The following is a 63,829-nucleotide window of genomic DNA, read 5'->3' on the forward strand; positions in this document are numbered from 1 at the left end:
GGGAGGTTTTCAGACTTCCTCAGTTCAGTGGTGAAGTTTGGAAACTAGATTGACCCTCGCCAAAGTGATAGAATATTCCAGATCCTGGGCTCCGGAGACAATGTTGAAATGTTCCATTTTGACATTTACAAAGGGAAATGTTTCGATTTTTTAGTTTTTCAATGACTTTCTTGTTTTGAAATTCAAAACTTTTTGCACTCTGTATTATGATATAAAATTAAAATGCGGAAACCTTTTGATCGATCCAGGGTGGTTTTTTTCACAATTTTGCTTTAGCGGTACATTTAGAAATGTTCGGGTTTCATTCCTAACTGGATCAAAGACAGATTTTGAAATCTCAAAATTCTCCCTGAAATGGAATTTCCATCCTCTGTTCAGCTCTAATTATTTTCAGATCAGTCCATGTAGGACATAGGAACAAGAGGTCAGGCGTCTTTTGTCTCACGTATACAGTGTTTAAAATGGGTCCCCAATCTTTTCAGGCCCCCCCCCTTTTCCATAGTCAGGGGCTGTGGGGAGGGGGGGGCTGTGGGTTCTGCATCTGTTTCCGGGTGCCAATTTCTCTCACTTCATCCCTATTTCTTTCTTATTTGTCATTTCCCACCATTGCTCCTGCTTTCTTCAATTTTTCTCGTGTGCTCTCATTTCCTCTCTTTCACAAATGAGTGAACCTAAACAGGGACCATCTACACAGACATTTATATCAAGGCAGGGATCGTGTTGTCACACCATAGTCCCCAGACCGCATTGTGACCTCATTTGACTTTGCTCTGTGTGTTAACCACACAACCCATGTTTGGCATTTGTGTACAAGTAGCGAGTTCTGCTACTGAACTCGCTAAGGCCTGATCTACACTGGGGGGGGGGAGAGGATCGATCTAAGATACGCAACTTCTGCTACGAGAATAGCGTAGTTGAAGTCGACGTATCTTAGATGGACTTAGATTGACTTACTTCACGTCCTCGTGGCGCGGGATCAACGGCTGCCGCTCCCCCGTCGACTCCGCTTCCGCTTCTCGCCCTGGTGGAGTTCCGGAGTCGACGGGGAGCGCGTTTGGGGATCGATGTATCACGTCTAGATGAGACGCGATACATCGATCCCCGATAGCTCGATCACTACCCGCCGATCCGGCGGGTAGTGTAGACATACCCTTACACTAATGTCAATCAGGAGTAACTCCAGTGAAGTCATAGCCCATTTACACGTATGTAAACCAAGAGTGACTCCATGAAAATCAATGGAGTGACACGGCTATTTGACACCAGTTTCACTCAGGAATAACTTTATTGAAGTCAGTGGCGTCAGACTGATGTGAGATCAGAATCAGGTCCTCCATCTTTGCAGCTGGGATTTTAGGGACTCCTGCAGGGCCCCTCGCTCTTCTGCTAGAAGGCAATCTTTTGAAGGGTAATTAACTCTTATGCAGATCAGAACATTCGTGAAGCTGAACACAGCCAGGGAGTGAACAGGAGCATCACTAAAAGCGATTTACGTGAATTTAATGGCCCAGTTAAAAAAAAATCTAAAAGAAAAAAAGCAAACAGCTGCAATGGCCTTGAATTGAGACGTAGAAAAGGCAGGATAGGCCGAGAGGGAAAATTCCCACCAAATATTTAAATGTTACCTTAGGCTTAACTCTGTCTTTCAGACTGTGATAGCTAGGAGGAAAATATAGGAAGTAATGAATAATTCCATCTGTGCGGGGGGCCAGTCTTATAAAACTTGTTATAAAGTTAGGCTTTTGAGTAAATTGCATAATAGAGCATAAAGCCACATTGCAGAGAGATAGATTGATTGCAGTTTATTGAAGAAGTTTCATGAAATCAGGATACTTCACAACAAGCATAAAGTAATAGGAACGGTGGTAATGGGGATCATGGTACATAAAAGCTCGGAACCTTCCTCCCCCTTGCGCCCCCCCGTAAAAACACAGGTGGAGAACACAGGCAATGAAATACAGACATTGTTTACATATGATACAGCTCGTAACGGTCACCAAAGCATAATGTTCACCCTTTAGTTTTCTGCGTATTTGTTACTGTGCACATATAAACCATAGATCTTGTGTCATCTCTACTTCATGTTCAAGCTCTCCTGGCTGACAGAGAGGAGCTTGATTCAATTGTGAGGTTTCCACAGGATCTAGAAAACCGTGGCTGGGTTGGTGCTAATGCCCCATTGAATATAGGCGTGAGTTACGAGGACTGAGTAGCGAATCCACTGACTATTAAGCAAGCGGTTGTCTAGTATAGAAGACGAACCAGTGGAAACGAAGACTCTATTATATGATGAAGGGAGTGTGAGAGAAATACCCCAGAGAGAAAGGGGATATGGAGGAGCAAGATGAACTCAGAAATATTAAGACTGCCTCTGACTAGACGTAACACACCTGTTCGCCAATCCCACTGGTGAGAGATATTGCACCTCCCAAGCACTAGGGGGAGAGAGAGGTCTCTGTTGGTTGACTAATATGGAGCACAAAGATGGACACATGACTCACTAGGCAAGCCTGATGTTTATTTAGAGAAAAAACGTTTACATGTAGCCAGTTACACTGGTGTAAATCTGGATTTGGCGTTAGTCCGGATTTACACTGATCCAAGCAAGAACAGGAATAGGATCAAAATCTGTTAATTTCGATGAGCCAAGTTCTGCCGCCCTGGAACTCGTTAACCAGCAGGGCCGATTATTCATTCAGAATTTGCATGAAGCCGTTAAGGCTGGGGTTTGATGCGCTACACCTGTGAGTTAAGCGGTGTGGAGAAAGGGCTCGTCCTCCTAAAGCCAATAATGCCTCACCTACGGGGAATGTGACTCATGCAGCTTTTAAATGGTATTTCACGGGATCTTTTCCTCCCCTGCAAGCCTGTGCCTTGAGATGGTTTGGGCTGTGCTGCCATGAGGAGGCAGTGTCATATTTCTTCAGGCTGGGGTGAATTGGGGGCTTGGTCGGCACTTTAGCTGCGGATGCTCTTTTTGGTGGAGGTGGTTTTTGAGACGATCTTCATGCTGGAGCTGCTTCCCCCTCCGGCGCTGAATCCTCCCACCAGACCCCTCCCGCTGCTGGCGCTGAAGCTGCTTCCTCCAATGCCGTAGCCGAGTCCGGATGCATTTCCCAGCCCGACCCCCAGGCCCATCCCACCCCCAGTGCCGTAGCTACTTCCACCGGCGGAGGTGACCACAGCTGTGAAGCAGAAGAAAGCGGAGGTTTAGATGGCACGGAGCAGCAGCCTGCCAGTCACAGAAGAAAAGGCAAACCTTTTGTTTCAAACGGCTGAAGCTGGGGGGTTTCCACCGGTTCCCTTGGAGATCCTCCCGCTGTCTAGTATATTTCACTACTATGCAGTTGCCTAATACTCACGCAGAGTCTCTGTTCTCCCCCTGCAGGGGGCAGGTTACTAAATCCCGTTGAAATCAGGCCTTCTAATTTTGCCTTCCCTTAGTTTCCCCTTTGCTCATTTAATTTAACCCTTCTCCTTTCCTGGTCTACAAGTACCTGTCTCTCTGAGATGGACCCATATGCTTCTCCTGCTTTTTCACCTTACCAGTTGTTGGGCCAAATGATGTAGTACGGCCCCAATTCTTCCCATTTATACTGATTTTACGACTTTGCTAACCTCAATGGCTCACTGAAGCAGAATAGGACCCATTTAGGTCTTTCAATCTTTACCCTCCAGACCTTGGGTCTAATTCTAGATTCTTGTTGGTTTGTTGATGTCTTTCTGGTCACAAAAGGTGCTCTCGGGGCAAGACCCTTGCATTCCATTCCACTGATAGTAGCCCTTTCTCACACGAGTATTCTCACTGCCTTCTGTAGGCCCAAGGGTGGAAATCACTATTGTTCACGCTCTGACACAGAGGGACTCCGCATCACTTTTGTGGGATTTAGGAGGTTCACGTGCCTTGTGCTTGCCCCTTTGCACAAGAGTGATTTGCACCCCAAATACATGATGAGACGTTCTCAGGTACAAGACCTGACCTAAGAGAAATATTCGGGGTGCTGCTGTCTCAACAGTGCCATACAGAGCTGCAAAACCCTGAATTCATTACATATCTGCTATCTTGGATGGTACCAAGTATCAGAGGGGTAGCCGTGTTAGTCTGTATCCACAAAAACAATGAATTCACAAAAACAATTCGTTGTTTTTGTGGATACAGACTAACACGGTTACCGCTCTGATATCTGCTACCATTGCAGCCTCATATAGAATCATAAAAATGTAGGGTGAGAAGGGACCTTGAGAGGTCATCAAGTCCAGCCCCCTGTGCTGAGGTAGGACCAAAGAATATAAAGGTTAGAAGGAACCTCGGGAGGTCATCTAGTCCAACCTGCTGCTCAAAGCAGAACCAACCCCAGACAGATTTTTGCTGTAGATCCCTAAATAATTCCCTCAAGGATCAAACTCACAACCCTGGGTTTAAGCAGGTCAATACTCAAACCACTGAGCTATCCCTCCCCCTGGGGGCTGAAACCCTAGACCATCCCTGATGCGGTTTGTCCATCTTGTTCTTCAAAACTTCCAATGACTGGGATTCCACATCCTCCCTTGGAAACCTATTCCAGAGTTTAACTACCCTTATAATTAGAAAGTTTTTCCTAATGTCTAACCTCAATCTCTCTTGCTGCAAATTAAGCCCGTTACATCTTGTCCTACTTTCAGTGGACATGGAGAACAATTGATGGCCATCCCTTTGTGCTCTGCACTATCAGCAAACCCTAGCTCTCCCTAGGAATAACGACTCTCTTTGAGTTGTCATCTCATTGAGCGTCTAGCATTGGGGAGCCAGAATACTTACAGATGTTCACTGCACCAACACCTTCTCCAGCTAGCCTGTTGGGGGGCGGGAAGAAGAAAGGTGTTATTATGATTGTTATAAGCAATTTGCCCCCCAGGATTGTGGTACTGAGTCATTTAGAAGGCTAAGACATTTAGCACTACAGTAAGACCTGTCTTCCTTGGTAAGTTCAGACACAAACGATACCCATTAACTTGTAGGAAGATCAATACATTCTATGTTTGAAATTTGAAATACAGTTTTAGGACCAGAACCTCAGCTGATGAACCCTAATGTTTCCATCAGTGGAAGATCTGTCCCTAAGTAGTGAAATTCACCACTGGGCAGAGGGCCAGTGCCAAAGACCTATGTAACACCTAAGGATATGTTTACACAGCAAAGAAAAACTTGTGGTCAGCCCATGCCAGCTGACTTGGGGTCACGGGGCTCGGGCGCAGGGCTATTTCATTGCCTCCTAATCCTAGAGCCCGGGCTCCAGCCCGAACCCAGACGTCTACACATCAACAAAACAGCCCCACAGCCCAAGCCCCATGAACCTGAGTCAACTGGCCAGCCACGGGTGTCTAGTTGCTGTGTAGACATACCCTGAGTGGCTTAAGTGGTGCACATGCAATATTTTTGGCCATCTGATCTGGATTCAATTTCATCCTCTGAGCATCGAATTGTGTCCCACATTCACAGGCCATAATTAACTCCTCTTCCTGTGGCAGACTGGAGGGCTGGCTGCCTTTTAGAGCTGGCTGTTGAGAAATGATGTCTTTTTTCCCCAAAAAAATTCAACAAAAACGACCCCTTTCCCCATTTTATCAAAAAATATCTCTGAGACTCTTCAGGGTTTTGCTTACTTCATCCCCAGACCAATCTTCCTCCCCTCGACCCCCCGCCCCACTGAATTTTTTTGGCGCTTTCAGTGGGAATGTGAAAATATTTCCTTTTCGGCAATTGAAATTTTTGGACTTTGGGGTTTTTTTTTGACAAAAACTGATTTTTTTTTTGCAAAAATTTAAACCGAGAAGCCATTTTCTGTCCAAAAATGTTTTAAGGCATTTTTTTCAGCCAGCTGTAATGTATATACCACCCACCTGCTCTCCTCTCCTTCCAGCAGTTTCCTGTAGGTGGCGATCTCGATATCCAGCGCTAGCTTGACGTTCATCAGCTCCTGGTACTCCCGCAGCTGACGGGCCATGTCTGCCTTGGCCTTCTGCAGGGCTTCCTCCAGCTCGGCCAGTTTTGCCTGGGCATCTTTAAGGGCTAGTTCGCCGCGCTGCTCGGCATCGGCAATGGCTGTCTGCAGACTGGCGCACTGTGAAGGTAGGAAATGCGTATAGTGAATGAATCCCATTGGGAGCACGTGTGAATTTGCATTCTACCAGCCTGATCACTTCAGTGGGACCAATCAGGGATGGCAAGAATGCTTGCAAGCTTGTGGCCTGTATCGTTGAACTGTGTGTATGTATCTCTCGACTCAGTATGAAACTCAAGGTTAAAGAGATTGGCCCAGATCTCCATTTGGTGCCTTTAAGCCACCGCTGCACTCCCTAGATCTCTAGGCTTGACACCCCCTCCAGTGCCTGCCCCCTAGAACAATCTCAGGACTGTGTAACTTATTTTGTTTTGTAACACCCCTCGGGACCATCATCATAATAATCCTTACCTCTTATATTGTGCTTTTTCCTCAGTAGTTCTCAAAGCCCTTTACACAGGAGGTGAGTGTTGTTATCCCCATTTTACACAAGGGGAAACTGAAGCAGAAAGGTGATACGACTTGCCCAAGGTCACCTGCAGGCCAGTGGCAGAGTCAGGATTTGAACCCATCTCTCCTGAGTCCCAGGCCAGAAACCCACAGTGCCCGTTATTGCTGGAGGACAGCATGCTCCAGCCATCGCCTCTCACACCCCTGGTCGCATGGAGCTGCTGCTAAGGCAGTCCTGGATTCCTAGGAGGGATTCCAGTCCTGAAATTCTGAGATCCCTCCTTCCCCTCCGCCCACGTCCCAGAATGTAACCATCACACAGACGTGCCTGCTTCTTCACATTGTCAATTTCAGAGCGAAGCCTCTGAATCATGCGGTTCATCTCAGAGATCTCGATCTTGGTGTTCCGCAGGTCGTCCCCATGTCTGCCAGCGCTCAGCTGCAGCTCCTCATACTGTGATAGACAGGGGGGATAGAGGTGGCAGAGTCAGACATGGAGAGAAGGGTGAAATCGGCATCATAGGGGATCACAGTGAGCCACTGGAAACTATTGAAGGGAACCGATTTCTTCCACCTCATCCTTTGTGTGTAGCTACACTGACGCTCGGAGCTAGGGGTGTGATTCCCAGCTTGCATAGACATACTTGTGCTAGCTTGCATTGAGCTGGTGTGCTAAAAATAGGAATGTTGTTGGGGTCACAAGGGCAGTGACAATGGTGGCCCGGGCTAGCTGCCCCAAGTATATACCCACAGGTTCCAGGTGGGTTAGTATGTCTACATGAGCTGGGAATCACAGCCCAGGCCCAAATGTAGATATATCCTAAAATTCAGTTCTTGCTTAGAAACTGTAACGCATTTCACCATTCCCCTGTCCCAGTAAGAAATTCAAGGTCCATATGGCAAGGAGGTGAAATGGGTTTCTAAGGGTGTATCTACACTGCGGGTGTAGTTTCCAGCTCAGGTAGACATACCCGCTCTAGCTCTGATCAAGTTAGCATACTAAAAATATCAGTATAAGGGTGACGGTGTGAAAGGCAGGATGTGATAGCCTCCATGTGTGCATTGCCATGTGAAACCCTAGGTCTGTTCTTGGGGCGTCCTTTTCCATCCTGCAAAAACTTTTGAGCTTAAAAACAACCATTACAGAATTGTCCTGAATTGGGGCAAAAAGTCAAAATTTCAAAATCTTTCACCCCCAAATGCCCCCCTCCCCCCGTTGTGTTTTGGGTCAGCTTCGATGAATTCAATGTTACGTTTCCATTTTGACCCCCTTTTAAATTATTTTTAAGCAATAAAATAACATACATTTGAAACAAGAAGTCATTTCAAAATCAAAATGTGTTCTGAAAATGTTGAAACTTTCCCCTCCGATTCTTTTTTTAAAAATGTCTGGATCGATAACAATTCTGCGGAAATTTTCGCTTTGGTTGAAACTACACTTTTCCACAGAAAACTGGTTTGACGAACACCAAACCCTAGTGATGAATATCATAGTCCAAACTCTCAGAACTCCAGTGCCACTCACCTTGGTTTGGTACCAAGACTCTGCCTCAGCTCGGCTCCTATTAGCAATATCCTCGTACTGAGCTTTGACCTCTGCGATGATGCCGTCCAGGTCCAGATTTCGGCTGTTGTCCATTGAAAGGACGACAGAAGTGTCAGAGATTTGCGACTGCAAATGAGCTAATTCCTGGAAATCAAAGAAAAATGACACTGGGGGTCTGGATCTCGCCTCCTCTCCTGTTTTGAGTCTTCTTCACAGAAACGTTGCATGGTAAAACACCAACATAAAGGGAACCACGGCCCTATAAACACCACGCATGGCTATGAGCATGTATTTCTGAGTGGTTTGATTCTCTCTGATGTGAAGTTGGCTTGTGTGTGTGTGTGTGTGTGTGTGTGTGTGTGTGTGTGTGTGTGTGTGTGTGTGTGTGTGTGTGAAAAATGGCATTATGTTTGCCCCAGGAGACTTGGGAAAATTAGAACAGTCCTTACTGCTTCATAGAGAGCTCTCAGGAAGTTGACCTCGTCAGTCAGGGCGTCCACTTTAGCCTCCAGCTCCACCTTGTTCATGTAGGCAATGTCCACATCCTGAAAACATAGGAACAGAGATGGTCTAGCCAAACACCGCACAGCTGTTTTCCCTAATGAGGGCCAGCAGGGCTTTAACACAAGCTGCCGGAGAACAACCCAGATGTATGGGCGTTCTGATCTCTGTGGGTTTTGGATGAAAAAGCTTTCGGTGGACAAAATGTTGAGCGGCTCTAAACAGTCTCTTTCCCCACAGCCCGAGGCCCCATAAAAGAGCTTCCCTGTAGCTATTGAATGGAATTTCCAAAGCAATCCGAGGGAGTTAGACACCCAAATCCCATTGGCGCTGGGCACTGAATTCCCTTACGCACCTTTGGCTATTGCCCCCTGAATTGTTCAGGACCTAAGGGACTTACATGGCTGCCGTTACCAAGGCTACGGAGCACCTCACAGTCTTTTAATGTAGTTAGCCTCACAGGGTCCCTATGAGATGGGGAAGCGCTATCCCCATTTCACAGCTGGAAAAGTGAGGCACAGAGACACTAAGGCCTGAAGGCACAAAAGGAGTTAGCCATCGTGATGCGCAGATGACTCTGACTCTTTGAAGGTGCGTCTACACTGCATCCTGCTTTTGGTGGCACTTAGAGGACGTACACTCCACATCCCATCTCCCCCTGCACAGGTATAAATTGCAGGGTAGATGGTGAGGTCCTGCTTAGGTGCGTAAAGACACGCCTGAGCCCTGTAGGTATGTGCACAGGTATGTCCCCTACAGGTTCTCTGCCTGCCCAAGCAGTGCCTCCCCCGTCTACATGGCTGTTTTTAGCAGTGTAGCAGCCTGCAGCTGCCGACCCACTGCCAGAGCCTTTCCCCACCGCAGGGAAAGACTCTGGCAGCTCCCTGGTGCTGAGTCTTTCCCTGCGGCTTCCCCCCGCCAGAGCCTTTCACTGACACACCCGGCTTTACGCCCCGGTGTGGATGCAGCCTGCTCTTCACTGCGGCGTGTAGCTACAGGTCCCCTATACACTGCCGCAAGTGGTGTTCAGTGTAGATGTCAACGTAGCCTAAGAAGGCGTGAGAGAGAGAGAAAGAGCGAACGAGTTCACGCACAAGCAGGAGGTTGACTTTAGCCTGGTGGGTAGAGGACTCACCTGGGAGGTGGGTGCCCCAGGAGCCAGTTCCCCGCTCCCAGGAGAGAGTAAGGGAGCCCTAGGTCAGAATATCCTGTAACTCAGTGGTAGGGCACTCACCTGAGAGGCAGCAATTCCCTCTTCAAATCACTTCTCCCCCTCAAATGAGGGAGGACCTGAATTGGGGATCGCCCACATCCCTTAACCAGTGGGCTAAAAGCTAGGAGGGAGGTCTCCCTCCCAGCTGTTTTGTGTGAACTAGAGGAGGCCTATCGTATCGGGCCCTGTACGTGACTTAGGGCGGCCGAATACCTGTCGTCCCCTGGTCTGTGAATCGCTCTAGGTCTTAGGTGGGAGATAGGCTCCAGGGCGGCCAGCGGGAGTGAGCCGTGCACTCACTCAACAGCAGAAACATCAGTTCGGTTTCACCGCAAACGTTTCGGCGCCGAGTGAGTTTCGGCGCCTACGGGGCTCGGCGGGAGTCGTCCCCAAACTGGTCCTTAGGCACCTAACTCCTTTTGCGCATTTGGGCCTAGGTGACTTCCCCAAGAAACAGAGCAGGGAATTGAAGCTGGGTCTCCCAGCTCCTAGGCTAACTTCTAGCCATTGCTGGACAGGGGCTGTGTGTGATGGGGAGCGCATGGCTGGCTGGATGGGAGGGGGTAAATGCTCTAAATATGCATGGAGAGATCGGGGTACTGTCAATCTGAGAAGTGGCAGAACAGCCAGGGTAGGGTTAATAGCTGGGGCTGATTCAGTGTCCCTTGGCAGCTGGTCCCCTGGGCTTTGGGTCAGGCCCTAGGAGAGGAAGTTCTGGTGCTGTTGGCTGATCCAGAGGCACATCATTATCCTGGCTGGATGGCAGAAGGAGAGGCAGACCGCTCCGCCAGCTTTGCCTAAAAGAAGGGTTCCAGCGAGGAAGGCGGGGGAGCACCGCACCTTTTGATCTCTCAGGGTTGAAAGGGTAAAACAAATATAAATGATTTATAGAATATCAGGGTTGGAAGAGACCTCAGGTCATCTAGTCCAACCCCCTGCTCAAAGCAGGACCAACCCCAACTAAATCATCCCAGCCAGGGCTTTGTCAAGCTGGGCCTTCAAAACCTCTAAGGATGGAGATTCCACCAACTCCCTAGGGAACCCATTCCAGTGCTTCACCATCCTCCTTGGGAAATAGTGTTTCCTGATATCCAGCCTAGACCTCCCGCACCGCAACTTGAGACCATTGCTCCTTGTTCTGTCATCTGCTACCACTGAGAACAGCCGAGCTCCATCCTCTTTGGAACCCCCGTTTCAGGTAATTGAAGGCGGCTATCAAAGATTCCTTTTTAAAAATTAGACCCCTGTTCCTTTTTCATCAAGATCTCTTACCTTCTTGAGCACCACAAACTCATTCTCTGCAGCCGTGCGCTTGTTGATCTCATCTTCGTACCTGGGCGGGAAGAAGGGGAGACAGGAGCCTTGTTACTGTTGGTGTAAGTATAACCATTTAGTATCCACCGCCCGTCCTCTGCGAGCCCTTGCCACATGTTTTTCCTTGCATATCCTGGGCTGTTGTTACTAATGGCCAAGATATTTACAGTGGCTATCCATGAAATTGACAGAGCCGGTTCTGAGAGACCATTTATTTACCAGCTGGGAACAGGCCTCCTGGGAGATCAGAAGGAGTAGCAGGATGATGTTGTGTATCTTCTGCCTGTATTGTGGCAGGCGTATAGGACCAGCCTAGTTGCAAATACGGTACCCTGGGGCCAGACAATGGAAGGATGTCATCAGAGAACCTGCAAGCCCTTCATTAAAGGCATGTTTTATCCTCCTCTAATTTTCCATCCTGCATGAAAGAAGTCTTGTAATCCCTGTAACTTTTCTCAGGCTGGAAGGGGTGGGAGGAGCCCTGGTTGAGCTCATCTGTGCCACACCTGCGTTAGTCAGCACGGGCCGGATTCTGCACTGATGCCTGTCGTCCTGTTGACTTCAGTGGAGCCGCAAATGCAGGGGGTCTGAGGGCAGACTCTGGCCCAATGCATGACTCTGGTACATGAAGAATCCAGAGTCTGAGTCCAGGATTTGGTAGGACATAGCGGTACCACTGAGCACTTGCAGGAGTATAAAGGCTAACAGTAAACACGGACGGCTGCCCAGCCCGCCATAAGTTAATTCACTGGGGGGAGATTAAGAGCTACAATTTAAAGAGAAATTTTGTGCAGCTAATAAAACAAGTCAGGCAAGCCTGACTCTTCATGGATTTCAGACGCCCCCGCCTCAGGAATACAACACCCATTAGATGGCGTTATGACTGAACAAAGTTGCAGCCTGCATAGGTTTCTATGTATCGCAGGGTACGGCCACACTACCCGCCGGATCGGCGGGTAGCGATCGATCTATCGGGGATCGATTTATCGCGTCTCATCTAGACGTGATAAATTGATCCCCGAACGCGCTCCTCGTCGACTCCGGAACTCCACCAGGGCAAGAGGCGGAAGCGGAGTCGACGGGAGAGCCGTGGCCGTCGATCCCGCACCGTGAGGATGGGAGATAAGTCGATCTAAGATACGTCGACTTCAGCTACGCTATTCTCGTAGCTGAAGTTGCGTATCTTAGATCGATCCCCCCTCCCCAGTGTAGACCAGGCCTTAGCTGCTACACAAGGAAAATTCATTCAGCATGTGCCTATTTTTTGTAAAAGCCAAACTGAGTATGTATTTCTTGTTGTGGGACAAATTTGTTAAAAAAAGTCAACTGAACAACGCCCCCCAAAACCCACTAAAATAAAAATCGACAAGGAGAGCAATCATCTCCCATGCTCCTTTCAACTCCCCACCTCCACGTACACCCATGACACAAGCCACAGCCTTTTCTTGTTAGCCAGAGATTCTGGGGGATAATTTCAGGATAGGGGCTCCAAAGTCAGCCCTATTCAGCAGAGCACTTATGCACATGCTTTCCTCAGAGACGACCCGTGCCTGCTGAGAGTGGGGGAGTGAGGGCAGCTGGCTTCAGCTGTGTTACTGAGCATGCTCAGTATTCCTAAATGGGGGCCAGAGTGAACCCTTGGGACTGTGCAGTCCATCCCTGGAAACGGATCTCGAGATTCATAGATTTCAAGGCCTGAAGGGATCATTGTGATGGTTAAGTTCAACTTTCTGAGTCACACAGACCATAGAATTTCACACAGTAATTCCTACATTGACCCCAGCAGACTTCATAATGAACGCAAGAACCCTCCTTAAATGAACTAACGTCCATCACTTCTGCTCTGTTGCAGACAGTGTCTACTCTAGACCAGTGGTTCTCAAACTTATTTGATTGCTCTCCCCTTCTTTATGTCTGTAGTATTTTATGTCCCCTCCACCCTTGAGAGCAGAGAGTGCCTGGTGCCCAGCTCTGAAGGCAGCGCTGCTGTCAGCAGCAGCACAGAAGTAAGGGTGGCATGGAACATACAACTGTATGAACACATCCGCTCTTTATGCCCTGACCAACCCACAAAAAAATGTGTGATTTTTCCACAATATAAAAAGAAGAACAGGAGTACTTGTGGCACCTTAGAGACTAACAAATTTATTAGAGCATAAGCTTTCGTGGACTACAGCCCACTTATTATGTATCCGAAGAACTGGGCTGTAGTCCACGAAAGCTTATGCTCTAATAAATTTGTTAGTCTCTAAGGTGCCACAAGTACTCCTGTTCTTCTTTTTGCGGATACAGACTAACACGGCTGCTACTCTGAAACCTGCCACAATATAAGTAGACCCCTATTCATTGCTATGGGTAAATGTCAAGTATCAGGGGGTAGTTGTGTTAATCTGTATCTACAAAAACAACAAGGAGTCTGGTGGCACCTTAAAGACTAACAGATTTATTTGGGCATAAGCTTTCGTGGGTAAAAACCTCACTTCTTCGGATGCATGGGTAAAATGTGTGCAGTAAGTTCCACCACCACCCCGAATACTTTCAGCACACACACCCCCCAAAGGGGCCCACCCCTCAGTTTGAGAACCTCTGCTCTAGACATCACTTCCTACAATTTCCTGCTACCATTGCACCTTTACTGGTGATAACTGGTGACAGCTCTAATACAGACCAGCCACCTGCTTTTTAACCATCGTGCCATCTAATCCTAGTGGCATGACATGGTGAGTTGAAACACTAGTGCTCTGTCTGAACTAGCGCTCCTCCCATCGCTACCTCCAGGCATGCTGCACTAGAGGTGGGAAATTGACTAGCATAGGCTAGAGGGACTAGATTGCAGAAAGTGCATCTTATTATTACGAACAACAGTCCATTCCAAGTTCCAGCCCCTAGTTCTTCTGGGTTTAGATCCACAATTTTTAGCTCTATGTTCACTGATTCCCATTACAAAAGATGCCTGAGAGCTGCATGTCCAAGGTACGACTGGAACACAATAAAGAAGGGATCCGATGGATACCCCCTACTAACCACTGAAATACTAATGGCGAAATCCTGGCTCTGCTGAAATCAATAGCAAAACTCACATTGACTAAGGGCCAGATTTTCAAAAGAACTTAGCTCCCAGATAGTCACTGAGTGACGTAATGATGCCAGGATAAGTTTGTAGCGCAGACCTGGCCTTTGTTTTTTGGTACGACACCAATGGGTGTGGCATAAGAATTTGAGTACAATAGCATAGCATTGCGTAGCAGAATATAATTCCTTCCAGTTTTGCTTACCTGATCCTGAAATCTTCAACGGTGTCCTGCATGTTCTTCAGCTCTCCATCCAGCCGAAGTCTTTCACCTCCAAGAGCTTCTAGCTGCCTCCTCAAATTATTGATGTAAGCCTCAAACATGGGTTCAATATTGCTTTTCGCGGTTTTTTGCTCCTGCAACAGGCACCATTTGGTCTCCAGCACCTTATTCTGCTGCTCCAGGAACCGGACCTGAATCCCATCAGACAAAACACCGAAGCATTTGAAGTAGCCTCATCAACTTACCAAAAAAAAGAGACAAAACTTCAGCCACGCTTCTTATGAACTAGACTTGAAGGTCTTCTGCTCCGGGACTTTGTCTTACGTGCATTATGGCTTTAAATGGGCATGTACATCTAATACACAATCACACAAGTCAGAAAAACGGGGGCTGATAGTCAATTGTTTCTATCTGTCTAGATAAATGTGTGTATATTGTCGTGCCAGTAGAGACACGAGGTGGGTGAGATAATATCTTTTATTGGACCAACTTATGTCGGTGACAAAGACAATCTACACCGAGCTCTATTGCCACCTGAAGAAGAGCTCTGCATAAGCTCAAAAGCTTGTCTCTCTCATCAACAGAAGTTGGGCCAATAAAAGATATTGCCTCACCTATCTTGTCTCTCTAATATCCTGGGACTGACACAGCTACAACAACACTGTAGCATCAGGAAACATTTTACATTTTAAGCTCTTGGGACTGCGTCCTTATCTTCCTTTACATCTCATTCACATTTTTGGGTGCTTAATAAATAATAAATATGCTATTTTAGGTGGGACTTAAAAGCGAGGCACTACAATTTATTTTAAACTTCATGTTCAATCAATAGTCTTATGCAAATTGTTAGACAATGTATTTTTTTTGCAAGAAAACTGGCTCAGAGAGATGCACAGCCGTGCAAATGTATAATGGAAATGGACCAGCCCTGGCACAAAATCTACTTGCCTGCTTTCTCCAAGATGGTAATGCTATTTTAACTTGTTTGTTTTAAAGAACAAAATTATTTTCCCCAGCTAAGTGTGTGAGTAGAAAATTTCAAGAATCTAGCACTTCCTATGCAAATGCTACAGAACTCTGAGAGATGGGACGATGAAGGATCGAAATCCATATTTCATGGCTGGCCGGAACCTTGTAGCAGGTGGAACTAATGCCCTGGACCTGACCAGGATGCAGAGTGAAAACCCAGATATGAACTGACTGAAGATTTTGTCACTCCTAACGGAGAACAATATGAATCATAGAACATTTAACATATCTTGACTAGCCAATGGCGTGCATGCCAGGAGAGGCTTCACGGATGAAGCTGATCATGCCTTACCTTGTCGATGAAGGAAGCAAATTTATTGTTGAGGGTCTTGATCTGCTCCTTCTCCTCCTTCCGCACCTTCTGGATGGTGTGGTCGATCTCCAGGTTGAGGGGCGCCAGGAGGTTCTGGTTGACAGTGACTTCATGGATGCCACCAGCGCCGGGTGCGAATCCACCACCAAACCCATATCCAGCTCCGCCAATCCTATACCCAGCCCCACCGTAACCTAACCCATAACCATATCCAGATCTAACAGCGCGATAGCCTCCGCTAACGGAAATTCTTTTGCTTCCACCTAGACCATGGAAGCTCCTGCTGCCAAAACCACCGCCACAGACCCTTCCCAGGCCTCCGCCACCTCCCCGGGAAACAGAGATGGAGCTGAAGCTGGTTCGGCTACCTGGGATAACGGCGGAGGAGGCACTAAAATTCCTAGTGGCTCCACCTGACCTAATGCTGACGGTTTTCTGAGCCATGGCTTCCGATCGTAAGGTGTGAGGAGCGGTTGAGATGAGATGCAAAGGAGGAGAGAGTTTCTTCTGTGCTCGGGTCTGGAGTGTTCCCCCTTTTTATCTGTTTGAAGAGCTGGGCTTGGTCACAGAAGGTCTCAGATCATTTGGCTGAATTAATCTGTTTGGTATGCCTGGCAGTGGCCCATCTTTCCCAACCCGCTAATCACTGGGCTGACCTGGAACATAATATCCTGGCAACCTATAAACTCATAAAGCTGACCAAAATTTTCCAACCTGTACTTTTCAGAGCAGAGATTATTTAAAAAAAAAAATTCCAAGGGCTCCCTCGGGGTTTGCTTTTAACTCTGCACAAACAGCCTTTCATTTTCCAAGCTGAGGGGAATTAAGTAGGAAAGTTATAGCTGCTGAGACAGCACCATTGGTATCTTTTGCTTCGGAACAGACCTGCTTGGCCACCCTTCTGCTTCCAGGGATGACTGTCTTTGTCCAGTCCTTAGGCACAACTACCACCATGATCAAAGTGTGTCGTGCCTGAGTAGGGTCAGATGAATGGTGTTCTTAAGTTTTGAAAGAAGAGTTGTTAATAATGCTCAGATTCTGATCCCGTTTATGCCTGGGAGTAAATCTGAAACAACTCCAATGAATTCAAGAGCTCGTAGCTTTGGAGATTTTTAAGGGCCAACGGAACAACTGCGATAGTGGATCACAAGCTAAACATGAGTCAACAGTGTAACACTGTTGCAAAAAAAGAAAACCTCATTCTGGGATGTATTAGCAGGAGTGTTGTAAGCAAGACACGAAAAGTAATTCTCCTGCTCTACTCCGTGCTGATTAGGCCTCAACTGGAATATTGTGTCCAGTTCTGGGTGCCACATTTCAGGAAAGATGTGGACAAATTGGTGAAAGTCCAGAGAAGAGCAACAAAAATGATTAAAGGTCTAAAAAACATGACCTCTGAGGGAAGACTGAAAGAATTGGGTTTGTTTAGTCTGGAGAAGAGAAGACTGAGAGGGGACATGATAGCAGTTTTCAAGTACATAAAATGTTGTTACAAAGAGGAGGGAGAAAAATTGTTCTTCTTAACCTCTGAGGATAGAATAAGAAACAATGGGCTTAAATTGCAGCAAGAGTGGTTTAAGTTGGACAATAGGAAAAACTTCCTAACTGTCAGGGTAGTTAAGCACTGGAATAAATTGCCTAGGGAGGTTGTGGAATCTCCATCATTGGGGATTTTTAAGAGCAGGTTGGACAAACGCTTGTCAGGGATGGTCTAGATAATACTTAGTCCTGTTTTGAGTGTAGGAGACTGGACTAGATGACCTCTTGAGGTCCCTTCCAGTTCTTCGATTCTATAATAATCTAAGCTGACATCCTGCATAACTCAGGCCGTAGAACTTCACTCAACAATTTTGTTCATAAGATCTCTTGGTATGGTATTGCACAACCGTTCCCCAACTACTATCAGAGCACAGATATCACAGCCTTGTCCAATAAAGACAAATATGCCAGCAAATATCCAAGTGCATTGAGGTGAAAAGGCATCTTAAGCCTTTAAAGAAGCAAGGACCCTGGCTTCCCACACACACTTCAATTCTCCTTAGTAGGAACTTCTACTCCTCTTAATTACGGTGCACTTAATTGGAATGTCTATATTTCAGGGAAATCTCTCAAGGAACCAATTTAGCTTGTTTAGGTCTCCATAAAGCTTCATAATCCTAAATAATAATGACCGTGGACAGGAGCGGCGCCAGGGTTTTTGGCGCCCTAGGTGGGGGTCCTTCTGCGCTCCCGGTCGTTGTCGGCAATTCTGCAGCGGGGGGGTCCTTCCGCGCTCTGGGTCTTCGGCGGTAATTCTGCAGCGGGTCCCGGAGCGAGTGAAGGACCCGCCGCAGAATTGCCGCCGAAGACCCGGAGCGTGGAAGGACCCCCCCGCCGCCGAATTGCCGCCAAGGGCGGCAAAATGCCGCCTCCCCAAATCCTGGTGCCCTAGGCGACCACCTAGGTTGCCTGAATGGAAGCGCTGGCCCTGACCGTGGATATGCCAGGAGGGAATTGTCATACATTCTGCTTAATGGCTTTCTCCAGTTCGGCTAGTTTTGCCCAGGCATCTTTAAAAGATAGTTTGCATTTTGCATCAATTATATTTAAAAGGGGGATGATAAGAGGCACTGATATTATGCTTATTTTTCAGAGGAGCCAGATGAAGGACAGAGAGTTTGCAACTTGTTCAAGATCTCGCAGCCAGAGCTGGGGAACAAACCCTAGATCACCTGACTCCAAGCCGCATGTGTAATTCACTGAGTCCTGCTGCCAGCCAATAACTGGTATTTAACTAGGTTTTAAATAAGTGGGAAATTCTGAGTTCCTGGGTTTTCGTTAAGGGCCGAATCTTGGAGTTTGGGCCGTGATTTTAAGTCGCAACAGAATTTGGCCCTCCATTGCCAAACAAAGAAGAAATACGACTGAGAAACAGGGAGTATTATTTCAGTTCTTGCCCTTTAATTCAGGCCAGCATGTTATTTCCTTTTAATTTGGGGGATTAAATATACCTCTTTAAATGGTGTCTTCTCTTAGGCCTGGTCTACACTAGCTGAAGTCGATGTACTTAGATCTACCCACTGCGGTGTCTTCACTGTGGTGAGTCGATGCTGCCGCTCCCCCGTCTCTCACCGGTGGAGAACAGGAGTCAACGGGAGAGCGCTCGGGGGTCGATTTATCGCGTCTAGACTAGATGCGATAAATCAACTCCTGCTGGATTGATCGCTGCCCGCCGATCCGGCGGGTAGTATAAACATACCCTTAGGCCCTGATTCTGCAAAACACTTAAAAACATGCTTAGCTTTAAGCATATGCTTAAGCCCTATTGAGGGACTTAAGTGTATATTTAAGTGTTTGAATGAATCAGGGCCTTAACCAGGACAGTCCCCATAACCCGCATAATCTGCTAGGATGTCCCTGATGTAAAATCATTTTTTAATAGGGGCTTGATGCGCGAATTTCTGGGTGAAATTCTTTGGCCTGCATTACGCCTAGGTGACCAGAATGCTCCCTTTGAGTTTTAAAATCTTGGATTCTATGAACATCTCACAGAGTCTCCATCAGGGGACTCTCTTCTTCCTTTGCAAGAGGCTGAACTTGGTGTTTTAATAGGTCTTTTCCATTTCTAATTACTATGAAGTTAGTGAATTACATTTTTACTAACCCCTCCAGCTACTGTAGCTACACGATAGGGTGAACCATAAAATCTGTTTGCACGAGGCAACTAGATTTATATCCCTGTGTTTCTCATTGCATAAAATCTGTAAAGATGATACTATTTTGAAAACTGAAGCAATGAAGCTGAGATGTTGACAGACTCTGCAAAGCCACAGTGTAAAACTCTAGACAGATATTTTCTCCAGCTGATTGAAAATATCAGCCTCTTCTATTCCAAGCATCTAAGGGATTTTGGTGACTGGTTCCCACTAGTTTAAATGGGAACCGAACCCCCCAAATCCCCTTGTAAAATCTCCACCAGAATATTTAAGTCAATGACGTAAGTTTACGTGGCTCATTGACATTAATCCTGAATGTTGGTTATCGACATTCGATGCATTGGAATGAAAATTCCATTGCCTAACTGGGCGGCCTTCTTGTGGGAATGTGATTAGTCAACAGAACTGTTTGTGTTATTTGATTTGCAAAAAGGATTCCTATTTCTCTATTTGCAACGTGTTCAAAAATGCAGTGGTTGAAAAATCGGTAAGAGACTAAGCGGAGTTATTTCTACCAACAGCTAGGTCATCTCGATATACAGATAACGTTTTCTGGCTAAAATGTACTTTAAACTCTGAGATATAAATTTAGCTCCAGTAGCATACTAGCTTGTCTTTGCAATGTGGCCTGGTAGATAGCACCCTGAACAGAGACTCAGGGGACCTCCGTTCTATTTCTGGCCCACTGTGTGACTTTTGGCAACTATCTTTGCCTTCCTGTGCCTCAGTTTCCTCATCTGAAAAACAGGGATGGTGATCCTGACCGCCTTTGTATAGTGCTTTGAGGCCTACTGATGAAAAAGCACTGCATAAGGACTAGGTGTTGTTATTATCTTACTGAGATAATTATTTTTGACACAAGGTCCCTTTTCCCATTCTGTAAAAATAATTATTAAAACCAGAGTTAAATATTCCAAGGGAGTCAAGCTTTTGGAATTTGGCAATTAACAGCACATGGGCCTCCTTTCTCTTGTACTGCGTGTGTCAGTCAGTTTTCTCACTGAGTAGGTTTCTCATTTCATTTTGTGCCCTCCCCAAATTATAAAATAAGTTTCCCACTGCCAGTTCCTCCCATTCATCCCCAGCTGCTCTTCCAACGTGTATTGGCTGACACTTATTTCTGTCTCAGGGCTAGATCATGTCCCTCCCTGTGGAAAAACCCATGGGAGAAGGAAACGTCTGTTGGAGACTCTTCATATTCTTCTCCTCAAACAAAGGCGAGGGATTCAGGCTCACAGAGGGTAGAATTAGGGTTGGTCAAAAATTTCAAAATGGCTCAGCGTCAGGGAAAGATTGCAGTGCCTCATGGGAGATATAGTCCGGCCAGCGAGCAGGGCCCATATAGGAGAAAGGGGGCATGAGTGCTTTGGAACCACAACTCCCATGAGGCACTACAGTGGCTCTAGTGGACATAGAGATTAATGTTGACCTGACTGGAAACTAAATGTTTTGATTGAAAAATGTTGAACGGAAATGTTTTTGAATTGAAATGCTTTCGGAACTTTTAGTTCCATGAAACATTCCTACATTTGGACTATTGGGGCATGAGAACAAATGTGGAAATGGCAGAATCTCCCGCAGGATGGTAATTCTCTTTGTCTGACCATTCTCGTTGACAGAGGACGAGCACAAGACCTTGAAAGGAATTTAAATCGCACGTGGGCCTTTTGCTGGGCCTTTGCTCATGGGTGAATGTCAATCAGATAGAGCAGGGTGCACATGCCTCCCTGATTCTTCACCCAAAGTTGCAAACCACTGGAGAATAAACATTTTTGAATCTGATTCACTAAAAAAAAAATAACCAAAACGTGGAGCATGGCCATGCTGAGTTGAAATTCACCAGGAAAACAGTCGGTTATTTTCATTCCCCTGCAATTAGTTTCCGATTGTGCTGTGGTATGCCCGGGTGCCTCTGTCACAGGGCGTTTTCTCAGACCGCGTGGCATTGTGCGCACCGCGGGCGAGATCTTCGAAAGAGCTCAGGGCTAAAATTTCAAGGGCTCAGCACCAACAGGGCCAGATTTGCAAAAGAGCTGAGCACCCAGAAGGTCTATGGTGACACTGATGGAGAGATTTTAAAAGCTCTTTTGAAAATCTGGCCTTAAGTTTTTTCAGACCTGTGAGAACCAATTGGGGGTGGGGGAGAGGGCAAAGCTGCATTGGCAGAAGGTGAAATGAAGACAAAGATTAAATATCTTTATCACCCTGACACCTCACCCTTTGCTGGCAAATCAAGCCTTTCCGCTTCAAACTACTTAATACCCAATGAGAGGAATCCTGAACAAACTGAAGTCAGTAGCAAAATTCCCTTGACTTCAATGGGGTCAAGATTTTACCCAACATCTGGACGGATTTGGAGATCACTTGAGGTAGCGCCAGTGCTGATAGAGATTTGTACCTTAGCTAAACCAAGCAAAGCCTTCCAGGGCTCAAAATCTTGGGAGGCAGGCCAGTCCTCGCCCACAGACAACCTGCCAACCTTAAGCATATTCTCACCAGCAACCACGCACCGCACCATAACAACTCTAACTCAGGAACCAACCCATGCAACAAACCTCGATGCCAACTCTGCCCGCATATCTACACCAGCAACACCATCACAGGACCTAACCAGATCAGCTACAACATCACCGGCTCATTCACCTGCACGTCCACCAATGTTATATATGCCATCATATGCCAGCAATGCCCCTCTGCTATGTACATTGGCCAAACTGGACAGTCACTATGCAAGAGGATAAATGGACACAAGTCAGATATCAGGAATGGCAATATACAAAAACCTGTAGGAGAACACTTCAACCTCCCTGGCCACACAATAGCAGATGTAAAAATAGCCATCTTACAGCAAAAAAACTTCAGGACCAGACTCCAAAGAGAAACGGCTGAGCTCCAGTTCATTTGCAAATTTGACACCATCAGCTCAGGATTAAACAAAGACTGTGAATGGCTATCCAACTACAGAAGCAGTTTCTCCTCCCTTGGTGTTCACACCTCAACTGCTAGCAGAGCACCTCACCCTCCCTGATTGAACTAACCTCGTTATCTCCACACTGATTTATACCTGCCTCTGGAGTTTCCATTACTTGCATCTGAAGAAGTGAGGTTCTTACCCACGAAAGCTTATGCTCCCAATACTTCTGTTAGTCTCAAAGGTGCCACAGGACCCTCTGTTGCCTTCCAGGGCTGGGAACTCACTTTCACACCAAAAGAACTCAACGTTCTTTTTCCTATCAAATTCGTAGTATTCCTCCACACCCAACGATTTGAAGGAAATCACCCTCCGTTACATTGACGCTGCTCCACGGGGGGGGTGTCTCCTTTGTTAACCTGCTTCAGGTGGCTTCAAAACCATAGAACACAATGAGTGCCACTAGAGGGCTCCCAAAGTAATTAAAAGGCGACTACTCTGTTGCTATACGCAAAAAATTGGCGTCAATGAAATTTCACAGAGTGTAAACGGAGAGCAAAATTTGGCCCTGATCTATATGTCCCTTGGCAAACTGCCTTACAAATGTGTGTCCATTTCCCTTACACCAGGGGTGGCCAATCTGTGGCTCCGGAGCCATATGCAGCTCTTCAGAAGTTAATATGCGGCTCCGTGTATAGGCACCGACTCCGGGACTGGAGCTACAGGCGCCAACTTTCCAATGTGCCGAGGGGTGCTCACTGCTCAACCCCTGGCCCTGCCACAGGCCCTGCCCCCGCTCCACCCCTCCGCTGAGCCTGCCGTGCCCTCGCTCCTCCCCCCTTGCCCCCAGAGCCTCCTGCATGCCAAGAACCAGCTGATCGGGAGATGCGGGGAGGGAGGGGGAGGTGCTGATCGGCAGGGCTGCCGGTGGGTGGGAGGCTCTGGGAGCGGGGTTGGGGAGCTGATGGGGGGCTGCTGACGTATTACTCTTTGGCAATGTACACTGGTAAATTCTGGCTCCTTCTCAGGCTCAGGTTGGCCACCCCGGCCTTAAACATTAATTAAAGGTCTGGACAGCAGAATAAATTACATATGCATTTTATTAGACAAACACTGGAAAGTGACTAGAAGCTTCCAACAACATGAGCTCCTGAGCCCAAAGAACTAACAATGGTGCGACACGTTTTATATACAACATAAGGCCGGATAATTTTCAATTCAAAGTCCGTTGGAAATAAAACAGTGGGAATTATGTGCAATGTGAGATAGAGATGTGGCAAATGCAGAACAAGGTGGGGACACCCGTTTGCACACAGAACTCAATACAATTTGGATGAGCTAAAGCAGTGTGTTGTAAATTTCTAGACAAGGAACCATTTGGTCAGCTGAATAATGAAATAACCTGGGTGACATAAATAGGTGCCCAAGGTATGGAGAGAGCGAGCCATGTACATTGTGTCCTGTAATGGGCTCAGATTTTGAAATGTACACTAGATCTGGACAAGAAATAATGATCAGGTGCCCGGTTCTAACATTATTCAGCCAGTGCTTAACATAATGGTTCTCTTGCCATTCTAAAACTGAGTTTTGGCATAACAAATATCCAAATTCATGAGCTACTCCTTGGTATGGAGGAAAAGAAAATACATGGGAAAGGGATGGCGGTTTTATTAGTTGCACTAGGTCTTGTCAAGGCTATGCAATCACCAGAGGTGTTCAGAAAATGGGGAAATCTTTTTATCCAGAAAAATTCAATATTTCACTGGAAGAAAGGTAGCCCCTAAATTGAACGTTTTTGAAGGAAACATTTTGGGGGGAGATTTTGGCATGTTTGGCTGAAAACTTTTGGGTGAAAATTAACAGAAATGTTTGGGTTTGTCAAAAACATCCATCTTTTCAGCTTTCAGTTTTCCAATGAAAAATTCAAAGTTTTTGAGGAAAGCACACACATTCTGCTGTGTAGAGAAATATGTACTTTCTCTTCTTGGTGGACAGAGGTTATAGGTTTCTACGTGAAAGATAATAGATAGCAAGTTTGAAGAAAGAACCGATTCAAGGCAATGTTTGGAAAACTCAGATATACGCCAACATGTTTTAAGCTTGGTTTCTAAAGAGAAGATTAGAAAATGTTGCCCTTATTCAATATGGTGGTCCCATTCGTAGGTCAGTAATGTGTCAGCATCAGGAAACCAGGGAGATATTTCAATCGGGGTGCGAGGACTTTGAATTCTGAGCTTTAGCTTTTGTAGCTTCGTTTGGTGGAAGAGGTAGTTGAGACGAATTTCACGCTAGAGCCGCTTCCGCCTCCGAGGCTCAACCCGCCGATGCCTCTTCCGCTCCCAGAGCTGAAGTTGCTTCCTCCAACACAGAGCCCACCTCCCATGCCGAGACCGCTTCCACCTCCAACACAGACACCGCTTCCACCTCCCATGCCGAGACCGCTTCCACCTCCAATGCAGACACCGCTTCCACTTCCCATGCCGAGACCGCTTCTGCTTCCATACCCACCTCCAACAGTTGAGGAGACCACAGCTGCAAAAAGAAAGCACCGTGTGTTTAGATCTCATTGGATGGTGGCCACTGAGTGGCAAATGGAGACTAAAGCAAGGCAGTTTATACTATATACTTATTTAAGTGACTTACAAATATTCACTGCACCAACACCTTCTCCACACAGCCTGTTAGGGAAGAGAAGAGAGGAAAGTAAGAATTCAAGTGATGTCCATTGGCAGGAGCTGGTTGAAAAAAGCAGAAACTTTTCCATGAATTTTTTCATCGAGCACTTGAAATTTTGTGCGGAAAACAGACACTTTCCAGGAAAATGTTCAGCTAGCCAGAAACCCCAGTTTTCCAACTAAAAAAAAAGTTTTGACAGAAGCCTTTTGACCAGCCTTCAGGGTTTTTTTTTTTTTTTTTGGACATTTCAAAAAATCAAAACCTCTCGACACACTGGCTGACAAACAGAAAAATACTTTCAAAAAATATTTTTTAAAAATTGCTAATATATTTCATCCAAATGTCAAAACTTTTTAACCAGGTGTTTCATTAACATTTCAGTTGATTCCAGCATAAAGAGAAGTTGCTTCAGGGGGGAGTTTTCAGAAATGCTGAGCACCTGCAGTTCCCATTGACCTCATTAAAATCCAGACATGAATGTGCTGCATTTCACCCACCTGCTCTCCTCTCCTTCCAGCAGCTTCCTGTAGGTGGCGATCTCGATATCCAGGGCCAGCTTGACGTTCATCAGCTCCTGGTACTCCCGCAGCTGACGCGCCAAATCTCCCTTGGCCTTCTGCAGAGCTTCCTCCAGCTCAGTCAGTTTACCCTGGGCATCCTTGAGGGCCAGTTCGCCGCGCTCCTCGGCCTCGGCAATGGCCGCTTGCAGGTTGGCGCACTGTGGAAGAGAAGAACATCGATCTCAACTTCCATAGGAAACATCCAACCGTTCTGCCTTCCTAGTACGCAATTGCCTGATCCGGCCTGGGTGCAGATCACGCTGGAATAATCTATGAGCATCTCATCTCGTCCCATCAACTTTTCTACAGTTTGGAACAGATCATCAGCTGGTGTAGATCTTCCAAGCTCCATTAAGTTTAACAGAACGTGGCTGATTGACACCACTGAAAATTTGGCTCTCTGTGTTTCAGTCTAATACGTTTGCAATCATTTCCAGGGGCTGCAATGGGGGAAACATTCGCGAGAGTATCACGCAGTTTAACCCTTTGAAGTCCAGATTGCCAGCTGGCGTAAAGTGCATTGACTTCCTTGACGCTGAGGTTCTGGCCCTATATTATTTATTCATTTTATGTATAAGTAGAAAAATCTGGTCAAATCCTAGTGGCATTTTTACTTTGAGACCAAAGGGGCCAAATTCCGTTCTGGTGCAGCAGAAATCAAGGAGGTTGCATTTGCATCCATCTTGGGCTAAGGCTTGGAACTGCAATAATGAAGCACCCGCCCACAAAATCCCCTCCTGTGTTTTCCGCAGCGCCCTACCTGTCTTTTCACATTGTCAATTTCATTCCGCAGTCTCTGGACGATTCGGGTCAGCTCTGAGATCTCATGTTTGGTGTTGCGGAGGTCATCCCCGTGTCTGCCAGCGGTAACCTGCAGCTCTTCGTACTGCCGGACACAAAGAGACACACAAATCACGTTAAAGTCCATCCTCTTTGGGGCAGGTGTTGCGTGTTATTATGTGTGTGTGGTGTCTAGCACAATTGGTCACCACCTAATCCCTGATTGGTACCTCTGACTGCTCAGTGACACAAATCAGGAAGCACAATAATACTGACATACAACCGAACGTGCAGCGAATTGGAACTCAACCCTCTGTTGGTGTGTGGTGACTCACCTTAGTTTGGTACCAAGATTCAGCCTCAGCTCGGCTCCTGTTAGCGATCTCCTCGTACTGCGCTTTGACTTCAGCAATGATGCCGTCCAAGTCCAGGTCTCGGTTGTTGTCCATAGACAGAACGACGGAGGTGTTGGAGACCTGCGTCTGCATCTGAGCCAGTTCCTGCAATTCATGCCAATATTCGGGTGAACTGTGAGTCAAAGAGACTTTTCCTCATTGGTAGACAACTGAACTTTTCATTGTGTACCATACGCAGAGGCAACGGCCTAAGGTAAGAGGCTGTCACTCCAACAACTATCAGGAACGGTCAAGACAGTCCATGTCATTGCAAAAAAAGCTTCAGAATTTTGGACGTCACTGGGAAAACTAATTTGAAACCCGCTGAAAGAGACCTCGGGCTGCTAGCACTTACCTCTTCGTACAGGGCTCTCAGGAAATTGATCTCATCAGTCAGGGAGTCCACCTTGGCAACCAGCTCCACCTTGTTCATGTAGGCACTGTCCACATCCTGAAAGACAGTAATGGATTGAAATGAGCGAAGCACTTTCCTTACCAGGCCAGCAACATGATTAGCTCCAAACTCATTTTCTAGAGGAGAATAAATGTAAAGGATTTTCTAATGGCTGTTAATAGTGTTGTGGCTGAAGGGCTGATCTGAGAGGTCTTGTGATTAAAACATTCGACTGATGCTCTGAAGAGCTAGGCTCAATTCCAGGTGTGCCACAGATTCCCTATGTAAAGTTGGACAAGCCCCTTAGATCTGCCTGTGGTGCAGTTCCACAGGGCTAATAATCCTCCCTTTCTCCCACCCTTTGTCTGTCTTCTCTATCGCAAGCTCTTTGGGGCAAGGTCTGCCTCTCACTCTGTGTCTGTACAGCGCCTTGCACCACGGTGCCCGGATCTCTAGGTGTTGCTGAAAGACAAACAATAATAAGGCTTGCATTATACAAACAACACTCACCTTCTTGAGGGTCACAAAGTCATTCTCAGCAGTTGTGCGCTTGTTGATTTCATCTTCGTACCTAATGGAACGGGGCAGAGGGAACGTTTGTGTAGGCAAGTAACCGACCAAGATAATTGCAGCCTGTTAGAATAAACTTCTCTGAGAGCATTTTGTGTGCGTGCTAATCTCAGCTGTCACCAGGATCTGAATTTTAGTTTTCAGGATAACTCAGGCAATGATCCGTGTGTCTACGCTAAACCAGTTAAAACATGCAAACTGATGTCTAGAGAAAAGTACTCCAGATCAGTGGCTCTCAACCTTTCCAGACGACTGTCCCCCTTTCAGGAGTCTGATTTGTCTTGCGTACCCCCAAGTTGCACCTCACTTAAAAACCACTTGCTTACAAAACCAGACATTAAAATACAAAGGTGTCCCAGCAATGAAAAATTGATGACTTTCTCATTTTTCCCCATATAATTATACAACAAATCAACTGGAGTATAAATATTGTACTTACATTTCAGCATATAGTATATAGAGCAGTATATACAAGTCATTGTCTGTATGAAATTTTAGTTTGTTCTGACTTCGCTAATGCTTTTTATGTAGCCTGGGGTAAAACTAGGCACATATCTAGATGAATACCCCCTGGAGTACATGTACCCCTGGTTGAGAACTACTGCTCTAGATAAAACCTTCGGTTCTTTTTCTCTCTTCCTGGCAGTCAATCATTCTCACTGCCTCTTCCCTTACAGTTTAAGGATGCAGTCTCCCAAAGTCTAATGCCCGTGAATTAATTTACTCAGAGCAATAAATGCATTCATAATTCTTTGTCGATTCTGCACCTAACGTGTCATCTGCAAAATACTGTTATACCTGGACCTCTTGTCCCTTCACTCTATAGAGAGATTTTTAACTGTCCAATTAACCATGGGAAAGTGATATAATCCATATAGTATAAGATAAAACAACGAGGAGTCCATGTGGCACCTTAGAGACTAAAATTTATTTGGGCATAAGCTTTCGTGGGCTAAAACCCACTTCATCAGATGCATGGAGTGGAAAAACTTATACCCAGATACATTTGTTAGTCTCTAAGGTGCCACAAAGACTCCTCGTTGTTTTTGCTGATACAGACTAACACGGCTACCCCTCTGAAAACTGTCACATTATAAGATGTATCTCTCTAGCAAACTTGCAATTGGTGATTTGTTAGTCTTGTCCCTTCCTTATCAGACTGATATTACAGGGCGGATGTACAATATATTTTTTTATTTAAACACCCCTGATACTGTGGTGATGGGGAGCAGCTAGAGAAATGGACCTACCTGTTCTTGAAATCTTCCACCACGTTTTGCATGTTGTTCACCTCCCCTTCAAGTCTTCCTCTCTCATTCATCAGGTTGTTCAGCTGTCTCCTGAGATTACCGATGTAATTTTCAAAGAAGGGCTCAATGTTGTTTTTCACGGTTTTTTGGCCCTGTTCCTGCAGCAGGCTCCATTTGGTTTCCAGCACCCTATTTTGCTGCTCGAGGAATCGGACCTGAAAAGCACAAGGATCCAGAAGATGCTAAAATGGTTCCATAAAAGTCCATAAAAGTATTAAAATAATATGGGTCATCCAGGTTAACTCCCATGCATGTTTAGGGTCCAATCCTGCCAGGTACTGAGCACTTCCTGAGAGATGCTGAGTGCCCTCCGCTCTCGCTGAGCTCCTACAAACTAGTGGGCAAGACTGCCAAGGAAGATAGTCAGGGCCAGATCGTCAGCTGGTGTAAATGGGTGTAGCAAATTTGACTTCAAGGATCTTGCCCATATTGCAATCTAATCAGAAGCTGATTCCCCTGTTCCTTATACCATATTCCTCCCCACTGAACAATCAGGACAAGATAGCTATGAAATCTTATATCCTCCCCATGTACACCTGTGCAAAGTGGTTTTCAAATTATACCAGGACAGATTGGTTGCATTTTGCACACATTTTGCATAGGTGCAAATGATGACATGTGGGACAAGGCAGGAAAAATTTAATCCCTTAAGTGGAAAATAAATCTAAAATATTTATTACTGGGCTGAGTACAAAAAAGTCCACAAGACAGTGTAACATTTGCTTTGACCACAAATGCATGCGGATTGGTCAACAAGAACGTCAAGGTTTTTGTTATGCTCCTGTTTCTGCTTGTTCTGGCAAATCTGATGCAACCAACAAAGAGATGAACAGGATGCTGCCAGGTAGGTAAGTCCTCAAAATACCTTGACTTTAAAAGAACCACCTACATGTAATCGCATTGTTTCAGTGTTACCTTTCCAACTTAACAAGAAAATTCAAGTCTGGAGGTCTGGTTTCCTGATAGCTTAAATGGGCAGGGCTCCATTGACTGGGCATTTGACAGTTCATTGATTCATAACACAAGATGATAGTCAGTACCAGCCTTTACAGGCCAGATGCTGATGTCAACTGTAGTGGACTGATAGATCTGCCCCAAATGAGTGGGGTTATGCCAGATTCGCCCCCCGGCTCTGTTTGTGGATCAACAGACAATGCTGATAAGGAAATGCAATTGTTTTTCCTCCCCACCGAACAATCTATGAAATCTTATATCTCACCTTGTCAATGAAGGAGGCGAATTGGTTGTTGAGGGTCTTGATTTGCTCCTTCTCCTCTTTACGCACCCTCTGGATGGTGGGGTCGATTTCCAAGTTGAGAGGTGTTAGAAGGCTCTGGTTGATGGTCACTTCCTGGATCCCACCAGGTGGGCAAACAGGGAACCCAGGGCCAACTCTTCCGCCACCAAACCCGGGGCCAGCTAACCCATAGCCAGCGCCTGCTCCGCCACCGAAACCGAATCCGCAGCCAACGCCACCAGCAAAACCAACTGGGCCTGGAGCGCCACACAGAAAGCCACCACTGCTTCCAGCCATGGAGATCCTTTTAGATCCGCCTAGGTTGTAGAGGCTTCTGCTGCCAAAGCAACTGCCACCGCCAACAACCCTTCCAGCGCCAGCGCCGGCACCGCAACCTCCGGCCCGGGATACAGAACGTGAGCTGTAGCTGGTGCGGCAGCTGTTTGGGATGATGGCAGAAGAGGCACTGAAGCCCTGTTTTCCGCTCTGGAACCTTATAGTGGATTGGCGAGACATTGTAGCTGGTCTGGGGAAAATGGAAGTAATGGAAGGAAGGAAGGAGTGAGGTTTCTGGCGAACAGAGCAGAACACAGAAGAGAAGGATGAACCTCTGTTCTTCAAGGGCTGAGGCTACCTCTTTTATTTGCTTCGGGAACTGGGATTGGCTTCATGATGTGAATTATCTCCCTGATTAATTGGGCTTGGTATGCCCTGCAGCGTTCTGAATAGTGAGGTCACTCCACGCCCCGTCTAATGAAATAGTTGCATTTCTGAGCAACATTCCTGTCGTTTGGAAATAACTGTCGCCTTTTGGCCTCTGCGTAGGCAACCAGAAAGGCAGTGTCAAAGAGTTCACCGCGTGTGCTAGTCATTTGGGGCCCAGAGAACAAACTCCTGACATGTCTCGCTAGGACACTGCTTGTTCAGCCCTTATGCTTTGCCATTTCCAAACCTAGTCCCTGCCCGCCCGTCTCTACCTGTATTATTCAAGGCACAAAGCTAGCATTTTATGAGAGAGATTTATAAGATTTAAACGTATTTATAAGATAAATACTATGGTCAATATGCAAAATGGGTTTCCCCCAGTCACTGCAGCAGAGACAGAGAATAAAACGTTCTGTTCTAGATGTTTTACCCCTTTCGTTTTCCATGAGACTTACATATAGCACCGTGGAACTAGATTTTCAAAAGAGCTCGGTTCCCACGGAGGGCCTAAATTAGAGGTGGGCAAACTACGGCCCGCGGGCCACATCCGGCCCTCCAGCCGGTTTCATCTGGCCCTCAAGTTCCAGCTGGGGAGTGGGGTCTGGGGCTTGCCCTGCACCCGCGCTCCAGCCGGGGAGCGGGGTCAGAGGCCGTTCCATGTGCGCGTGCCGAGGCTCCTGGAAGCAGCAGTATGTCCCCCCTCCGGCTCCTACATTTAGGAGCAGCCAGGGGGCTCCGTGCGCTGCCCCCACCCCAAGCGCCACCCCCGTAGCTCTCATTGGTTGGGAGCTGCGGCGAATGGGAGCTGCAGGGGCGACGCCTGCGGACAGGGCAGCCCACAGAGCCGGAGAAGGGACATGCCGCTGCTTCCAGGTGCTGCTTGAGGTAAGCGCTGCCCGGAGCCTGCACCCCTGACCCCTCCTGTGCCCCAACCCCCTGCCCCAGCCTGATCCCTGTCCCACAACCAACCCCCCTGCCCCAGCCTGGAGCCCCCTCCCACACCCCGAACGCCTCATTTCTGGCCCCACCCCAGCCCGCATCCCCAGCCAGAGCCCTCACCCGTCCTGCACCCCAGCCCCAATTTCATGAGTATTCATAGCCCACCCTACAATTTCCATATCCAGATATGGCCCTCGGGCCAAAAGGTTTGCCCACCCCTGGCCTAAATAAAAGCCAGATTTCTAATGCTGAGCTCTTTTGAAAATGTATCCATATATAAACGCCATAAAACAGAAGGATATGGTGGAAGGGTAGCCGTGGCAGGTAGCGCTGATGGAGAGCTTGTCACCAAAAGGTTTTGTGACCAAAATTTGCTGACTTGTCAAAACTATAATAATGGCTTTTAAAAAAAGTTTCAAAGTGTGGAAATGGCCCTTTTGGACAGTTTGGAAAATAAACATTTTTGGAGGGGGTGGGGGGGTTTCATTTCAAAATTTCACTTAAATTCTCCTAAAAAAAAAGGAGAACAAAATGTCAAAAATCAAAACAAAAAGGTTCAGAATTTTCAGATGAAATGTTTCAATGGACCTGAACGGACTTTTTTTTTTTTTCAGTTTCTGAGTTCACAAAAATTGTTGGGACTTTGACTTTTTTGTTTCGATTTGGGAAGAGAAAATGTTTCAAAATCTAGAAAAATCATATGGGATTGAAAAACCAGCCCGACTGGTAGGTGAATAACATTGGTGCAATGTTCGGAGTGCTAAATCAAGCCACTGAAAAGAAATCAGGGAATTCCAGAAGGTAATGCCACTCCAGCAATGGTAACCCAGCAGTAGAGTATATTTTATAGTATGCGTTCAAAACAAAGACTGATACATTAAGGGGCTCTACGTCTCAATCTTTTCCATAGGGTCACATCACAAGAACTTTCTCCCATATAGCAAAGATTGAACCAGGCGTTCTCTCCTTTTTAGGAGAATGAGAATAATAGGATGGTCACAACCTAGGGAGGTGGTGGAATCTTCATCATTAGAGGTTTTTAAGGCCTGGCTTGACAAAGCCCTGGCTGGGATGATTTAGTTGGGGTTGGTCCTGCTTTGAGCAGGGGGTTGGACTAGATGACCTCCTGAGGTCTCTTCCAACCCTGATATTCTATGATTCTATGATTCTAACCCTTGACACAAATGCTTGTCATCTCTCTGGGAGTCATGACATCCCCCCACCGTCCCAGGTTGTGAGACGCTGCATGATGTTATTTCTCTGATGTGCAAAAAAAAAAAAGGAATTGAAAATATCACACATGCCAGAACCCCAGCTGATGTAAACTGGTGTTGCTCCACTGGCATCAATGGGCCGCACCCCACAACTGGTGCAAATCAGTTTGGCACCTCTGAAATCAGTGGGCCACAACGTCAGCGGGGGTAAATTGGCAGAGCTTCCCTGAAGTCAATGGAGCTACGGCGATTTGCACTAGCTGCCCATCTGGGCACAGAAGTGGAGAAAGGTTGAGATAATGTTGCTGCAACAGCCTTGAATGCCCTGAGTTTTGAGTGACAAGGCAGGTGAGGTAATATATTGCCTCACCCACCTTGCCTCTCTAATATCCTGGGACCCACACGGCTACAACTACACTGCGTTTTGAGTGTCTGATCTCGCAGCTTGGTTACTCCAGTCGGGATATTTTGTCTGTGTTTAGGCTGAGATTTTCACAGCTGCCATTAAAATCAATGGAAACCGGGTGCACCTGTCCCCTAGCTTGCTTTGAAATAGTTCAGTCTTCGTTTCTTTAGAGGGAACAAAGAAGGAGATTGGCAGTTGATGCTGCTTTGACACTCTGCTGGCTCGGTGAAACTTGAGAAACTCTCTTATCCGCTGCTATTCTCACTGCACGGTGCATAGAATCCTAGAATATCAGGGTTGGAAGGGACCTCAGGAGGTATCTAGTCCAACCCCCTGCTCAAAGCAGGACCAATCCCCAACTCAATCATTCCAGCCAGGGCAGAAAAAAAATAAAAAAAAATACATTCTATGGGTGGCATACCCAAGATCACTTATTCACTGAGGCTTTAAAAAACTCCCACACCCGCATCTAGCTCTATGCTGGTTATGTTCTACGTATGTACCTTGTGACCCTTATAACCCATCCTTGTAATCTCCCTGACCCCAGCTGTACATCACCTTCCTTCCTAACTTGGGTAAACTTGATTTTAGACATAAACTTCAACAATGTTATCACCCAGAGACAGCACAGACACTGCTGTCTTGATTTTAGCTAGAAAGCCAAAATAAACCCTGATGGATTTTCCAGAAAAATTTGTAAACTCTTTCAACCAGGCGCTATACACCTAGATGCTTGAACTCCTGAAAGGGGGTTCCAAAGAGGATGAATCTAGACTGTTCTCAGTGGTACCTGATGACAGAACAAGGAGTAATGGTCTCAAGTTGCAGTTGGGGAGGTTTAGGTTGGATATTAGGAAAAACTTTTTCACTAGGAGGGTGGTGAAGCACTGGAATGGGTTACCTAGGGAGGTGGTGGAATCTCTTTCCTTAGAGGTTTTTAAGGTCAAGCTTGACAAAGCCCTGGCTGGGATGATTTAGTTGGGAATTGGTCCTGCTTTGAGCAGGGGGTTGGACTAGATGACCTCCTGAGGTCCCTTCCAACCCTAATCTTCTATGATTCTATGAACTTGCATTGCGTTGACTAAGCACCTTCATCTTCCACTGACTTTAATGGCTTTGTGGTTACTCAGTATTTTACAGGTTTGGGCCATAACTAGCTATGCCTATGTGTTAAGTGCACCTGTATTGCATTGCCACACCTATAAAATTAAGGAAATCATCCGTTGAGTGTGTTTAATAGGCCATTTTCAAATAGTCATATCCCTGTTAAATTAAAACCATTACCTCGCCACCCAATCAAAGACACTAGTCCTTAATTAGGACAAACGCCTTTCCTAATTTTGCCATTCCAACTGTAGCCCGTTTTGCTGTAGCCTTGCCTAAACAGGATATTTTTAATCTCAAAGAACAACTTTTAATTACCATTTTCTGGGATATAGGTGGGGAGTCACCATGCAGCAGAAAGCGAAAAAGGGGGCTTTGTGAAGACAGGGGGGTTGGAACTGAAACTGGTTTGCAATATTATTTATACCGGCTTCTAGAATGCAACCTGCTAATTTTTGGTACTTGTGTGTAGTCAATTGTTACCAATTCTCTTTGGCTCTTTTAATCTAGATTTTCAATGCACATGGCAAGGAGGTTTAGCAATGGCAAACATCTTTCTCGGCTTCTTGTTCCAGGCTCCTCTGCCTGCAAACCACCTGCTTTGCTTTTGGATTCACAGTGGATTCAGCTGGCAAGTTGAAAAATAGGTAATCTGGGTTTTGTCCAGTTTCATGCTGACATTCATGCGGGGGGATGTTTTTAGACAGTATGTGCATTCCAGTTAATTCAAGAAGTATATGATTCATGCCAAATCTGTTTACACAGGCAGAGTGATCTCACAAGCACATACCCCTGGGAAACCTCCAGTCCTATTGTTAACATGTCTAAGTATCTGCAGACTGTAATAATGGGATGGTGAAACGATTAGGGATGAGTGAACACCCTGATCTCCCACTAACTTGCAATGGGGACACACCTGTAGTTCCAGAAAGATTTTGTGTTCTGTACTGATGTGTGTTCATCTTTAAAAACAACAAGGAGTCTGGTGGCACCTTAAAGACTAACAGATTTATTTGGGCATAAGCTTTCGTGGGTAAAAACCTCACTTCTTCAGATGTTCATCTTTGTTTCTCTAAAACCTATTGAGTGAAATATTATTTTTAAAGTAAAATGAAATGCTAAATGTCAATTTTTTTTTATGAGAGACAAGGCGGGTGGGTAATATCTTTTATTGGACCCGTTTCTGTTGGTGGAAGAGCTATACAGTTTTGAGCTATACAGAGCTCTTCTTCAGGTCTTGGGAATGGTAATCAGAGTGTCACAGCTAAATACAAGGTGGAACAGAATGTTGTAATGAGACATAAAACTAGTGTCTCTACTGAGTCCGTGATTTTTGGTGTTTACCAGAATGATGAACAAATGAACATAAGAATGGTCATACTGGATCAGACCAATGGTCCATCTAGCCCAGTATCCTGTCTTCCAACAGTGACCAATGCCAGGAGCTCCAGAGGAAATGAACAGAACAGGGAATCATCAAGTGATCCATCCCGTCGCCCATTCCCAGCCTCTGGCAAACAGAGGCTAGGGACACCATCCCTGCCCATCCTGGCTAACAGCCACTCCATGAACTTATCTAGTTATTTTTTGAACCCTGAATTTCAGCTCCCAGGCTTGTCTTTTGAAGGTGTTGGGTGGGCTTCCTTTGAGAATGAGGACTGAGAGGTCAGATGTGGAGTGACCGCTTTGTGAAAAGTCATCACCCACCGGTGGCAGGGTGTTTTTGTCTTTTATCATTTTTCTGTGCGAGTTCATTCGAGAGTGTAGCGATTGTCTCGTTCCACCCACATTGTTGTTGGGGCGTTTGATGCACTGGATGAGGTACGTTTTTTGCCTCTATTATACTATAAGCATGGACTTTTAAGTTAAGCAAGGGACAGATTCTGCAACTTTCACTCATGTGCGCAGCCCACCAGGGCCTGATTCTCTTCACATTTACACACCATGTGTTTCCGGGTATGTGAACAAGTGCACCTTTCAGAGGCAGATGCCTGCTTTGATATTGGGTGAATCTGGTTTTAAGATAGGGTCTCCCCTCTCATTCCCCTGGCCTCTTTGTACCAGTCAGTTGCAGTCAGTGGGATTACAGCCATGTAAAACTGGTGTGAGAGGAGAAGCAGGCTCATTGAGTTCCAGGGCGATTGCAGGACATGGGCCTAGAGATATGATTCCCTTAGCCCAGATCCCGAACACAGTCATAGGTCAAAGCACACAACAGAACCTTTAGTGCACTGTAGCAGGGTCCACTACATGGCCAGTTAGTGTGTTGTAGATTGACACCCCAACTTGCTGTGCACTGAGTCTCCATGTAGACAAGCCCTCATATTGGTTAGTTATCTCATAGACTTGCCTTTCCACTAATATCTCAAATGAGTATGTTAGGATAGCAATGCAGGTGGCTCAATCAGGTGTTGCAGCTCTGAGGCCCAGCCCTGCAAACCTTTACTCATCTGAGTAGATTTGTTCATAGTCCCAGAAACCACGAGTAAGGGATAGTCTTATAAGTAAGAGAATGCAGGATCAAGCCCAAAGGATATTTGATTTGCAGACAATATTCTGTGCCTCATTCTCATCTGACTTGCACTTTGGGATCATCTTTTGCACCTGTGCAGATGTAACCCACTGGTGAGCTTGTTACAGATCCCCAGCGGTTAAAGTAACTTAAAGGACTTACCGGTCCGCAGGGCCGGGGTCCTGAAAGGGGGCGTGGCCTCAACCGGAAGGGGCGTGGCCTCATCTGAAGGGGGCAGGGTCTTTAAATCCCCAGGCCCTTTAAATCGCAATTTAAAGGGCCCGGGGCTCCAGCTGCAGTAGCAGCGGCTGGGAACCCCGGGCTCTTTAAATCACCGCCGGAGCCCCGTAGTAGCGGGATATGAGTCTATCATCACAGCAGCTTGTGGGCTTTAGCTCAAGTTGTAGCCGCTCATCCTTTTAGCTCTGTAGGTCCCCAGTGCCTCAGCAAAGACAGCAGCCATCACATGGCAGATATAGAATGATACCAGATCAGTTCTCCATTCACTTACGTTGCTGACAGCCGATTGGTCAATCATTGTATTCCCTTTGCACAACTGCGAATGACCACACAAACAGCACAGCAGTGGAGAATCAAGACCTCAAGCTTAAATGGGTGAAAAATAAGGAGGCAGAAGTAGTTTATGACTGCATCCCGTCCCCCTGTACCTGTGCATATGCCAACCACCTACTGAAATCCCATAGACTTCTTTGAAAATCACACCCCTCGATACCAAGCCGCACTGCAAAACTCACTGGTTACCCCTTTTACTTTTGCAACATGTCTTTCTAGCCAAAGAACATCCTAGCTGGGGTGGAGACCATTGCAAAAAGAAAACTCTTCTAACCAACTTAAAAGGAAATAAATGAAACTTTCCATTCAGCATTTACCATCGGGCGGGGACTGCCACTCATCAGAAAGGAATTCCAAGGAGAAGCCACAGATAAAAGGCAAAAGAAAAGTGCAAGGAGCTGCAGCTACAGGTTTGGGGTGACTGATCATGACAATACAGCCCCCACCCTAGACTGTTGTCGAAACATTGTGTTTCTTAGTAGCTGGCTGGAGGAATTTATTAGGCACACCGTGTGAACGAATGCACCTTTCAGAGGCAGATGTCTGTTTTGCCATTGTGCTCATCTGGACTTAAGGTGAGAGTCTCCTCACCCTCCCCTGGTCCGCTCCAACCTCTGTGGCTACCTCTACACTTGGAGCTAGGGGTGTGATTTCCCACTTGCGTAATGTAGGTGCGGTAGCAGGGAGCGGCCGCACAGGCTAGCTGCCCTGAGTGCAAACCCACCTGGGCGTACGTACTCAGGGCATCTAGCAAACTTTTTTAGCATGCTAACTCTATGAGAGTTAGAGCAAATATGTTTGTGGGAGCTGGGAATCTCACCCCTAGCTCCAAGTGTAGACATAACCTTAGTCCCAATCCATCCATGCAATAGGGTGACCAGATGTCCCGATTTTATAGGGACAGTCCCGATTTTGGGATCTTTTTCTTATATAGGATCCTATTACCGCCCCCCCCCCCCCGTCCCGATTTTTCACACTTGCTGTCTGGTCACCCTACCATGCAAAGGGAGCAGAGACTGGTCTGTTCCCACCAGCTGAGAATTCCTCTTACACGGGGGAAGTCTACGTTGAAGCAGCGCTGTTTTCTCCACCACTTCTGCCTCTCAGCCCCAGCGGAGGGGTGAAACCAGAGCTTGACGCCGATCCTGCAAGTCGTGGCACGGTGCGCGGCGGGCCGTGCAAGGCTGTTGTGCGCTTGCACGAGCGTGAGATCAGTGGGCCTCAGCACCAGCGTCAGAGCTAAGGGTGGTCCTCTGCCCGGAGTGGGACGTCTGAAGCCCCTTTGTGCGGCTCTCATAGTCGCGAATGCATGGGGGTAAAAAAAAGAGTGGGGCATGGCTATACCAGAGGAGATAGTCTTGTTTACGTGTCAAAGAGCCCCAGGATCTGTGCCGGCCCCAGCTTTTAAACTGTCTCTTGGAGAAACCTCTTCAGTGGGCCAGAGCCCCCCAAAGCGTCCCTTTCATTACACAGCCAAAAGTCAACGCCTGTACTGGGCATTAGTTAACCAGCCGTCAGTGAATGTTTATGGGGCTACCTTGTTGTCGTGTGCACAGACTGTCTGTCGGTGACAGCAGGCTGGTGGTAAGTCTGGCTCTTAAACTCAAGGTGCAGCAGCTCCTGCGCATAGCTCAAGTCGTTCCCGGTTCAATCCCTGGTGTGCCAACTAAAATAGTCCTTGGGCAAACTCGAAAGGGTTTCTTTAGTCCAGGCCCTAGCAGAGTGTCAAAGGCATAAAGGTGGGCTCCTGTGAAACAAGACAACAATGTCATGCTTCCAGCCTGCTGCCTAAAACACCTGAGTATAACAGGCCATTTGTACCAACTGGTGAAACCCTGGAGGAACCACATTGAAGCCAGATTCTGCTCCCATTTACACGGGCACCAAACCAGAGTTACTCCACTGCCTATAATGGAATTACTTCAGATTTACACCAGTGAAGTGAACGCCGAATAGGCCGAACACTTGTTTAAAACCGGGCTACGTGGGAGGAGCGATTTGGCCCAAATTGCGAGAGCAGAGAGGCACTCGCATTCCTGCCGGCCCATGAATGACTCATTCAGTAATATCTAAGCTTAGTAGTTTCTTTCTTAATAAAGATTGGGCTACCCCCAGTCTCTACCTTAGAATGCTGGGGGTCGGAAGAAAAGATGTAGGTAGATGCCCACCCATGGTCAAGGTGCAGACCTTGGCTGCTTGGCCAGGATTGTCCAAAGATCATTAAAGGAGTTAGAGGCCCAATTCACAATGAATTACAGTAGGACTTAGGGGTAAACATTTTCTAAAGTACCTAAAGGGTTTAGGAGCCCAAGTCTTATTAACTTTCAATGGGACTTGGATTCCTAAATCACACAAATTCCTGGATTGGAACTGATCCAAAATAAAGTTCTTAGAAAGATTTGGGGTCTCTCAGACAATATCTCCAGCGGCTCTTCTCAGAGATGAGACTAGCATGAAGTCTGTTTTATCCAAAGTGCAATGCCGTAATATCCATTTCTGGCTTTGCATTCACAGTAGGCATCCATAGCGTTTGCCAAGCCTACGCTTAGAGGAACAGATCAGTAGGGGTTTGTTTTCATGTACATTTCCTTGGCTAGAATAGTCTCAAAATTCTTTGGCTTCTCTAGGCCTCTCTGGATTGGAAACGATCAGATTTAAGTTTCAAAAAAATGTGAAATCCACACGCAAGTGGAGATTAGAGGCTAAAATGAAAAAATTAGAACTGGTTGAAAATTTTCCATTTAAATATTTTTGGATAGAAAATGCCTTTTCGATGTAATGGAAATTTCCACCGAAACGAGCTCATGAGAACATAAGAACAGCCAGACTGGGTCAGACCAATGGTCTAGCTAGCCCAGTATCTTGTCTTCTGACAGTGGCCAGTGCCAGGTGCCCCAGAGGGAATGAACAGAACAGGGAATCATCAAGTGATCCATCCCCTGTCGCCCATTCCCAGCTTCTGTCAAACAGAGGCTAGGGACACCATCCCTGCCCAGCCTGGCTAATCGCCATTGATGGACCGATCCTCCATGAACTTATCGAGTTCCTTTTTGAAGTTCAGTTTTCCTAGAAAAATTTCTAGTTTTCACCAAAAGCCGAACAATTTGGGATTTGGGGGTTTTCAAAGAAAATGGCAAAACATTTCTAATAAGCTTTGCTTCATTTAAGCTTTTTCTGTTCAGATTTGGATGGGAAATTTTTTATTTCCTCTCGAAAAATGCTGATGAAAAATGTCATTTCCCAACCAGCTTCTTTAAAAAGTATCTTAAATGAAGCAAAGTGTATTAGACACGCAAGAGAAGATCAAAGCAAAGCTGATGGGTATAAGGCAGGTCTCCGTCGGAGACCACACCAAGCCTCTCCCAGGAATTTCAGAGTGACAGCAGAGATGGGTCAATGGCTAAACTACTTACAGTTGCCATATGAGTGTGTGTGTCAGTCTTTCCTTCTGTGTCTTTGCATCACAGCAGCTCAGAGATCAAGTCTGTCAGTGAGTCTCCACCCTTGCTCCAGGACAGATCATGCCTCCAAAATCCAGATAAGGATCAGTTCATCCAAGCGTGGATCTCACCCCTCCTGCAGGGAAAGGGAGGTCAGACAATTTCACAGTACAACCTCCCTCTGACTCATGCCTTGAGGGGGTTCTCCGTTGGGGTTGCTTGGATTGGAAGGGAGATGGAAGAGTGGGTGGGCTAGGGTGACCAGACAGCAAATGTGAAAAATCGGGACCGGGGATAGGGGATAATAGGAGCCTATATAAGAAAAAGACCCAAAAAATCGGGACTGTCCCTATAAAATCGGGACATCTGGGAGCGGGGTGGGGGGGCTGATGGGGGGGCTGCTGACGTATTACTGTGGCTCTTTAGCAATGTACATCGGTAAATTCTGGCTCCTTCTCAGGCTCAGGTTGGCCACCCCAGCACTAGACGCTCTATAAACAGCTCTGCAGTAGGGCGGCCATGAATAAAAACCGTGGTTGTTGAGCAGGGTGAAGAGACAGAGGCGGAGTTACCCCACAGGCCGCAAAGCGCCAGCGAAGGTTGTTGCCTCAGGAGAAGACATCGTGGAGAGACTAGGGTGGGCTGGGTTTGGGCAGTGAGACACGCATTGCCCCCTCCTACTTTCCCTGTAGAAATTAGGGAGAGAAGGGAATACAGCCTGGGGGGCTCCCTTTTACTGGGGAAGAGCCCTTTAAAAATGGTAGGGACCAGGGCAAGGACAATCATGGGTGGTACCTTGAGACCACTCACGCTCTTAGATTGCTTGGAAGTGTAGGTGTGACTTGCTCTCTCCACGACGTCTTCTCCTGAGGCAACAACCTTCGCTGGCGCTTCGCGGCCTGTGGGGTAACTCCGCCTCTGTCTCTTCGCCCCGCTCAACAACCACAGGTTTTATTCATGGCCGCCCTACTGCAGATCTGCAGTCTCGGCGCCTCCTTCGCAGATTGTAGCGTTTTAGAGGCTCCTTTGAACCACCTCTCTTGATCTGCTCTAGGAATTATTTACGGGGATTTCTCTGGCCTGGGTTACGCCGGAGGTCAGTCTGGATGATCACAATGGTCCCTTCTGGCCTTGGAATCTATGCATCTAGAAACCTCTGTAGCGCTTAGCCGAGTGTGCCCGTTATCCTATTCTGTGCACCATGTATTAGACTCTATGGGCTTGATTCCCGACTGCTGAGGATTTTCTCTAGTCATTTACATGGGGTAGTGAAAACTGTATTGAAACAGTGAGAAAGCTGTCTCTCTTTAAATCCTCCAGGGTTTTCCTGGTCTTGTTTGCAGGCTAGGGGGTTCTGCAGGGAAGCGTGCGACCTGGGTCTCACCGCAGTTATCACACTCACGTAAATCACTGCACGAGGGGCAGAACAGTGGCGGATCAGACCCTAAGCATCTAGAACTCGCCCCTAGGGGGTTCTTGGCTGGGTTTCAACTGCATGTCTTGGGTCCACTTTTAAAAGGGGCTATATTTCCTTAAGAGATCAAATGTGTCAATTACAGCTGAGCCCGTGGACTGTATCCAGTCCATCACGGATCCCGCGGGCGTCAAGGGAGCATTTGTTAATGCTCTTCTAGAACATCTCAGTAGAGTTTAGGGAACTGTTAATTCATCTCCAGAACCACGTTCTGTGGCTATTAGGGGCCATCAAACCCCGATGTCTTCATTATCTAGTTTAAGGTGGATTTGTTCTCTTAAGCCAGCTCTGCATGGGATTGAAGGTTCTAGAGGCAGCAATCTAAATACATCATGGAGTACGGTAGCCTCTTTTCTATGAGCAGGATTATTTAGCATAGGGGGGCGGAAGCTCCCTGGGAATGGGGCAGGGGTTTGGGAGGATGGTGGGGCAGTGAAGATAAGTACTGAGGTTCAGTGGGCAGGAGGGAGGCAACCAGCTCCAGGCGGGTCCTGGAGGTTCCTACCAGCTCCTGGACCCATCTGAACACCTTTGGGCCCTGTGGCACCTGCTCCAAAGTCTCTGGGACTCATTGTCACCTTCTCCTCCCCCTGAGCATGTGTGTGTTTACGTGGGGAAGGAGCCTCCATAGTATTTCCACTAAGGGGCACTAGCCTCCTTTGCCCCCGCCCTCAGTTATGCTATCCCTGCTATTTAGCAGTGGGTTGGAGAAGCAAAAAGCCACATGGGAATCGTTATATGTGTAAGCTGAGATTTCCAAAGAAACCTAAAGGCTATTAAGCATCCAACTTCCATTGGAAGCCCCTTTAGAAATTCCCCCCCTTAACTGATCAGGGGCGCTGACAGGACTAAGAGATCAGGTTCCAACTTAAGGCAGAGTGTATGCTCTTGCAACACTTATTTAATCAATAGTCTAACATCTCTTCGTTCCTCCTGGCTGGAGGGTAATTCTCTTCTTCTGCTTAATAAAACAAAGCCCTGGAAACCATGCTGCTGGAAAGCACCCTGTCATTGTAATGTAAACTATACCTAAGGGATTTGGAATTTCCCCTTGGCTCTGTCCCACAGCCAACTTGTTGGCTATGGTATCTGATCACAGACAACAGGGTTGAATTACCCTCCATGGATCATTTATACAGTTATGTTAAAGAAATATGGACAGTGTTTCCTTCCTAACAAACATTTCTAATTCTGTTACTTCTCTGGTTGTCACTGGGAGTCAGACTGCAGAGCTGTTGTGCTGATTCACCCTGGTACTCACACTGGGTGGGTCTCATTAGCTCCATTAAAAGGAAGAGTGTGTTTCTGGGGCAGGCGAGAGCTAGAGGGAAGAGCAGAGCGAAATCTTGAGCAGCCACCAGTAGAGGGAGCTTGGGGACAAAGAGACGTTTGTAGAGCCATGTTTTAGCTTTTTAAGCTGAGATTTCTGGTCACCTAAGGGATCTGGATAGGAATCAGGCATCCAGTTTCTCTAAGACCTATTGAAAATCTCAGCGGTCATTAAAAATAAAGTTCAAGTCCGGAAAGGTAAAGGATGGGTCGTATCCATGGTGAAGGACCAGCCGCAGTATCCATTGTAAAAAGAACAGGAGTACTTGTGGCACCTTAGAGACTAACAAATTTATTAGAGCATAAGCTTTCGTGGACTACAGCCCACTTCCTCGGATACAGACTAACACGGAACTGGACACAATACTCCAGCTGAGGCCTAACCAGAGCAGAGTAGAGCTGAAGAATGACTTCTCGTGTCTTGCTCACAACACACCTGTTAATGCATCCCAGAATCATGTTTGCTTTTTTTGCAACAGCATCACACTGTTGACTCATATTTAGCTTGTGGTCCACTATAACCCCTAGATCCCTTTCTGTCGTACTCCTTCCTAGACAGTCTTTTCCCATTCTAGGAAGGAGTACAGCAGAAAGGGATCTAGGGGTTATAGTGGACCACAAGCTAAATATGAGTCAACAGTGTGATGCTGTTGCAAAAAAAGCAAACATGATTCTGGGATGCATTAACAGGTGTGTTGTGAGCAAGACACGAGAAGTCATTCTTCCGCTCTACTCTGCTCTGGTTAGGCCTCAGCTGGAGTATTGTGTCCAGTTCTGGGCGCCGCATTTTAAAAAAGATGTGGAGAAATTGGAAAGGGTCCAAAGAAGAGCAACAAGAATGATTAAAGGTCTTGAGAACATGACCTATGAAGGAAGGCTGAAAGAATTGGGTTTGTTTAGTTTGGAAAAGAGAAGACTGAGAGGGGACATGATAGCAGTTTTCAAGTATCTAAAAGGGTGTCATAAGGAGGAGGGAGAGAACTTGTTCACCTTAGCCTCTAAGGATAGAACCAGAAACAATGGGTTTAAACTGCAGCAAGGGAGGTCTAGGTTGGACATTAGGAAAAAGTTCCTAACTGTCAGGGTGGTTAAACACTGGAACAAATTGCCTAGGGAGGTTGTGGAATCTCCGTCTCTGGAGATATTTAAGAGTAGGTTAGATAAATGTCTATCAGGGATGGTCTAGACAGTATTTGGTCCTGCCATGCAGGCAGGGGACTGGACTCGATGACCTCTCGAGGTCCCTTCCAGTCCTATAATCTATGAATCTATGGCTGCTACTCTGAAACCTGTCAGTATCCATTGCGTGTGTCTGCTATGGTAGGGCCAGTTTGGGGATGTCACCAGTTCCCACTGTATTCCACAAATTCGTATTCTGAAGCCACTGAGTGTCATTGATGTATTTCAGGTTATGTCAGCATTTCCAGTGTTAACTAAGGATTTGGGGGGGGGGCGGAGGAGGGTGTTATAATGGTTTAGACACTGCCAATAAACATGGAGGCATGAAAGCTTGTGAAACGTTTGGAGCGTGCTACCCGCCCCACTCCTCTTTGTCCACTTCTTCAAATCCGTCCAGCTTCAGGGGAAAAGGAGGATTATTTTTGGTTAATGTCCTGGCCTGAAATTCATCAGGCCTGAGTTCATAGAATCATAGAATGTCAGGGTTGGAAAAGACCTCAGGAAGTCATCTAGTCCAAGCCCCTGCTCAAAGCAGAACCGATCCCCAACTAAATCATCCCAGCCAGGACTTTGTCAAGCCAGGCCTTATAAACCTCTAAGGAAGGAGATTCCACCATCTCCCTAGGTAACCCATTCCAGTGCTTCACCACCCTCCTAGTGAAATAGTGTTTCCTAATATCCAACCTAGACCTCCCCCACTGCAACTTGAGACCATTGCTTCTTGTTCTGCCATCTGCCACCACTGAGAACAGTCTAGATCCATCCTCTTTGGAGCCCCCTTTCAGATAGTTGAAAGCAGCTATCAAATGCCCCCTCACTCTTCTCTTCTGCAGACTAAATAACCCCAGTTCCCTCAGCTTCTCCTCGTAAGTCATGTGCCCCAGCCCCCCCAATCATTTTCACTGCCCTCCGCTGGACTCTCTCCAATTTGTTCCATATTTAGTTCTCCCACCAGTTTTGCGAGACACCTTGGGCAGCTCACGTAATCTCTCTGTGCCTCAGGCCCTCATCTGTAAAATGGGCGCAATAATTCTTCCTTTCTCCGACCTTTCATCTCTTGACACTGTGGCTATATCTAAGAAGTGTAATTCCCAGCTTGGGTAGATGTCGCATGCTCGTATACTAAAAATTTCTGCATAGACACAGCAGCACGGGCAACGGCTGGGGTTAGCCACCTGAGCATAGACCGAGGCTCTCGGGCAGGGTTGTACTTGTGTGGCTATCCTGCACGGTTGTCCCCGCTGCTGAGGCCACGCTGCTATATGTAGGGCACTAGCTTGTCCAAAGTTCCAACTGAGCGGGGAATTACATCTCTCAGCTGCAGTGTAGACATACTCTGTAAGCTCTCCAAGGCAGGGACTGTCTCTTGCTCAGTGTTTAAAGAGCGCCTAGTGCTGGGGTGGCCAACCTGAGCCTGAGAAGGAGCCAGAATTTACCGGTGTACATTGCCAAAGAGCCACAGTAATACGTCAGCAGGCCCCCATCAGCTCCCCCAGCCCCCTCCCAGCGCCTCCCACCCACCGGCGGCCCCACCAATCGGCCCCTCCCGCTCCCTTCCTGCCCCTCCCAATCAGCTGTTTTGTGGCGTGCAGGAGGTTCTGGGGGGAGAACGGGGGAGGCGCAAGGGCACAGCAGGCTCAGGGGAGGGGGCAGGAAGGGGTGGAGTGGGGGCAGGGCCTGTGGCAGAGCCAGGGGTTGAGCAGTGAGGCCCCCCACCCCCGGCACATTGGAAAGTTGGCACATGTAGCCCCAGCCCCGGAGTCGGTGCCTATACAAGGAGCCGCATATTAACTTCTGAAGAGCCGCCCCTGGCCTAGTGCAATGGAGAGCTGCTCTCCATTGGGGTCCTCTTGGTGCTATGATCATACACCTCATAATATTTTGGGGAGGAAAAACCAGTAAAACGACAGTTTAAAAATGACAGATGCTGTTTATTGGACATACAGTACCATACTCCCGAAAGTCAGGGGGCTGTAGCCATGAGGACAAAGAATTAGAAATCAGTGCTGGAGTTTATACATCAAAAAAGCAATCACCTTTTCCACCGGATCACTCACAAAAAAGACGGCGCTGAAGATATTTTTTAGTTGCCAGGAAGACACCCGCAGCTTAGAACACATGTTGGGACACAGATCTTACCTTATTATAGAGTCGTGGAACTATTTTCTTTGGCTAGAACAGATGGATTTGTAATTTCGTGAGGTTGCCGCTATAATTTTCTTTTCTACCGTGAATTAAATGAACATGCCCAAACAGGAAAGGGATTTCAGGCAACATATATCTAGGCACGTTCGCACAGCATGTAAATGGAAATCCCCTTTCCCATCAGCTGTAAGCGATGGATTTAACTAGCCGTGGTGATCAGACGGGTCCCGATTCAGCAAAGTGCTTCAGCTTATCTTTAAGTTCACGATGCCAATGGGAATGAACATTAAAGCACGTGCCGAATCAGGAATACGGTCTGGCCTCTGTGCCGGTCAGAACCCCACAGGTGAAACAGATTGCAAGCAATGCTTTGGCCTACAACATTCCTGATTTCCATGGTAAGATCCTGGCTGTACCCAATCCACGGGGAAAAGGTGAAAGGACTTGAGTGTGGGGATTAGCTCAGCTATTTACACAATGGATTTCTAAGGGCTGCACTTGCTTTCAGTAGGTAGGAAACGTGTTTTCATTCATGCGGGGATCGCTGGGGGCCTCGTCTTTATCTGATGGATTTTTTGCTGGTCGTGGTCTTGGATACGATTTTCACGCTGGAGCCGCTCCTCCCTCCGGAGCTCAGACTTCCACTCAGGCCTCTTCCACTTCCAGAGCTGAAACCGCTGCCACCTCCAATGCTCATCCCGCTTCCGTAGCCATATCCGCCGCCGCCGCCGCCGCCGCCGCCAAGGCCGAATCCGCTCCCGCCTCCCATGCCGAGACTGTAGCCGCCACCTCCTCCGCCACCTCCCAGGGAAAGCCCACCTCCATATCCTCCTCCCAGGCTGCCTCCGCCACTGTATCCAGTCGAGGAACTGACCACCGCTGCAAAACGACAAGCACAACAAGTGAGATCTCTGTGGTTTCCAGAGGGAAGCCAAACCCAGACATCAGCTTCAGTTGGAAAAGCCAATGATAGGTCAGAGGTCGAGTCACTTACAGATGCTCACGGGTCCAACTCCCTCTCCTGCCAGCCTGTTAGGAAAGAGAGAGACAGGAAGGAAAAGATGTAAGTGACACCCTCAGTTCATAGACAACCAATGACCAATACAGATAGATTTGCAGACATTAAGGCCAGAAGGGACCGTTGTGCTCATCTATTCTGATAGTCCATGCCTGAGAACCTCCTCTAGGGATTCCTGCATCCATAACTCCTGGTTGAGCCAGCACATATCTTTTAGAAAGTCCCCCAGTCTTGACTTAAAGACCTACAGTGGCGGAGAATCTACCCTGGCCCTAGGTAAGTTGCACCTTATTTCGATCTGAATTGATTTAGGATCATAGCCTGGAATTTTCAAAAGGGCCTTACCGACTCCCTTTGAAAATTCCAGCTCCATTGCCTATTAGCGCCGACCGGTATTTTTCAGGACTGGAAATTTCCTGGAAAAACTTTTTTAAGGCCATGGGAAAACGGGAAGGGGGAGATTGGAAGTTTTCTGAATGTTGGTGCATTTTCTCCCTCCCATTTTCCAGCCAGCTATGGGGCCAGTTGAAATTTGCTCAAAGCCCAGATGAAATGTTTAGGTAAAAAATGTAGAATGCTGATGAAAACAATGGAAAAGGAGGGAACAGTCACCAGCCTGCCTCACACACATAATTTTGTCTGCTAGATTTTCAGCCTTATGAATGTTTCCAGCACTAGGATTCATAGAATCATAGAATATCAGGGTTGGAAGGAACCTCAGGAGGTATCTAGTCCAACCCCTTGCTCAAAGCAGGACCAATCCCCAACTAAATCATCCCAGCCAGGGCTTTGTCAAGCCTGACCTTAAAAACCTCTAAGGAAGGAGATTCCACCACCTCCCTAGGTAACCCATTCCAGTGCTTCACCACCCTCCGAGTGAAAAAGTTTTTCTTAATAGCCAACCTAACCCCCCCCCCCCACTGCAACTGATTCCCATCTTTAAACTCTGAATGTCAGTCAAACATCACACATCAGTCTCCATCTAATCTAGCTCATAGTACTCATGGTCATGGGATTACATTTGCAGCTCCTTAGCCCATCTCTGCTCCAATTACAGCAGCATTTTGCCTTCTTTTTTATCGTCTTCTCATTACTGGGACACATTTCCGGTGTCACTCGCAATGTGCTAGGAGCTGTGCAAACATGAAGGAAGGCACCTTATTTGCTCACACGACAAGGTAGCTGTTGTTCCAGCCCTCGTTGCGTGTATGTCTACACTGCAATTGGGAGGGGTCATTGCCGCGGGTGTAGATAGACATACCCAAGGCAGCTTTGATCAACCCAGCTTATTAAAAATAGCAGTGTGAACTCAAAGGTGGAGCCCAGTCACTGCCCAGGTGTTGCGGCTTATTTTTGGCAAGTGAGCTCGATCAGAGCTAGCGCAGGTTCTGCAGTCACACCTCGGCCTTGCTGGGTAGACATACCCTGAATTATACCGCTTAGGGTTCCAATCTCGCATCCTGCCCTCAGGGGAGCAATGCGGCTGCTCACTTGCCCCAGGGCTGCAGTAGCATTGCATCGTGCACCCACCTGCTCTCCTCTCCTTCCAGCAGCTTCCTGTAGGTGGCGATCTCGATATCCAGGGCCAGCTTGACGTTCATCAGCTCCTGGTACTCCCGCAGCTGGCGCGCCAAGTCTGCCTTGGCCTTCTGCAGGGCATCCTCCAACTCAGCCAGTTTCGCTCGGGCGTCCTTGAGGGCCATTTCGCCGCGCTCCTCGGCCTCGGCAATGGCCGCTTGCAGGCTGGCGCACTGCAAACCGGGAACGTTGAAGTGTGATTATTACTTAATGGGGTAATCAAATGTGGGAGTGAAAGCTCACTCTGGGCAGGTAAGCCCATGTAAACCTGGAGTCATAAACAGATCACTGAAATAACTAGCATGAATCCCCTTTGTGCAAAGCAGGAGTCACTCCATTGAAGTCAATCGATACGATTCTCTTTCTCATGCATCAGTGTAAGTCAGGCGTCACTGCACTGACGTGAATGGATATGATTCTCTTTCTCCTGCACAGATGCAACTCAGGAGTCACTCAATGGGTATGATTCTCTTTTGCATGCTCCAGTGTAAATTGGGAGTAACTCCCCTGAAGCCAATGGGTGTCATTCCTCTTTTGCTTACAGTATTGTAAACCAGGAGTAATTTCACTGAATGGAATGGGCATGGGACGCCTTTCATTGACAGTAGTGTAAAACAGCAGCCCCTCCATTGATGTGAATCACATCAGCGTAAGTAAGGGGCAAACAGATATTTTCTCAATATCACAGACTGATAGAAGATCAGGGTTGGAAGGGACCTCAGGAGGTATCTAGTCCAGCCCCCTGCTCAAAGCAGGACCAATCCCCAACTAAATCAGTGGTTCTCAAGCTTATCGGTGGTGTGTATTGTGTCTTGGGTGGAGTCCCTCTGGCAATGATATGGCCAGATCCTTAGCTGGTGTAACTCGAGCTGCTTCACTGTTTTTAATAGAGGAAGCGAGAGGAAGGATGGCTCAGTGGTTAGAGCACAAGCCTAGAACTGCTCCGTTGGCCACCAGAAAGTTACCACTGAGAGTTAGAAGAGTTGAGTAAAAGGAGGGGCCAGTGGCTAGCGATTCAGGAGAGACATGAGATATCATGGTAACGGAGGCCTTGCAAGTGTGAGTGCTCGGTGTGCAATGCACGGTGTCTCGTGCAAGCTTCCATCAGGCTGGCATCACCGTTTCTTACAAAGGGAGAAGCCCCTCAACCACCTCCCTGCTCCGAACCCATCAGCCGAACCGATACTCAGCGCACGAGCTCCCGCCTGTGCCTCACGCCCAACCACTAGCCTGCCCCAGGGAACGAGGGGCTCCGCCCTACCTGCTTCTTCACGTTGTCGATTTCATTCCGCAGCCTGTGGATCATCCGGTTGATCTCGGAAATTTCGACCTTTGTGTTGCGCAGGTCATCACCGTGCCGCCCGACGGAGATCTGCAGCTCCTCAAACTAGATAGTCAGACATAAGGGGGAGGGGTAGGGAGAACACGACCCATTACTTACTGCAGCGTTGGGGAATTGTATAGTATCCATTTAAATAGATTGGGCGCCCTATGTCTTGTACTGCAGAAGCCACCGGACACTAGCAGGAGAAAGGCTGGGCCTTGTGTGTCTGTCTAGCATTAGTAATCACCGTACTTGGAATTCAAATGTGTTTCCACTTATTCTTAATGTTGCGGATAGAGCAAAGACACACTCGTAATGACTACAATAAAGAAAGCATGCACGGCCTCGCACCCCAAGGACTATAGACAGTGTGGCCTAGTGGTTAAAACAGTAATGTGGGAGTCACAAGACCTGGCTTCTAATGCTGGCTCTGCCACTGACTCTTTGGGCAACCAGTGTCAAGTCACTTAAACGGCCCCGGCCTCAGTTTCCCCATATTTAAAATGATACTTATCCACCACTGTTAAGCGCTTTGAGAATGAATGATGAAAATCTCTGTGGCGTAGTTTACTATTGTTATTACTGTGTGCAATGAGCCAAATTCATTCCTGGTGTAACTTAAGAACAGCCGTACTGGGTCAGACCAAAGGTCCATCTAGCCCAGTGTCCTGTCTTCCAACAGTGGCCAGTGGCAGGTACTTGAGAGGGAATGAACAGAACAGGCAATCATCAAGTGATCCATCCCCTGTCATCTACGCCCAACTTCTGGAGAACTTGATCAGTCTAAAATGTGATCCTGTACCTGTCTAAGTCAAGGAGAAAGCTCTCATTGGTGCAGTGTGAGGAACTGAATGCAAGCAGTAGATAAGAGGAATAAAAAAAGCCAAGAACATTATTGACCTTCGGTCCCACTCGTGATCCTGGTTACTCACCTTAGTCTGGTACCAAGACTCTGCCTCAGCTCTGCTCCTGTTGGCAATCTCCTCATACTGTGCTTTGACCTCCCGGATGATACTGTCCAGGTCCAGGCTTCGGTTGTTGTCCATAGACAGGACGACGGAGGTGTCGGAGACCTGCTGCTGCATCTGGCTCAGTTCCTACAAGATACGCAAAGCCTGGGTCATTTGCATTGTATGTAGAGCTGACCCCCGTGAGGCAGCTGGTGTCCTGAGATCCCTGCCCATCCTCCTGACCACTTGTGTCTCTCTGTTTCCTTGGGCTCCCACATCTGTCTGTCATTATCTGCCTTTCCCCTCTTGTCTTATACTTAGATTGCAAGCTCTTTGGGGCAGGGACTTTTTTGTTCTGCATTTGTACAGCCCCTAGCACAGTGGGGTCATGGTCCGTGACCGTGGCTCCTAGATGCTACCGTAATACAGCTAATAAGTAATAATAGACCTGGTCATAAACCTGGCTTTTTTTCCTCCAAGAAAAACGTTGAGCAACCATTTTTCATTCAAAATGTTTTGATTTGTTTTGGTGTGGAAAATTTCAACATGTAATAAAACCAAGGGTTTGGGTTTTTTTTTTTTTTCATTTTGATTTAATTTGAATAAAAACCCAACATTCCTTTTTGGGAATTTTCAAAAACCCAACCCGAAAAGCAAAATGAAACCAACAAAAATGTTTGGGGATTTTACCATTGAAAATTGTTGTCAAAAATGACATTTTCCCACCGGAAAAAAAAAAATCTCATTTTTGGTGAAAACTCCAAAAAAAATTTGGTTGAAAAGTTCTGACCAGCTCCAAATGTATGGGATAGACAGTCCCTTCTCTTATTTGATTTTTCTCCGTGACTCTCCGTGATCTATCTGCTGCTGAGTCATCAACCACTGGGATCAAGAGAGAAGCCAGTCCTGTCGTTTGACTAGTAGCCATTTGTGCGGCAGGTTCAGAATTCAAACCCCGCTGCTGATGGATGATGAGGGGTTTGTTACAGTAGTGCACACTAGTGCTTGCTTATCAGAGGAAGTATGGTGCAATGGTTAAAGCGCTAACCTAGGACACCTGGGTTTAATTCTCTTTTCTATGCGATGTTGGGCAAATGCTTTAGTGTCTCTGTGCCTGAGTTTTCCATCTGTCAAATGAGGATAATAGTACTTCCCTACTTTACAGGGGTGTTGGGAGGATAAATACACTGACAATTATGAGGTGCTCGGGTACCATGTTAAAGGGGACCATACAAATACCGTCAATTGACACATCCCCAGTCATCAGTGCCTGGTGCAGGAGGATGGGGAACTCGCTACGTTTCTAAAACAGTGGGGGACAGCTGCTTACCGCTTCATACAGCGCTCTCAGGAAATTAATTTCATCGGCCAGCGCATCTGCTTTGGCCTGCAACTCGACCTTGTTCATGTAGGAGCCGTCCACATCCTAAAGGAAAGAAGACAAAAGTCATGGACATCCTGATGAGCTACAGTGTCAGCCAAAAGGCCCTGGTGACGACTGCAAAAAAACCACCCGTCCGCTGTCATCAGCCTTAGCAGAGTGTTATTGTCTAAGCGGTCGCTCTATCGTGATGTACAAGGTCTTTTAAAATGTGTCATTAAAGGGCAAGGCCGGGCCCTTCTTCTGTGGCCATGGATGGTCCTAGGTGAGCAGAACTGAGGGAGTGCCCCTTGGTGCGGGAGGGGCAGTGTTGTTCCAATTGGTGCGGGGTGATGATTGGGGTGGGGCAGGGGGCAGAGGGAGAGGAGGGCGAGTAAGGAGAGTTACTGGGACAGGGCAGCCAGCTCTCAGGCTGGGAAGAGGCATCCTGGTAGTTCTGACTGCAGTTCCTACAGCAGTTCCTGGGCAGCTGGTGCCAAGTGCCTTGTGCCAGCCCTTCTCAGCCCCGGCGACCCTGGATTTGGGGGTGGCAAAGGTTTAGGGTGCAAGAAGGTAAGGGTGGGGCTACTAGATTTACCACTAGGCATAGCCACCGGCCACTGTTTTCCATGTAACAAGCATGCAACCAGCATGGAAGAGGCCTTCTTCTTCTCGGCCCTGAGGGGGTTTCATTTCCAAGGTGAATGACGCCATACCCAGTTACTCCAGCTGAGCACCTCGCCCACCATGTATTGCTAAACATTCCAATGCCGGGTTGAGCTGTAATTCTCAGACAGGCCCCCATCGAGCAGGAGCTGGGGGAGTCCACAGCTCCCACTGACGTTGGCTGGACTCTGCAGGTACCACACGCCTCTTGGACTCAAGGCCGTGAGTGACGCTGGGCTACTCACCTTCTTGAGCACCACAAAGTCATTCTCTGCAGCTGTGCGCCGGTTGATTTCATCTTCATATCTGTTGGGAGAGAGGAGAGAGAGGGCTAGATCAGGACCCGTCCGCTTGAGTGACTAGCAGAGAAGGCACAGACCCTTCCTTGAGTGCAGGGGTCTGGACTGGACTAGAAGCTCTCTCAAGGTCCCTTCCAGTCCCACATTTCTATGATGCAAGCCACTCCTATTCCAAATGATAGGGGCCATGGAGGGGAGGGGAAGGATTTTAAATCCAGAGCAGTTAGGAGCCCAACTCCCACTGAAAATCAATGGGTATTGGGTGCCTAGATCCAACCTGTGCCTATGAAAATCTCGCCACTGTGTCTCCAAGCTTAGCTCAGGTATCAGGTCTTGTGGGAGCAGAATCCACATCACTGTAGCATTTCGCCTACAGCGGCCTCAGAGGGAAATGGTCCAGTGTCAGGTGTGAGTACATGAGCACGGAAACCTAAGTTCAAATCCTTGCTCTGCTATGACTTTGATAGAGTCAGACGTTTTAAAGTGACTTAAGCTCCTAAATCCCTTGGGAGCTCTGGAAAATGTTACCCTCCATTCCCTCTCTTTAACAAGGGGTACTAGCACTGCCCCCCTTCAAGGGGGTGTTAAGATAAATACGTTCACAACTGCAAGCTGCTCAGATGCTGCGTAACCTGGGGCCGTATAAGTACCATCCATTTCCTTTAGCTGTGGCTTGCTGAAAGAAGGGGGTCTACATTTGAAAAATAGTACCGAGTGCAGAACTGACACACTTGCTTAAAATCTAGCCCCAGATGTAAGGGTAGCTACTGGCTGGTTACTCACCCAAAACCTGCACAGAATTACCCACATGGTTAACTTTCTGCATTCTTCGTAGTCCCAGCTGAAACCAATGGAGCGACCCACCAGGCATCAAGTTAAGCATGTGGAAAAAATCTTTGCAGGATTGGGGCCCATTATCAAGTGTCACTAATTGTTTTAGATGCAACTGCCATGGAAATGCCTGTAAATACATCATAAATCAGTCTGTCTAACTAACTGTACCATTTAGCTGGAGTTTTGCCAAAGCACTTCGTTATGCTAAAAATATGCTTCTGTGAAACTTCATGGCTTAGGGCTAAATCAAAGAGGCAGGGTGGGTCATGGCAAGATAGGAGAAAGGAAGCATTATCTTGACCAGGCTGCGGCAAAGGTGATTTGGTTGTCTCCAAACGGCTGTTGCCAACTCTGTACCTGATTTTGGCATGGGAATGAGATGAAAGAGGCAATGAAGAGGGATTTGAAATAAGACACGGTCTGTTTCCCATGCAGTATTTCCATCCTCCAGAAACCATAGTATAATGAGTAAAACAGACTATGTATTATATTTGACCATTAAAAAAGCCAATGGAAGATACAAATACAAGAAACACAAACGAATACTAGACGCCAATTCATGCCATGCCACCATGCCAATATTATGTGCGGATTCCTAAAAACACATCTATCTGTCTATCTATCTATCTAAACTTTTCTGATCCTCAAGTGTAATTTTCTCAGATCTGCACTTTGCTAGTCTTGCTACTTAATGCTGTACTGGATGCAAGGATTAAGAGTGTCTTGTAAATATGAGGGATGGAGAGAAGGCGTTTTAGATATGGGGTAAAATGTTCAAAAGCGCCTAAGTCCCACTGAAAGCCACTAGGATTTAGGCACCTAAGTAACTGTCACTTTTGAAAATCAAAAGGCAATGGGTCTTAGTTCTAAGTGCTAGGTCACTTTTTGAAAATGGGACTTAAGCTCCTAAGTCACTTTGGTGCATTTGAAATTTTTGCACATCCACTATACTAATTTTAAAATCCGCGGCTGTTTTATTTTTAACAAATCAGTGGGTCAAATTCTGATCTCAGTTACGCTAGAGTAACTCCATTGGCTTCAGTGGAGTTAGAGCCAGATGCTCCAAGATCAGAATCTAGTTCAGTGCATGCATCTGTTTTGAGAGTAGCAAATGCCACGTGATGCCCATGTAAGGCATTTTGATGCTCAATACAGTATGAAATGCCTGGCTTGGTTTTTCATGCATACCAGTAGCCTAGATTTTAATGCAGACTTTCTTACTTATTCTTGAAATCCTCCACCATGTCTTGCATGTTCCTCAGTTCTGAATCCAGCCTTCCTCTCTCCCCCAAAAGGTTATCTAGCTGCCTCCTGAGGTTATTAATGTAGGCGTCAAAAAGAGGCTCCAGGCTCCGTTTGACAGTCGTCTGACCCTGTTCCTGCAGTAGAGTCCATTTGGTCTCCAATACTTTGTTCTGTTGCTCCAAGAATCGGACCTGGGGAAAAAACAGAACCCACAGGCAGGTGCTTAAACCCATTCAAACAATCCACAAAACCACTGATGAGAAAAAGGTTGATTGTTCAGTTCAGGGCAGAGAGAGCGAGATGGGGGTAAGGAGAAAGTGACAGATACTTTTCATATAGGAATTTTGGGACCAGGTGCCAGATTTTCAATGGCATTTAGGAACCTAAAGATGCAGGCAGGATTTTCAAAAGAACTTAAGCAGGGTAGGCACTTTTGTAAAGCGCACTAGGTGCCTATCTTTAGGTGCCTAAATATCTTTGAAAGTCTGGCTCCAGATTCACAACTACTTTAAATCAATGTCACTCCACCGCATTACACTAGCTGAGGGTTCATTATCAAGTGAAAGCTTGAGAAGGATTTAAAAAAACAGTTTATTGTCGTCCCCCCCCCCCCTCTGTGACAAGGAGATTTAAGAAAAATTCCTGGTTTTTAATCAGCGATTTCTCCTAATACTAATAATCCACTGCCTGTGGATAAACCATGGTGAATACAGAAATTGCTCAGACAATACATGCTCATGGAAAAGGATAGCATTCAATTTTTTTTCTTGAAGACACTGAACTATCCAGAGAAGATACTTTGCAGCCTGTGGGTTCAGGACAGGTGCTCACCTTGTCGATGAAGGAGGCAAATTTGTTGTTGAGGGTCTTGATCTGTTCTCTCTCCTGCACTTTCACTTTCTGGACCTCCGGGTCGATATCCAGGTGGAGCGGCGCCAAGAGGCTCTGGTTGACGGTCACTTCGTGGATGCCGCCAGGTGGACAAACGGGAAACCCAGGGCCACCCCTTCCACCGAACCCAGGGCCACCCAACCCATAGCCACCGCCAGCACCACCTAACCCATACCCGCCACCTCCACCGAGAGCAAACCCACCACCTGCTCCACCACCGTAACCAAAGCCAATGGCTGATCCTCCACCAAAACCGTATCCTCCACCACCACCAAATCCACTCCGGAGACCTCCGCCGCCGGTACTGTAGGAAACTCTTTTATTTCCACCTAGGCTGTATAGGCTTCTGCTGCCAAAACCACCACCGCCACCACCTCCAAAGCCACCAGCTCTTCCTCCTCCAACTCGAGAGACAGAGACCGAGCTGAAGCTGCTTCTGCCGCCACCACCACCACCAAAACCTCCACCTAAGCCAGCAGAACCTGAGCTGAAGGTCTTGCTTCCACCCCCGCTTGTTGATTTTCTCATGGAGATTCGACTCATGGTGGCTCGTTCAATTGAAAACGAAAAGAGTGGAGAGCAAAGTGCGGGAATAGAAGCTGTGCTGCGGGAGAAGAGCAGAGAGCGAAGGAGATGGAACCCCTCTGATGTGAAAGCGGGGCGCCGCTTCTTTTATCTGCTTGGAGCACTTGGCATGGGATGCAGAGACGATCCGCTGCATTCATGGGCTTGACGTACCTTGCAGCAACTTGTCTTGTCAAACACGCCTAGGTAGCAGCCTGGCTTTGAAAAATGCATTGTTTGTGGGCAAAAAAGTAACGGAGTGCACTTACTTGGCCTTGCACAGGAGGGTGGTTGTTTTTTTAATTAAATGAGATTGTAGGCCTGATTCTGAAACAGTGACTCATGAGATTTGGCATGAAGAGGCTACTCAGGTGTGTCAGAACTAGTCCCTGGATCATCCACTATCACAGAGCTAGCATCTGTAAAAGACCATACCAGCTGCTCTATTAACAATTGACTTTAACTGGTAAAGTTACTTCCACGCTCAAGTCTTTGCAGGGCTCGGGGGATGGTTCTTACATTGCAAAGGGGCTGCAAGGTCTTATCACAGAGGACATGAAGGGGGGAGGGATAGCTCAGTGGTTTGAGCATTGGCCTGCTAAACCCAGGGGCAGGGGGCTGGACTCAATGACCTTTCAAGGTCCCTTCCAGTTCTAGGAGATAGGATATCTCCATTTATTAATTATGATACACAAGCTGCTTAGAAATCTGCATACCTAAAGACATCAGTAATGCCAGTTTCAGCTATTACAGCAGTGGTGTGTGTGTGAGAGATTGATTTTCAAATCTCCTTGGGAATTTAGATGTCCAACTCTTGATCAGTTTACTGGGAGTTGGGTGAGCAAATCCTCTGGGCAACTTTGAAAGTCTTAGCCGTAAGCTTTTTTAGCTTTAATTCATATTTTTATAGCTACTGCAAGCAGAGCTGTGAATCACTGTTGAAATGGCTTTCGAAGATGAATCCAACTAATCCTTGCACCAAAAAAACAAATCAATGTAGCCCCACATTTCAAGAGAGACTTCATTGCAGAATTGTGTAATGAGGCTGCAGATGATGTTCAGTCAAAAAAAAAATCTATACTACATTAGGGAGTATTATCATATGGGACTGCCCCCTAAGGAAAAGCATTATAGATTTGAACTGGAATGAAATCAATAGGGGTCTATAGAAATTACTCAAATTCTATAGGGTCAGAAAGACACTGCAGCCTTGAAGTTACTGGAGCTACACCAGTTGAGGATACGGTCTATGGAATTTGGTACATAATGAGACATCTACAGTCTGAGCCAACCTATGGAATTATACAGGAGGGATGGAATTATCTATTAAATTCTATAGGCATGTTTTTTTTAAAAAAAAACCTATAAAAAGGGTAGCATTTCCTAGTCAATGCTACTGGACTTCTCAGTCAGGGTCAATTCTAAAAGTAAGGGAGTGAGGCTGTGTTTTTATTGTGCTTGTTTTTCACCTGCTGATCTGCAAAATTACAACATTCAACGGGAGGTTTCCAGTCATCAGTGCCCAGTAGTGACATTTGCTGGTGGAATGCACAACATTCTGGTTTTAGGTCCGATGTTGCACAACCTCACTCAGGTAAAAGATCTGTTGGCGCTTACCGCACCAGTCAAGATTTTCAAGAGTTTCTGTTTGATTTTGGTCACTTTGGATTTTGGGTGCGCGACTTGAGCCAGTTGAAGGGGGCTCCAATTCTCAGCGAGCCGTTTCTGAAAATCAGTCCCCTGGAAGGGATCGCAAATCGGGCAAGCCCCCGAAAATCACTAGAAACTTTTGAAAATCTTGGCCAGTGGACTTACTCATAAACCAGACTCCGCCAACCGTGTCCGTCTTGAATGGTACTTCGCGATGCAGTTAGTTCCGTTGACTTCAATGGGCCTGCTGGCAAAGTAAGATACTGCTCTGCATAAGGAAAGCAGGCAGTTCAGATCCCGTCTCGAGCTGGATTTTTGCAGAGTTGGGTGCATGAGCAGCCAGCAGAGATAATGAATCCAAAATTAGAGGCTTAGGGGCATCATCATCGGATCATAGCTTGTTTTCTGTTGATAACTTTCCAGAACTGGTTTCCTTTGCCTGAGAACTTGAAAGAATCTGAATTAAAACTGATTTTTTTTATTGCAGTCAGAAAACCTGATGCTTGCACAATGTGTGTTCCCCCAGCATTCCTGTTGCCACTTATTGCCAGTTATGTGAGTCATTAGCACCTGAAGCTCATTCAGGTAAGAAATTAGGAAATTAATCATTTAATTAAACCTCCAATGGCAGGGATAAGGCTGAGTTGTAGCAAGGGGGTGCTGTAATCTCGGGATTGTAGAGTTTAGAAAGCGCTTGGCTGCTTGCATATCTGGAGGTTACATTTAAAAATGTAACGTTATCTACGACAAAGATAATGACATCAGCTCCCATGTGATCTGTCCAGACATTGCCGTAGCAACATGGATTCCATTCCAACATGCATTGTCCATTCCAACATGCATTGGCTTTATGGACGATATCAAGACTTCGATCCTCCTCTCATTGATATCAACATAAGCAGGGAGTCTACTGACGTCAGTGGATCTATACAGATGTAAAAGCTGCACAAGGGAGAGGCGAATCGGACCCAACGTGTCTTAGATTAATAGGTACCTTCCCATAACAGCAAGGGATACATTTTCGGCAAGTGTAAATTGGCGTGTATCTATTGATTTCAATAGAGCTGCATCCATTTTTACACCAGGTGGGAATCTGGCCCCATTTACTCCAGTGGAGCAATGCCAAGTTATGCCAGCAGGACCACAGTGTGAAAAGTTTGAATTAAAAAGTATAAAATGTTCATTTTTATTTTAATGAATAAATGACTCTACAGTGGAATGTCTAAATATGCATGTTGCCCCCAAATAATGTTAATTCACTGGATTGTTACGAAGAGTATCAAAATGTAAAGCAACTGGCGGCGTGAAACTAGGGTGACCAGACAGCAAGTGTGAAAAATCGGGACGGCGGTAAGGGGTAATAGACACCTATATAAGACAAAGCCCCAAATATCATAGAATCATAGAATCATAGAAGATCAGGGTTGGAAGGGACCTCAGGAGGTCATCTAGTCCAACCCCCTGCTCAGTGCAGGACCAATCCCCAACTAAATCATGTCACTGTCCTGCTTGAAAGTTCACATTCATAGAATCACAGACTATCAGGGTTGGAAGGGACCTCAGGAGATCATCTAGTCCAACCCCCTGCTCAAAGCAGGATCAACACCAACTAAATCATCCCAGCCAGGGCTTTGTCAAGCCTGACCTTAAAAACCTCTAAGGAAGGAGATTCCACCACCTCCCTAGGTAATCCATTCCAGTACTTCACCATCCTCCTAGTGAAAAAGTTTTTCCTGATATCCCTATAAAATCGGGACATCTGGTCACCCTACGTGAGACACTAATGCATGGAAAGGTCACACAGTGCATACTGAGTCCTCACTCAGGCAATATTGTCCTGGATTTAGGGCCAAAGCTTGCTCATTTTACTCGCTTGAGTAATCCTCAATCCTGTTGAGGTAAAGTGAGTCACCAGCAGGAGTTGGATTTGGCCCAGCAGTGGAACATTTGCGTGAGCGAAGAACGCAATGTAGACCCCTTCTTTCCAACATGAATTGTCCAATCATTTTGCAGAGGGTCAACCTTTACCCACCTTTTGTCATCGGCACTATCACAAGCGAGGATGTCAGGCTAGCAGGGCGTGGTGCTAAAAGATCAAAAATGTCGGTTTGCCTCATAATAATACTGATAATACCTGGCTTTTCTATAGCTAGGCTTGGCAAACTCTGGTTTCTATTTTTTATATAAATTTGACCGATATCAATGTTTACTTTTTGGAATTTTTAAACTGTTTCTCAGTTTAAATTTTCAGTTGCACAAAATTATGGATTTTAAGCATATTTTTTATTTATTTACATTTTAGGAATTGCAGGAAGTTGTGTGGAGGTCAGAGAGTGGGTGGGGCACAATCATTTTTTTAATGACATTGAGATTCAAAAAGTGAAAACTTTATCATGGTTAAATATGCAAAGTAAATATCCTTAAATCAAACTCTAGTAAGTTCTCAAGTAGCATTTTTCTTCCTTTGCCTATCTGTGAATTCTGATGGTTATCAATCAAAATATTGTTTTGTTAGTTGGCGTGTGTACAGTGGAGTTGACTTTTACTGACATTTACTGATAAAAAACTTAATCCTTCCAAGCGTATAGATCACAAAGCACTTTACAAAGGAGGGCAGTATCATTATCCTCTTTTTACATTTGGGGAAACTGAGGCAAAGGACAGGAAGTGACGTCATCCAGAAGGCCAGTTGGGTGCTTCTACTTCCAGCTATGTCTGTGGTGTCGTTTTTGCATCAGACATCAAGTGGGGTGCATCCTACCACGGAGCATTAGGTCTAGTTCTCTTTTGAAACCTTTGTAACTCCTTTGACTTCAATGAAGTCACTTACACTTGTTTAAGTGAGAGAAGAATCAAGGTACGTCTACACTACCCGCCGGATCAGCGGGTAGCGATCGATCTATCGGGGATCGATTTATCGTGTGTAGTGTAGACGCGATAAATTGATCCCCGATCGTTCTGCCGTCGACTGCTGAACTGCAGCTCGGCGAGAGGCCGAAGCAAAGTCGACGGGGGAGCCGCGGCCGTCGATCCCGCGCCACGAGGATGTGAAGTAAGTGATTCTAAGTCGATCTAAGATACGTCGACTTTAGCTACGCTCTTCTCGTAGCTGAAGTTGTGTATCTTAGATCGATCCCCGCCCCCAGTGTAGACCAGGCCTCAGTCCTAATATTTTTAGGCTCATGGTGGGGAAATAAAGGACTTGAAAATCTCTTGTCTTGGTTTGATGCCTTTTGTATATTTGCTTTATTCATCGTTTGATGGCATTCCATTATTAATAATAAAATAATACCTTGTGTTCCAATAGCACACCCAGTATGCTAGGCTCTGTACAAATATAGAACAAAAAGATGCTTCTGGTCCAAAAATACTTACAATCTAAGGCAGATTTTCTTAGGTGGGCCTTTTAAAAATGCAAGAGGGACGTATTGTTATAGCTCACTCTGCATGACCCCAATCACTGATTTCAATGGGAGCTTGAAGTCAGACCTCTGAAAATCAGGTCATTTTTATGTAGGTGCCTAAACCTGGCTTTAGGGGACTGATTTTAGGACCCCTGGTATGGAAATTTACCCCTGCATTTATATTTCAGTCTGCTAGAAAACTGAATTCCCTTGGCATTCATGTAGCACTTTAAACCCTCAAAAGCACTTCGCAAATGTCAAGTCCTCAGCTGGTCATGACAATTGCCACCGGTTGGTGGATCTACTCCCAGATCTGCAAGGGGCCGTGTGTTCTCAGCTCCCGTTAGCTTTACAGGGAGATAAAAATGCTCTGCCCCTCCCAGGGTGGGGCACATTAACCACTGCAATGAAATCCTTGCAACACCTCTGCAAAGTACAAGATCATTATCTTCATTTTACACGTGGGGGAAACTGAGGCACATCAAAGTTGTGCCCTACCCTCTCCTATATGGCACAGAAGTGGCAGCTGAGACTGGAATCCTGGCGTTCCTTTCTCCCAGCAACTTTCCCCTTCCTGTTTGTCTGATGCGGCACCCCCTCTATATGCAAAGACATCTCAGACTTTGTCTATGCTGAGCAGGGATTCTTACAGCTTTCAGATTTCTGGGCTGAGCAAAATGGCTGGGGTTTTTTCTCTGTAACATTATAACATCCAAATGGAGTTTTCCAAATCAGGTTTCTAGTTCAGTAGAATTTCCTCCCAGCCTGAGATCTTGCTCTCATGTTCAGAGGAAAGCG

At 46.7% G+C, this 63,829-nt stretch overlaps 3 protein-coding genes across 3 annotated transcripts; all 3 read right to left on the minus strand.

Annotated features, from left to right (window-relative positions):
• Nucleotides 1-1,897: 1,897 nt before the first annotated feature.
• LOC101943098 (keratin, type II cytoskeletal 5) lies at nucleotides 1,898-16,177 on the minus strand. The gene is made up of 9 exons (XM_005291877.4): nucleotides 15,680-16,177; nucleotides 14,341-14,549; nucleotides 11,024-11,084; nucleotides 8,487-8,582; nucleotides 8,017-8,181; nucleotides 6,820-6,945; nucleotides 5,881-6,101; nucleotides 4,799-4,833; nucleotides 1,898-3,185 (listed from the first exon to the last, which is right to left on the minus strand). Exons 1-9 carry the CDS (start codon nucleotides 16,142-16,144, stop codon nucleotides 2,959-2,961), a joined length of 1,605 nt encoding a protein of 534 aa, XP_005291934.2. The 5' UTR covers nucleotides 16,145-16,177; the 3' UTR covers nucleotides 1,898-2,958.
• Nucleotides 16,178-23,388: 7,211 nt separating this feature from the next.
• LOC101943376 (keratin, type II cytoskeletal 5-like) lies at nucleotides 23,389-30,873 on the minus strand. The gene is made up of 9 exons (XM_008169518.4): nucleotides 30,211-30,873; nucleotides 28,932-29,146; nucleotides 27,622-27,682; nucleotides 27,073-27,168; nucleotides 26,658-26,822; nucleotides 26,303-26,428; nucleotides 25,480-25,700; nucleotides 24,950-24,984; nucleotides 23,389-24,838 (listed from the first exon to the last, which is right to left on the minus strand). Exons 1-9 carry the CDS (start codon nucleotides 30,742-30,744, stop codon nucleotides 24,543-24,545), a joined length of 1,749 nt encoding a protein of 582 aa, XP_008167740.2. The 5' UTR covers nucleotides 30,745-30,873; the 3' UTR covers nucleotides 23,389-24,542.
• A 16,140-nt stretch (nucleotides 30,874-47,013) lies between these two features.
• On the minus strand, nucleotides 47,014-58,285 carry LOC101943657 (keratin, type II cytoskeletal 5-like). Its single transcript, XM_005291879.4, has 9 exons — nucleotides 57,354-58,285; nucleotides 56,499-56,713; nucleotides 54,390-54,450; nucleotides 53,449-53,544; nucleotides 52,101-52,265; nucleotides 51,106-51,231; nucleotides 49,797-50,017; nucleotides 48,243-48,277; nucleotides 47,014-48,127 (listed from the first exon to the last, which is right to left on the minus strand). The coding sequence occupies exons 1-9, from the start codon at nucleotides 57,954-57,956 to the stop codon at nucleotides 47,808-47,810; spliced, it is 1,842 nt and encodes a 613-aa protein (XP_005291936.2). The 5' UTR covers nucleotides 57,957-58,285; the 3' UTR covers nucleotides 47,014-47,807.
• Nucleotides 58,286-63,829: the final 5,544 nt, after the last annotated feature.

This window comes from Chrysemys picta, chromosome 22, assembly GCF_011386835.1.
Source record: "Chrysemys picta bellii isolate R12L10 chromosome 22, ASM1138683v2, whole genome shotgun sequence".
NCBI lineage: Eukaryota > Metazoa > Chordata > Testudines > Emydidae > Chrysemys > Chrysemys picta.

What these genes read in the sequence shown, in the direction of transcription:
- LOC101943098 (XM_005291877.4), bottom strand. Translation starts at nt 16,144, where the DNA reads ATGGCTCAGAAAACCGTCAGCATTAGGTCAGGTGGAGCCACTAGGAAT. An exon ending in AGTTTGTGGTGCTCAAGAAG is followed by an intron (nt 8,583 to 11,023) that starts GTAAGAGATCTT and finishes CTATGTTTTCAG; the next exon opens with GATGTGGACATTGCCTACAT. An exon ending in TTGACAATGTGAAGAAGCAG is followed by an intron (nt 6,102 to 6,819) that starts GCACGTCTGTGT and finishes CTACCTTCACAG; the next exon opens with TGCGCCAGTCTGCAGACAGC.
- LOC101943376 (XM_008169518.4), bottom strand. Translation starts at nt 30,744, where the DNA reads ATGTCTCGCCAATCCACTATAAGGTTCCAGAGCGGAAAACAGGGCTTC. An exon ending in GTGGAAGATTTCAAGAACAG is followed by an intron (nt 27,683 to 28,931) that starts GTAGGTCCATTT and finishes CCGTTCCATTAG; the next exon opens with GTACGAAGATGAAATCAACA. An exon ending in TGTTGGTGCAGTGAATATTT is followed by an intron (nt 24,839 to 24,949) that starts GTAAGTCACTTA and finishes TTCTTTTTGCAG; the next exon opens with CTGTGGTCTCCTCAACTGTT.
- LOC101943657 (XM_005291879.4), bottom strand. Translation starts at nt 57,956, where the DNA reads ATGAGTCGAATCTCCATGAGAAAATCAACAAGCGGGGGTGGAAGCAAG. An exon ending in ACTTTGTGGTGCTCAAGAAG is followed by an intron (nt 53,545 to 54,389) that starts GTGAGTAGCCCA and finishes TCTTTCCTTTAG; the next exon opens with GATGTGGACGGCTCCTACAT. An exon ending in TCGACAACGTGAAGAAGCAG is followed by an intron (nt 50,018 to 51,105) that starts GTAGGGCGGAGC and finishes CCCGGTTTGCAG; the next exon opens with TGCGCCAGCCTGCAAGCGGC.